Here is a 72,089-nt window from a genome sequence, read left to right on the forward strand (position 1 = left end):
ATAACAGAAAGTGCAGCTGCTGTGTCAATCAAAGCTTCGACCGATAATCCTTCAGCTAAAACGGAAATCATATTATACGGGCGATGAGGAGGACTTTTTGTAAGTTCGCAAAGTGCAGTTTCTCCTGCGGAAACTGCATCGCTTAGTTTTCCGAATTACGCATCTCCGAATTACAGCCAGGAGATAATCAGGTAGCGCTTTACGATGAGCTCTATTCAGAACTCTTCGCAAAAGTCGAAGGCAGTCATGCGTTCCGAGGTTAGGGCGGAAGCCGGCTTGAGCTGGATGAAATCCAAGACTGACGTATTCAATGTAGTGACTAATTTGGGTTGCAGCAGGCGCTCGATGAGTTTACAGAGAAGTGAAGTCAGGGCGATTGGACGCAAATTACTACCCAGGCAGCACCAGCCATCAGCCCAATATTGGGGATTCATTGGGGATTACTGGCCCACAAGTGGCCCAATGTTGCCAATGAGGTACAAATAATGCGCAGCCATGCTATAACATGACCATTATTGGCCCATTGAACTTCACCCATATCCGTTATTGGCATTCAACCGGCCAACAGCGGTCTATAATGCCCATGCATATTGAACAGATTGTCATTATTGTATGCACAATGAGACAACCTGGTCATTATTGGCCAACTATCTACAACGGTTTGCCAATATCTTCCACACCATGGTATAACCTGGTAAATATTGTCCGGTCAATAACAATGGCTTCTCAATATTGAATATATCTAGGCATAGAGTGGTCAATAATGTCCAACTAACTTCGGCGGCTTCCTAACATTGTAATATTTTGGTTTCTACTGGTCGATATTATATAATGATCCTTGATGGCTTTCCAGCATTGCACATATCATGGCATAGGTTGGGCAATAATGTTCTGCCAATATGGCTGTCTTGTTAGCATTGAATATATATTGGCATGCATTGGTCAATATTGTTCTGACAGTCATGGTGGCCTGCCAACAATGTATACAGATCGGCTTATAGTGGTCAATATGGCAAACGTGTCCGTGCCTTCTATGTACCTGATGTGTTGAACGACCTGCCAGATAATGTTTTATCTTCCAGCACACGGAAAGAAGTAACATCTTATATCTTTGATCTGTATGTGTAATTTTGTTTCTTTTCTTTCTTTCTTTGTTTTTTATTTCTTTCCCCGTCATTTACTGCCTTTCTTTAATTTTATTTTGAGTCTTGTGCAATATTGACTTACTGTGCCGCACCCTGGCTTGCTCCATTCTGCCGAGCGCTGCCCCACAAGCCCATTGTTGGCTTGGGCAGGCTCGTATTTGTATGTCATTTTTGAAATAAATAAATAATTTATATTTATATAAAATATTATTTGATGGACTGTTATGGCTAACCAGCATTAAACACATCATGGCATAGATTTGTTGATATTGTCCGGCCATTATGGTTGTCTTGTTAACATTGAATATATCTTGGCATGCATTGGTCAATATTGCCCCACCAGCTTTGGTGGCATCCCAACATTGCATATATCTTTGTTTATAGTGGTCAATATTGTCTAATGAGCTTTGATGGCTGGCCAGCACTGCACATATAATGGCATAAATTGGTTGATATTGTCTGGCCATTATGGTTATCTTGTCAGCTCTAAATAAATCTTGGCATATATTGGTTAATAGTGACCCGCCTGTCGTGGCAGCCTGCCAACAATGTATACATATTGCATTATATTGTTCAATATTGTTCAATGGACTGTGATGGCCAGCCAGCATTGCACTGTAATGGCATAGATTGGGCAATAATGTTCTGCCAATATGGATGGCTTTTCAACATGGAATATATTGTTACGTATATGCCACCGAAGACGACGACGATAGAAAATAGAGTGAGAGACGACGAAGCTTTAGAAACCGTTGGGCTTGCGTGACACCTGCTGTGTTCTGCTCTGCTGTGCTGTGAACACTTGCTCATCACCTGCTGTGGTTTCCTGTGATAGCCTTCTGCCTCGTATTAATATCTTTACATAGATTGGTCAATATTGTCCCATCAGATTTGGTGGCATCCTAATATTGTATATATCGTGGTTTCTAGTAGTCAATATTGTCTAACGAGCTTTGGTGGGTGATCACCATTGCACATTTCAGGCTGCGGCGGTGCTAAAAAACAGTAGAAGCAGCTCTGACCGACACAGACATTGTTCATTGTGCATGTATCCCAATATGACAGTGTTTTTGGGCTAATTTCGTCCCAACTAAATTTTTCGCTGGCCCGGACATCAGTTTACGTTCAACTGTAGAAGATATTCATGCGCCATACGTAATTTGGGCCATCATATATATAATTTTTTTTTGAATTATTGTACAGATTGTCTCAAAATTGTTTGACTGAGCTGACCACACAAAATGCACAGAAGCGCTCATCACGGAAAATGTAGAATATATTTTCCGTGATTAACTAATTGTTGCTGATGGTCTGCGCTTATATTTGACAATTTTGGTAGAGTACTCTTTTATTTACGATTTTAGGCACGATTAATTGTTATGTAAAATTCTGCATATAATATCTTCGAGAAAATTCCTGCAGACTAGAGGGCCGGATATCGATCACGCGTGGACGTAGCTAACACAGATCGTGTTCCAAACTTTAGCCAAGTGTTGAAAAAATTCTGACAGTACGTGGAATCTACACTGCAGAAATTTGCGAAGGCGAGATCAATGCTACTGCATACGGTGCATCACGTATCATTATTGTTATCAAGTAAACGCAGCGTCATTACCATTGACATTGTCATCATTATCATTATCACTAATTGCAGCGTCACTCTCGTTGCTATCATCACGGTAGACAAGCAACATTATATATGGTGCTAGTTTCGCGATCCAGGGTTTAGCGCAGTTGGTTAAAGCGCTAGCTAGGCTAGGAGTTTGATTCCCGTTGGAGACGATTTGTTTTTCTGATCTCGTCAAATCAGTATGATTGAAAGTGATAGACACATCAGTGCACAGATCCTGAACACATTTCGGCAACAACTCTCGCGCATGGGATTTCGTTCCATGGGCCTATATATACGTATACGAGTGCACAAGCATACGCACACGCTCGAGCACACATCTGACAAGCAAAAGTTTAATAGATGCGTGTCCGCGAAAAAAAACTCCTGCGCAGTCAAGAAACGCAAGGTACTTAAATGCAAAAAACGCAACAGGACGTGTGAGTCCCTTGAACAAACACCGGTGGCTACGTTTGGATAGTAAACGCAGAAACGATCGAATATATTCGGTGAATCCACATCCTGTAAACGCTTGTCCATGATTGGAAACACGCATGCATAGCATCATTATTTCCGCCTTTTTTTTACGCGATAGAAAGAAACCCTACATATGTTCAGGCGATAGCAGAGGTGGGAGAGACCGTCCGCGCTAGCCAAACACTCAATGCATGATTCGCCATTACGCTAGCTGTTTACGGCATTCAGCATCAGCACCGACTATACCACGCCTCAGTACTAGCTGTTCTTATAGACAGATATATTGGGCTGCTTTCAAGGCCTTCGAGTTCTAATATCTGCTAAATACAACTTTGCATCTTATTCCTGTACTCTTTAGCGCTCTGCTGTGGGCTTCAGCAACAGACAAAGACTGAACGACTTTGGCCATCGATGTAGCAGGGCATAAAATATTTCAGCTCAAAGAAAAAATACAAGCAACATACATTCTACGCTATGTCTAGCTAATTCACTTGACAAGAAAAGAAATCTGAACTGTACTGGAATGGTTCGTATTCTAATGCGACGTAAATCGCACACTGCCGAAGCGTTGTGTGCATGTGGAAGATAATAAAAAAAATCAACAGCACTACATGTGGCAAGGCAAACGAAAAAAAATAAAAATTTAAAACAATTACCTACAGTGCAATCAATGCGCGCTCATGTATCGCCAGCATATATGGTAACAAAATTGAAATTGCATAATAACGATGCTCTCTATGAAAGTTATTTTTGTTCGAAAGCTGCAATACATGGCTCATAATGATGCATCCGACTACATCTTTTGACAGCGTTCTCCTAAGCACTGATCAGAAACTACTCTTCAGGCATTCTATGCCTTATTATCCAACCATATAATCACCGCACCGAAGGCGTTTCCCTCCAGAGAACTAAACAAATCTATCCCGTTGTGCAACCAGATAGCTTATGGCAATTCATATATATTAAAAGTAATGCGACTGCGTTATTTAAGCAGTTCCGGGGCATTTTTAGAGAACCACTCTCGAAGAATTTAACACATGATTGAGAATTAGGTTTCCTCTCTGAAATATTCTGCCGCTTTCACAAGTGCAGCTTCCGCGGGCTGAAAGATGATTTTACCACGCTTCTTTCTGAGGACTACACCTTGTCCAAAGTTCGTAGATATAGTTTCAATGTTGACCCTTGCTTTCTTTCTATTCTTTCTTTACTGCCAATTTAGTTCTCCAGATCTTAGCTCGTCGAGTATTTTGTATTTCTTGCTGCTTTTTATGCCGACGCTTAGTTCTATGCGGATTTTTTCTTGCTCTAAACGTCGACCTGATTTGAAAAAAAAATTAATGACATGGGAATTTTAACCTTGAAGTACCCGTAGTTATGGTCGTTTTCGCTTTTCTTTTCCTTAATAGGAATACAGCAAATATACGGGCTGCTGCATCGCTCAGTTGCGCTTGATGACGTTTCAAGAGCATTCCGTCATGAACCTGTGTGACATATTTAAATAAAAAATATGTCAATTTGTTCGAACCGAGAACGATTCCGTGAAAAATGAAGATTGTTTTACGTATGTGATTATTAATGAAACACATAGGTAAAACGCATTTTGCGTTAACAAAAAAAAATTAGCGAAATTATCATGTCACTGAAAACGTTACCGAGCCAACAACCGAGGCGACCAAAGAGCTCCGAACGCACTTCTCGTTGTTTTAGCGAAGCCGAGGGCAAAACTCTGCGCATTCCTCCTCACAAGCTTGGCGCAAAGAACATATGGTTTCCATTCTCTCGTCCTTTCGTCGCCTCTCCGCTCGAGGACCTTGACTAAAGTAATTTTCCAAAACAGCTTTCAACTTCAGGTCTTGTAGCCTTTTCTCCCCGTGAAGCAGTCATCTCGGAAGGGCAGCGACCTTCACTGCCCTTTCTTTCTTCCCGGCTAGGCATGCGTTGCTCCCTATGCCCCCCACTCTACTCCCCCGCACTCTTCCCTTCCTTCCCTGTGGGATATCCTTGGGGGGGGGGGGGGGGGATACCGGACTCGGGTTATGCCGGCCTAATGTCGCGGCGGCACTCTTGGCGTCCGGGGGAAGGGGAGATGGGACGTGGGGAGGGGTGGGGGAGCCAACTTTAGTGGCCGGCAGCCTTCTGGGCTCGCGCGGTCCTACGGGACCTCTTTCATTTCTCTCACCGCCTTTCGAGCTTCACGCCTCCTCTTTCGACAGATCTCAAGCAAAAATAAGAGAGAGAGAGAGAAAACAAAACGACCGTTCTGCCTCCTTCCAACCGCGCCTCGAAACTCGACACAAGCGGCTGATTCAGAGGCGTCCGGCCGGCCACACAATCCCCACCCGCTCGAGCTGCTCGAGCTCCCGCAGCTTTGGACAGCAGAACCGAAAAACCAAGCCGTGTGAAAGTTCCAATTCGTTTTAATGACCATGCCTGAAAGAGGATATCTGTGAGTACCACCAGCATTTTAAGTTGTTTGTTCATAACTGAGCTTTCTGAGATTATTTTTTGCTTTGTGTCGTTGTAAGATCGCTACTTTTTCTTACCAGGTGTAATAAAGCGTCAGATCACTGGGATGTACTTTGCGTGGCAACATTCATTTTGGATTGTTGCAACTGAGGCTTGCGAATCTGCGCTAGCCGTACGGTAAGATACTTTTTTTGCATGATTTGGTGCTGTATATTGTTAGCCTTGATCATCATGTCAATAACGATATGCTTGCGAGAACGGAAATTCATTTATTTCGACCGCACCACACCAGTCAATTCTGAACTGTATTTTCAGCGCACTATTTTGTATGCATAAACTCTGGTCACAAAGACAAAATTTACGGCGCAGAGGTGGCCAATTTGTATTGCAAAAGAAAAATGTGGCCCTGTAAAACATGATGCGTGTTTTGTGTGATTTTCAGGTTACACTTCATCGCGCGTGTTGTGTGTCTGAAGTGATCAATTTCTTTTACCTACTATATTCAAAACTCATGGTTAAGTTGAACTTTCTGGAACATGATTTTTAGTTGCGAGCGAATATTTAATATTGTAATTTGCCGTTATGACTGCGTGTTTGGAATGGTCTAAACGACGTGTAGCTTATTCACGTGCTTGATCTTTCTCCTGCGCTGATCCCGAGTAGTAAAAGTGTCATAAAATAGCCATCAGGTGCAGTTTTACTATCAATTGTAGAAATCTAAAAGCGTCCGGAAGGATCTGCCGACGCACTTATTCTTACTGCTAAATTTGATTATTTGCGGAAATAATTTAAAAAAACTTTTCGTTCAAAAATGCACTTATCCACAATTACAGATTGCTATATCGCGCAGAAAAAAGGGGCTTGCCTGAAACATGACACCTTATCTTCTACGTGCAGGAGCTTCTACTGTCCGCGCGAAGAACTCTATGAAAAAAAATTTCTGAAAAGGGGATTCTTATTTACAGTTGCTACCATAGTTCTTATACTTTACCACACTTACAAACTTGTTCCCACAACAAACATGATGCTAAGCTACGGATTTCTTTATTTTTTCAATTTGAGTATATCATACAAACCCCAAAGCATCTGTGTCGTACATTGTTTTGGCTGCAGCTTTGACTATTTTTAAATGTTCTGTTTACAGTAACGATGCGGTATATACTAATTTCAGCAGCCGCGGTCGGAGTGCGACTGCCATTTTTTGCGTCTCTCTTTTCCTTTGTAGTTTCTTTTAGTTCTTGTGGCAATCTACCTTAACGAAAACTATTCAAAGGAAAGCTATTGATTTGAGGCATGCAGTTATGACGACGTCTTTCTTCTACAGGTGTTCGATCACAAAGGCACTACAAGTAGAAGGGGGACAAGCACTGACTACCGTATAACGAATAGATAATGGCAAATATCATTTTGTTTTATGTTTCCAGCGTCAGCAACACATCCACAAGGGAAGCCGTGCACTGCCAGATGTCGCAACCAATGTAACCAAGTTAATATGGCCGACCTCACCGAGTATGCAGCTTATTTCAACCTCAGTAAACCAGACAAGAAAGTTGCCTGAGGGCCAACAGGTGCTGCTTTATTTTGCATTTTTACTCCATGGTCTAGCTGTACTTCCACTTTCCAAAAGTTTTCTCTCTTAATGGGATTTATGAATGTTGCTTTTACTCGCAGGTGCCATCTGCGAAAGGAAATATATTGTTATGCACGCTGCTCAAGTCAATATCTTTAAAGGCTGCTTGGAGCTGCTGCCCCTACAACCGACCACAAAAGAAGCTGCGATGAACTAAGCACCTACCTCCAACCTGGGACCTGAGAACACCTTGCCAAGGAATGCAAAAACAGGAGGAGCACTGAAGTCTGCGAGTTCTGCCTACATTTTTCCACACCATGTAACCCATGCACACTTAATAAATCACCATGCAATGAACCTTTCAGCTGTATTATTTTCTGTGCATGGATATTCTCAGCATGCTTTATTTAAATAAAAAGCTACATGAAAAATATCAGCACTGCATACGTATGGGATGGCTTTGTAGTTGCCTATTAGCCAAAGCACGATATAGCAACTAGCTGTAGTACTGATTATTGAAACATTCAGCACTATAATGTGCCGGATTGCCAATTGCTCTGGCTGGATGCCAATAATGCAAAACCACTAGGCAAGATTGGATTGGAAGTATTGGGTAGCCGATAAATCTGGCTGGATGCCATTTGTGAATATCCAATGAATAAGCATGGATACAAGATATTGGATAGCCAGTGATCTTGGCGGGATAGCCGTGATATAACAACCAGTGAGTGAGCTTGGGTGGAAGGTATTGAGTAGCCATTGAGTGCCATTGAATGCCAGTAAAAAAGGTAGTATGCCAATACTGTTTTGATAGGAGATCCAATTAAATTGGTTGGCATATTTCTTGGATCTTTGTGCGCCCCAATCAGACGCCAATATTGACCAATATTGGGACCAATATATACCAATATTGGACCAGCGGCGGTCCATTGACGGCGCGCTGCTTGGTTAGGAAGTCGAGGGTTTTTGCCAGGTTTAGGGATAGGAAGAATAAGAGAAAGCTTGGGATTATCCGGTACCGTTCCGGTCTCCCAGTAAGAATTAATGATGTCGAGTTTTTGCCGATAAAATTCTCTTGCGACACAGCGCTTCAGAAGTGCTCATCACGGACAGGGGAACGGCAATAAAGGCAACGTAGACGCAAGCGATCCTGGAATACAGTCATACAAGCCATCGACGAAGTACTGCTTCCCATCCTAAAAAAAGTGACTTACGGAGCGTCTCAACAAAACGATTGCGGACATGATTGCAATGTACGTCGACGCCGAACACAATACATGGGACGCCATTCTACCTTACGTCATCATCGCTTAAACACCGCCGCCCGAGAGATAACCAAGTTGACCCCGTTCAGCCTTGCGTACGGCAGGGAGCCCATGACGACGCTCGTCGCAATTCTGCGGCAAATAACCAACGAGGAGAACCAACGTGCAAAGGAAGCCCGAAGACTCGCCCGAATTCGCATGAAAGATTAGCAACGAACCGACGTATGACGTTACAACTAACGACGACGCGATGCTGAGTACAAGCCGAGAGATCAAGCCTGGGTTTGGACGCCTATTCGCCGCCGCGGACTGAGCGAAAGGGTTTTACGCCGATACTTCGGCCCATACAAGGTGCTTCGCCGACTAAGGCAACTGAACTGCGAGGTCGTTCCCGACGGCGCGACAGCATCTAGCGGCGCCGAGCGCACCCAGAATTTGTGCATGTTGTACGCCTTAATCCATATTACGTGCGCTAAAGGCTATTCGTGTTTGCTTCGCAATGTTTATGTTAATTCCTGCCTGTTTATTTTGAAACATCGAGGCGGTGTTTTTTTTTAAACGGGGAGTAATACCGCGAACCATTCAAAACTTTATTTCTTCTTTTTTCTATATCCGCCGGCATACGGCCTTATCACTTCGATTCCAGCGCACGCATGTATTATGAATCTTTGTTTTGTTCATTTGTTTTGTCGCGAGAAGTAGCCTTATCATTGTATTTATCGCGAAAGATGCGCCGAGATATAACTCGATGATTCCAACCGTTCGCGTGCGTTTCTACAATGCTCCAGGGAAAGCTATTTCCCATTTCTAGTTTCATCTTGAGGTTCCATCGCAGTCTTTAAAACGAGCGCTGACGCGAGAAAAGGGGATTCGTAGATCGATGATCGCCAACCACATTTGTTACTATTGCCGCCGCCGATACTTAGTTCTTTTCCGGGCGCAAGTCCACCCAAATAAAGAATTTGTTCCAGTGAATTTCAAACCTCCTCCTATGTCGCCAACGGCATTGTTACCACTACGTGAAAATATGGCCACGTCATCTGCAAGGCTGGCGTCCTCCTTGGCCCCGCGAAACTTCGTACCGCTGCTGAGTTTCCTAAAACTTACACGCTGAAAGAACTACGTAGCGTCGATGGCTTATTCTCATATTTCCGGCGCCCTGCGTCAATCATCGCCCCTCTAACTACACTAATCGATACTAGCGCCGCTGTCTTATCGCAGACACTGGCATGCGGAAAAGCCTCCACCACTCTATGCCTCCTTCTAATGTCATCCCCCCATTCTAAGCGATTTTGACCCCTCCGCCCCGACCGAAATCCACATTGACACCGGTGGATTCGGTCTGAGTGCTGTACTCGCCCAGCGGAAACTGGACTGCGACGAATACGTGGTGGCATAAGCGAGTCGCGCACTGAGGCCGAGTCCAACTATTCAGCGACCAAAAAATAACGCTTGACCATCATCTGGGCGTTTGGACAATTTCGGCCCTACGTATGTGGTCACCCGTTTTACATCGTGACCGACCACTAAGCCCTATGCTGGCTATTATCTTTGAAGAACCCGTCTTGCCGCCTTGCTCATTGGGCACTCAGCCTGCAGGACTGCAACGTTAATGTCGTTTACTGCTCTGGCCGGAAGTATTCTGATGCTGACGCCCTTTCCCGTTCTCTTATTGAGAGTGAGCCGATTAGACTACTTGTCGCCGCCTTCGATTCTTCAATCCTTCACATCTCTAAGCTTTCTGAACAACCATAAGATCATTGGATTGCTTATCACATCGCTTCTCTATCTAGTTCCCGCCATTCCGCTTCTCGGGTGGCGCTGCGGTCGCCGAGATGTGTGGACGTGATCCAATCGGCTCCGTCATCTTCATATGATTCCGCAGTGATTTCTGTCGATTTTCACCGAAGTTCTTGCACCAGCAGTTTCGTGAAGTGGCAGGGAATTCGTGGATACCTGATTTTGAGGTGGGTCTTCATTTTTCAAAAATCTACAAGTACGTTTCTACCACGTGAACGCCGCCGCCGAACTAAGCCTAGGCGTGCACGCCAGACGCTAGCGCTAGCCAGAAACGCGCTAGCTCGGCGAGACGCCAGCCGCCCTTCGCGCTGGGTGCAACACGAAGAGAATGGCAACCGATGAAATGGATAGCTCTGCGGAGGATTTACCACAAGCGTCGACTACAGAAGACGACACGGGTTGGAAAGTGGTGACCAGCCGGAGAACGAAGAAGGAACGCGCCCAACCTACTGCGCAACTTTCACAGCAAGCACAACATGCAAGCGACGGGCAGGTGAGCTCTTCTCGCAAGCCTCCTAACATTAAGAACCGGGTGATAAGAGCCTCACGCATGCCACCCCTGCCGCAAGACAACATCAAGATAGTGCTTCGCCCAAAGGGCGGCTTGAACTTGCAAAAGATCGGACCTACCTTAGTGAGCAAAGCCATAATGGCAGCAGTTAATCTTGATCCACAGCAGACCACGGAGGACATAATATGTCCCAATATTACGCAGAACATCATGGTGGCGAGCACGCCCTTTCGAGAAAATGCAGACAAGTATGCGCAAATAAGGGCTATCCGAATAGCCGAAAAAGAGTACGCAGTCAGCGCTTACGAAACTGACCCAAGCGACACCTGCAAAGGGGTAATCAGACACATCGATAGTGCCGACGATCACAGGACGATTGAAAGAAACATTGTGAATGACCGCAACCCCTTGGCACTAGCGGCGAAAAGAATCAAGGACTCAGGATCAGTGATCATTGTGTTCGATGGTCTTCGCGTCCCAAACTTCGTTAGGTATGGACCCACACTGGTACCCTGCTACTTATATCGCAGACAAGTAGACATATGCTACGTATGCGGCAAACTCGGACATCGTGCGGACGTTTGCCCCGAGCCAAACTCAACTGAATGTAGGGGTTGCGGACTTCCTAACCCCACCTCATCCCATGTGTGCGATCCAAAATGCAAGCTGTGCGGGGGCTTGCATGTGACGGCGGACAAGGTGTGTAGGAAACGCTATCTCATTCCATACGTAGTACGCGCACGACGACAACGAGCGCGACTGGAGCAACAAGAGGAAGTACAGCTAGTTGAAGAAGACAAGCAGCACGCGGCACGAAGCCGATCTAGGTCCAAGATGCCAACACGCAGCCGCTCCCGCTCTCAATCGAAGAGCCGCACACATGCGAGGACAAACGGAAGTAGTTCTCAGGTGCGCTTCGGTGGAAAAGACAACGGAGGCACGTGGGCGGACAAGGTCAGAGACGCTATCACGCCTCCAAAGAAAAGTGAGTCCCGCAATCCTGATAAAGAGCGAATAGCTATGTTAGAACAGGAACTAAGAGAGCTAAAAGCCGCTTATACTAAGCTAATGCTCGAATTAACTGCAATGGGTAAAGCGAACAGTCGTAAACAAACGCTCACACCTGAGCCATCAACCGCTGTCGAAATTCCCCAACTCGTTGAGACGAAGAGACATGAAGAACAAATCGAAGAGTGCCCGCCTTCTAAAAGCGCGCTTTAACGCAACCGCGAACCACGAAGGACGTTATGGACGCCATGAGCGAGAATATGAGGCTAATGCACGAGAGCATGGTGCGAATGAACGAGAAAATGGACATATTTAGCTCACGAGTACAGAAAATGGAAATGTATCTAAACAATACGGTAGTACCGGCAATGGCAAGGATGAGTTCACAACACATCGGTGCGCAAGGCCCACCTCGCGATGGGCTCACTGCAAGCGAAGGAGGTTACAACGGCCAACATGACAGTGCCGAATAAGACACGCAGTCTCTGCGTCTGGCAATGGAACTGCAGGGGGATCGCCTCAAAAAGGCGGTCCTCCTGCAGATGGTCAAATCAGAAACCGAGAAACCACACGTCATCATGCTACAAGAAACACTCACAACCGAACTGGCCATTACGGGATATACGGCCGAAGCCCACAGAAAAGAGCAGGGCAGAGGCGTCGCTTTACTGATTGGAAAGAAGATCCCGTACATTCGGCATGAGATCCGCCACACAGCCTGCTATCTAGAACACCTCACAATTGAGATCATACCGAACGACCACGTAGGGAACAAGCAAAGCATCTTCCTCACAAATCTGTACAGCAGCCCTAAGGATACGAGGCAAGGGTTTAGAGGCATTCTGGCCAAGATTGCGCACATCGCCAAAGACAGTCCGTTGATTATAGGTGGAGATTTTAACGCCCCACACCAGGCTTGGGGTTACGCGTATCCCCCTAGCAAGGGAAATCGTCGTCTCACGACAGCCTCCGATCTCGACTTCACGCTGATCACAGACCCGGAGACCCCAACCAGATGTGGCACTTCCACATGTCGAGACACCACACCGGACCTTACTTTTGTCCGGGGCCTACAAAAATGTGCCTGGCACAACTTAGGAATAGACCTCGGGAGTGACCACTATATTCTCCGAATTGATGCAGAGATACCGGGAAAGAGGCAAAGGGAATACAAACTTATCGATTGGGACAAATTTCGTGCAATACGGGCGCAGCCATCCAACTCATCAGGAGCAACCACAAAGCACACGATAACGAGCTGGACCGAGCAACTCAAAGCAGACATCGCAGCCTCGGAACGGACAATTACAACGAACGTTAAGGTAGAGAGGATGGACAGTCGGCTAGCGAATCTTCTCGAAGCCAAACATTTCATTCTAGCCAGGTGGAAGGGTCAACGTCTTAACAGAAGACTACGAAGGAAACTTGCCGAACTCAACAAGACAATTGAACAATACTGCATGGTTCTCTCCCGACAACAATGGGATGAAGTCTGTAACTCCCTCAATGGGCAAATACACAGAGGAAGTGGGTGGGGACTAATAAAACACCTCCTCGACGAACACGGAGCAAAGTCCAAAACTATGCAACGGATCAGGCTAAGTAAATTAGTACATCGCGAGAAGCAAATCAGTACCGCCGAAGCCCTTCTGGATGACCTTGCCAAACGATACTTACCGCCATTCTCAAAGCCATATCTGACCACAATCTCGGAACACGCTTCTACCACTACGTCAAGGCGTTTCTGCAGGATCGAACGGCCACTATCCGGATAGGCGAACACGTCTCGGAGAGCTTTAATCTGGGCGATAGGGGAACACCGCAAGGCTCAGTGCTTTCACCATTCTTATTTAACTTGGCGATGACAAAGCTTTCTCGCGCATTGGGTGAAATTGCTGATGTGGAGCACACCATATACGCAGACGATGTTACCATCTGGAGCACCGGTGGCAGCGATGCCGAATTAGAAGCGCGCATGCAAGAAGCCATCACGGTTACCGAGGTCCATCTTGCCCCAATGGGACTTCGCTGCTCTTCTAGAAAATCCGAGCTACTCATCTACCACCCCCCAAGACCAGGCCGCCCGTCCAACGACTGGCGCCGACACCACACACCATGCATAGAGTTACACGACAGGGATGGAAATCGCATACCCACGGTCGATAAAATACGAATTCTAGGACTAATCATCCAAAGCAACGGGTCCAACTGGGCGATGCTTGACAGCATCACGATCAAGATTGCAAACGCGATCCGGATGTTTCGGCGCATTGTGAATAGGCACAGGGGACTGAGCGAGGACAACGCTATTCAAATGGTCCATGCTTTTGTACTCTGTCACATCACATACGTGGCTGCAATCCTCAACTGGAAAAAGGAACATCAGAGAAGGCTTGAAGTACACATACGCCGAGCTTTCAAGACAGCGTTGGGGCTCCCCGATAAGGCCTCCACTGAACTACTCTTACAGCTAGGAGTGCACAATACCCTTGCCGAAATCATCGAGGCACAGCACATGGCACAGATTGCACGCCTACCAAGCACCAAAGCCGGCAGAGAGATTCTCGTTAAGCTCGGCCTGAACACCATAGTAGAAAAGGACAACGTCCTGCAGTTACCTAACGTCGTGCGAGAAGCAATCAAAGTGTCCCCCTTCCCAAGAAACGTTCACCCGATCCACAATCAAGGAAGAAGGCTCGCCCGAGCCAAAGCCCACGCTGCGGACGCGGCACAGTTCCGCCACCAGACAGCATTTGTGGATGCAGCGTACATACCGGGAAAGCATGCCTACTTGGTAGCAGTAGTCGACGGACACGGGCGTACGCACAACTCACTCACACTTTACACCAAGAAGCCAGAGGTAGCTGAACAAGCAGCGATAGCACTAGCTCTAAAAGACTCGGACTTCACAACTATATACAGCGACTCTAGAGCAGCCACTCGAGCTTTCGCCAAGGGCGGGATAGACAAGACGACGCTACGGATCTTAGGCGGAAGTAACATCACCGATCACTCTATCGTATGGTTCCCGGCACACATGGGCAGCTTAGGGGGCGGCCTGCGGAATCTTAATGAGATCGCACACGAGGCGGCGCGAGGACTCATCGACCGCGTCCCTCCGGTTTCCCCTGCTACTCCACATATCGAGTACAGAGATCAATTGTTCACATACAACGAGCTCACTAAGCACTTTTATCTAGGCAGACGAGCATTTCCCCTCCCGGATAAGAAATTAACCCGCAGCCAATCAGTCACGTTACGCTTGCTCCAAACGAACTCATACCCCAACCCCTGGCGCATGAAGCACATCGCCCCAGACTACGACGGACAACATGTGTGTGAACGGTGCAGTGACCGTGTAGCCTTAAATCCTATGCTGTGTGGTTGTGCATCGAGCGACGCCTACGCCAAGAACAAGGAACGTTGGGACAAAGTTTTAAAAAGTGCTTCACTACATGATCAGCTTCGGGTTGTCCAGGAGGCCCGCGCGGCGGCGGAGGGCTTCGGGCTCTCTGTTCCGACGTGGGAGCTGCCCTCTACACCTGGCGCCTAGCCGAGTGTCCTCCAGGACCCCTACTGTGGGAAATAAAGTTTTGCCAAACCAAACCATTCCGCTTCTCGAGTTCTGCAACGGCAAGCTAATCGTTCTGCCATTCGGAATGTCCTGCTCTACCGTGGCAACTACCTGATTGAAGGGCGGAAATAGCTCCTCGTTATTCATCGGCACATGCGCTCAGAAATATGTGCCAATTTTTACGACAACCCTAAGTGGGCCCATATATATTGAAAACATACGCCTGGTTGCATCTTTGGTATTACTGGAGAGGCATGCAGCACTTTGTGCGCCCCTACGTACGTTCTTTCTCAGCCTGCCAGGGCTGGAAGGCACCACTTCGCCTTACGACACCGACTCTGCAACCTCTCTCGAGCCTTTCTCGCCCATTTGACTGCGTTAGGATTTATCTTACGGTCCCCTTCCGACGACTCCGGCGAGGCATCGTTATGTCACCGCAGCCATGGACTCTTTCAGTCGGCATTTAGCATCCGCCTCAGCTGGTTATGTTGCGACCCTCCGTCACCTCATCTTTCGCATAGGGCACCTTTAGAGCTGCTGAGTGACCGCGGCTGTGTCTTCCTTTCTGATGTCGTCGAAGTAGTTTTAAGGAGTGCAGCGTATTCATTATAGAGATTCGCTTTACCCCCCTCAGACGAACGGATTAGTTGAACGCTTTAATCGTACCCTGTCTGATACGCTTGCTATGTATGTAGACCACCACCATTCTAATTGGGACAACATTCTTCAATTTGTGACCTACCCGTACAATACCGCTGCTAAAAGCTACCCCAGGGTTCTCCCCCTTCTTTTTTCTCTACGGATGGAATGTCCCTACCTGCCCTATAGACACGATTCTCCCCTACCACCTGGACTTGTCAGAATTGACGCCACTTTCCCAGGCTGTTAGGTATGCCGAAGAATGGCGCCACTTGTGACCTGCATCGACGACAGAGGCACAAGTCAGCCGTGAAAGCTCCATTACAGCTCCTTCCTACCCAAGAGACTGCCTAGTATGGCTCCCAGTCACATCTTCCACGCTCCGCCTGTCCATGAAATGTTTTTCCCGGTATAGTGGTCCCAACGACATCCTTCAGCAGGCTTCCCCCGCCAATTACCTCATCGAACGAGTCGCCTCCTTATCGGATATGTGTCGCCGTGACCGGGAAATCTTGCGCGTCGACCGTTTGAAGGTTTATTATGGCCCCAACGTTAACTGTTCGCTTTGAGCTGCCGGGATGCTTCATCCTTCCCCGTAGGGTGATTGAAGTAATGCCCACTAGCACGAACCTCGGGCAAGGCTTTGGAGAAGACGAAGCGGAGCTTTGTTCCTAGTCGAGAGACTTGGCTTTTGGGCTGTTGCTCTATCTCTCTCGACGTCTTTAGGTCGTTGCATGTAACATTACCTCTCCGGTGCATTGTCGCGTGAAATTGGAACTGCATAGATTCCTAACAACAGAACAAAAAAGTAAACACCACATGCCAGGTGGTCTCTCAAACAAGCATCCCTCACAAGGACGACTCTTTCATGTTTGAAGATTTCCTCATATGAAAACCTTCGTGCGATTACTTAGGCTGTGAGAGCCACTCTACTGAATGACGTCTCGAGAACCGATGCCATGGATACGATGAGCGGGATTGATGGGGTCCTTGGCGGCGCACTGTTCCACGTGAAAGTTTTAGTTCACGCTACGGTTTTTTGAGGCATAGTCAACATGTCACCTTGAACTTTTATTGGAGCCAGAGTAACGGTGTTGGCGGGAAGTTGTGGCAGCACTGAAGTTTACCGGACGAGCGACCACTGTGCATGAACTAGGCCTTCTCGACACCATATCCAGCTATCTTATACTTCTTTCCCGTTTCAATAAAAGTTTATCTGCTTTCGCGAAAACATATGCATTGGATTTACTCAAGACTACTGTCGCAATATTGAGGGGCGTTCACGCTCACATGAAGGCAGAGAACGTATCGGCTTCTTGCACGATGATTTTATGCTGTGTTTGTAAACGTAAGACAAACGCCATTTCGAATCACATTTGTGAGAACAGTTTCCACCCTTTTTCAAAACGAGATTAACTTGCATGCAAATTATTTACTGCGTTAAGTCGTTGTGTTCCTTTTGGATTCCATTCTATGATGACAGTCAAACTCAGTATTCAGATAGCTGAGACGGGCGCACTCGGTGTAATGCGAGGTATTTGTCAAATCTCCACTGGATACGCCCCTCGATTACCGCTGTTCTTTTGCCCAAGCTGTGAGACTACTAAATCTAAGTTCTCCTTCTTGAATGGAAAAGAGGACCGAACGAAGACGCTCCAAGGTCTTAAAGCAATGTCTTAATAGCATGCAAACAATCAGATATCGCTGTTTTAGCTCAAACCGTTTATTGAACGCCCTGTTGTAACCACCAATACGTATCCGGTCCGTACTTGAACAGGTGATTTTGCGCCCCCTCCTGATCATCACATTCATCCTTATCAGAGCTGTTGATATCAGTTACTTGCGATTAGTTACATATTTCAGGACGTTTTCTTTATTTTATCACCTGTAATCAGTCAAAAAGGCAAGAGGGCTGCAGCGTCCGTGACAAAAGCATTGCGCGAAAATGTTCGGCCCCACGACGGTGCACATGGCAATCTACGTGCTGCACTCCACGTCATTCTTGTTGTAGTCGGTGCCATATTTATGAATGCGCCTTGCATTAACTCGTGCCAGACCTGATGCATTGCAAAATAAAAATTTTTCTTCATTTTCAACCTTTCTTGGGGGCAATAGTGTTTTAAATATACTCGAAAATAAATATTTTAAATAGAGTATATTTTAGACAAAAACAATACCTCCATACTGGATATTCTGCACTGAACTAGAGGGAATGTTTTGGTCTCCTGGCTTCATCATAATAGTTAGGTGCTTTCAACTGCGCTCGGACGCTCTTGTGGGCAGTATTTTGAAAGCATCTGTTATCATGAAGGAAAATGTCCCAGAGTCGCTCCGGTCAACTACTCGCCTGATAATTGGTCCTGCCGTGCTATGCATTCTCACCAGAAGCTGCGTTTGATCTTCCGAAGAAAAATACTAGACACTATTTTTGCAGATTTGTAGTGGCCTTACCTGCAGCCAATTTTCACACAGCCAGCAACGAAGCGCACCGCATCTTAGAGCACGTAGAAACTGACATCAATCATAGCATAACTACATACGGGTGCGCAAGGTGTTACTGTGGCATGTACCACCGCCCTATTTTATCGCGCTTACAACGAGACAGCATGCAGATTAGCGGCTGATGTCTGCACGAGAAAATGTTATACAATCAGCAACGACTACTTTTAAAAGCAACGCCTGTATTACAACCTGCATAAACATTTCGAGCAAGCCGCTCCTCTCCAATAAACGACCCCGCCGCGTTGGCGCAGTTGTTAGGGAGGTAGACTTCTCCACCCAAGGATGGGAGATCGAATCGCGGCCTTGGCTCCCGCTTTTCAATGGAAGCGGAAAGCAATGCATCCGTCGAAATTTCCGTATCCGTCCACTACGGCGTCTCCTTGTAGACTGGGTCCCTTTGGAACGTTGAACTCCTAAAACAATACCTTGCAGGAAAGCAACTCATGTTTCGGAATAACGTGTCGTTGTCCTGACGCATTATCTGCTGAAGCACCTGCCTAGGTAATGAGTAAGAAGCAGCAATACTTTACGGAAGCGTGATCATAAAGAGAACATTTTGCTGGAAAATGCAAAGCTACTCTCGCCGTTAAAAGGTGAAGTTGTCGATTTCAAAGTTCTCCTCCCCCCCCCCCCAAAAAAAAAAAAAAAAATGTTTTTTTCACAAACTTCGTCGTTGCGAACTTTCGTGTGGTTTGAGACTGTAAACAAAATAATACAAACCTTGAATACATTTCCACTATACAGCCACTGGCGTTCTCTAGACTGCATTGTGTACTTTGTGTACTTTGTGTACTTTGTGTACCAGTGCGTTGGAAGCAGTAGCGAGGCCGGTTCTGCAGCAGCCAAGAGAATCGATGTTTCTACATATCTCTGGACCAATGGAAAGCGAGCTACGTACTACAGAGGGCAAACGTTCACAGGACGCGTAATCAGGAATCGAAGCCAGTAGCTCTGCCATCTGGTCTCCGCAGACCAGACTTAACGGTCTCAGAGCTTCGACATCAGCTAGCAAAATCAAGATGTGGCTAAAGAATGTGGCGCTTGTACGCCAGATTTGCTTCTTCTTGTGTCCTGGATGTAGTATTAAACATCGTGGAAATATAACAGCCGTTAGTAAAAACCTGCTCATTCAGGTTATGCTTAAGGCGCTATCCTCATCATATTTCGAAACTGCGGACCCTTTTGTGCACTTGAACCCTGTGGGTTGTGCTACCGACTACTTTTATTTCACCTTGCCTGTTATTTCTATTACCGTGTGTATTTGATGCAATTCCTTGGTGATAACGTAAATATTGATTACATCGATACTTTGTACTTTTATCAGAACAAATAAACAAACAAGCCGTCGAACATTCCCATCGATTTTTAAGAGCTTGCTCGCTTCATAATCACAGGAAAATGTAGGTGAAAATACCTTCGCTATACCCGCTCCCCGAAAGTCGTTAAAGCGATGTTTATCCATGTATAGCAAAATATTAAGCATTTGTTGCGCTATCCCCAGCATTGATAAATAGTATTTACCTGAACAATTTAGCATTTTCTAGTTAGCGATTGTAGAAAAACTAACATTGACTACATAAGACATATAAACCAAATGAGGCAAGTCAATAACAGTTTTAGGGAGGAAGAAAAATTGCATCGTATAATTATTCAAAAAGTCCCCGCAGGAGAGCGTGCTTGCAAAAAAGTTATACCTGAATACATTTTATTGTTTATACGGTTTTCAGTGAGGTGTGCCCAGCAAACTATCTATGTTATAGACGCAACTCTAAATGCGTAGATATGCTAATATTCATCTCTTTTTAAAGCCTCTCAGACGTAAATTTTTCTCCAGGTGCCGCAGGATTCCTTGTAGTTTCCTTTGCAGCACTGGTAAACCAAATGCATGTACTGAAAGAAGAGAAAATAGGCTTTCTGTGATGAATTTAAGCCATTATTTCTTAGACATGACCGAAAACGCGACACACACAAAAAACACCTCCAGATCTGGGCCGAAAGAAAAAAATTTATCCACGGAAAGCCCGGAAAACAGGGGCGACAACCGAAAACAGCCGATTGAAGAACCCCGCTGTTGTCAGTGCAGCCCCATCTTGAGCTGGCTGCTTCGCTGCATAAAACAACAAAAATAACCATCATCATTCTATTATTGGCAATATTATTGGTATTGTTATTAATATATATAAAGTACAATTCGCTACAAATGGGAAGCCAAATACAGAAAGCCAAATACACTGTAAATAAAGGCGCTGTTATGAGCTGTACTGCAGTTGTTACTCCGTAATCTTTAGTAAGGCGATAGTAAACGTAGGGCGTTGCAGGTCACAGTGCGAGCCGGACGCCATGCAGGCGGGGAGGCACTTCTAAAAAGCATGCTTCCAGTAGGAGACAGCTATAATTGAACATTGTACACAATCTTCGTCCGGTGCAGGTTAGCATTCAGAGAATATTGCTGTACACTTAACATTTGAATTCAGCATCTTTTGTCGTATCTACTTTCGCGGTTATGGGCACCAATAAGTAGTTTAGTTCTTTTTTGCACGTTACCGGGTATTCAGGTTAAGAAGTATACTACCAAGCAGTCTTAAAACGCAAGAATGCAAAAATGCATTGGTCTTTTGAGCAATGAATATACATTTGTGAGAACAGTCTCCACCCTTTTTCAAAACAAGTATAACTTACATGCAAATTATTTGCTGCGTTATGTCGCTGTGTCTCCTTTTGAACTGCACTCTTTGATGAGTGCCAAACTCGGTATTAAGAAAACTGAGACTATCCTGTTGAGGTATTTATCAATTCTTTGCTGGATACGCACTGCATTGCTTCTGTTCTGCTCATGCTGCTAGACGAAAATCTAAGTTCTATTTCTTTTTTTTTTGCAGGCAAGCATGACCGAAAGAAGATGCTGCAAGGTGTTAACGCGACGCCTGAACAGCATGCAAACCAGCAGATATCCTTGTTTTCGCTCAAAACTTTTGTCAACGCCGTTTCGCGATCACCGATAGTTATCTTGATTTTGCGCCCTCTCCTGATCATTACCGTCAGCTTGACCCGGCACAGGTGCAGGGCATATATCTCTTCCACATCCATCCAGCTAACCTCTTCCTGCGTCAACTGCTTTCATAAAATTGCGGTAGACTTCTATAACCTCATTCACTCACCTTACCTTTTGCCGCGAATGATAAGCTTACGTCCATTTAAATACAGTTTCTTACCGTTAGCGGCCAACTGTTTTCTTGCCTTCCCACTAGGTATTGCACAGCCCATGTCGATTTCTTTTTCTTTGTTTTGATTGTCAATAAATGCAGATTTTCTCCTGACCGCTTCCAGTCCCAACGTTACACCTATGATTTCCCCTTCCATAGCTCTCTACATTTCATCAAATTAGGTTGGATCTTTTTTGTTAGTCTCCATGTCACTGACCCATATGGAAGTACCGGTAAGATACAGCTCTTGTGTACTTTTCTCTTGAGCGGTAATTATAGCCTGCCATTCATGGCCTGTGGCTACTTGCCGTACGCACTATGCCTTATCTCATTCATCTAACTCGTTCTCTTTCGTGCTGTGGTCTTCGGCCATTGCAGACATATTCCTTTGCTGCTTCCAGTCACTCTATAGCTATTGAAACAGCCGTTAATTCCAGAGGCTACTGAGCATTGTTCTTAGGCATAACAATGTAACCACGACCTTATAACTACACGAATCTAACACCTCATTCTCCACTCCCATTGTCTCAGCTACATTCCAGACGTGGCGCATTCTGGTAAAGGTTGTGCGATGTTTTAAAGGCGTCGTTTTCCACTTGTTAGGAAAACGTACGTTAGAGTCACACTCACTGCTGCCGATAGGCTGGAATCTAACCATGGCCGGATTCGACCAGCTTGCAATGCACTACAACTGAAGAACTCCCTTTTGGGTGTGCACCCACATTTCCGCAAGCAGCCTGAAGCCCCGGGACACCTTCTGTCCACATGCCACAGCCCACTCCCAGTTTCCTATTAACCTTTCCGGTGTGGTTAGTAATCCTCGAGGAATCACATACTGACTGCTCCTATACTAATTGTAATTAAAAGGAAACGTAGCGCAAAGAAGACAAGGGCAAAAAAGAAGGAAACACACACGAGCGCTAGTCTAAGTGTTGCAGCAATAAAAGGAAACCAGTGGTTCTGCCGTACGTGCACCGTTTTTCACATGGCTTGCGGAATGTCGCCAATCGGTATGATGTAGGCACAGTAATGTCAGCCCCCACGAAATTATCAGGTGTGTGTGCCTTGGTAAGAAGAAAGGCAGATGCGTTAAAAAGTGAGCATCGCTGCTATGTTAACCATAAATCTAGGTTTGTACAGTGCAGAACGCAGGTAATTTACAAAATTCCTCTTTCTTGTGAAAAATACTACATAGAGCAGACTGGCCGTTGTTTGAATATCCGGCTCTTCGAACATAGAAATTCTTTAACCCCTATATCACAAGAGAATTTGCCTAAACATTGCACGAAGTGTAAATGCCGCCCCATTTTCGATAAAACTATCGTTGTTGGCACATCGCGCAATCAACGTACACTAGAAATTATAGAGGCATATCATATCATGAAAGGGGGGGATAAGTGTGTTAGCGAAGCTTCCATTAACTTAACAAAAGTAGAGATTACATACCTTGAATCAGTGTCCAAGTAGTTTTTTCACGTGTATTTTTTTTGTGTATCTTTGCAGACTTGCCTTTTTCCACATTTTTGTCAATTTTGTCAATTTCACCCCTTTATTACATGTATTTGATAATTTTTGTACCCTATATATTCTGTCAGCTTTTCTAATAAAAAATCAGTTGTGAGTAAGCGCTCGTGTGTGTTTCCTTCTTTTTTGTCCTTGTCTTCTTTGCGCTACGTTTCCTAAAATGCGAATGCACCAACTCGCCCAATTTAGCATTCTTGTGTAATTAAAAGGGATGGGAGTGTTCAGTTTATATTTCTTTGATACCTTTAGGGCCTGGTTTCAATCTTTAATACAGAATGGAGTTGTCGGCTCTTTCTAACGAAATTGTTTTTCCAAGATATAATTGCTTATGTTTTTGCTCCCCTATAAAATGTATTCTGGTGCGTTCAAATGACACTTCGACTTGAGTGTGGCCCTTTTTTCCACTACGAAACTTCGATTCATCAAAGCATTAAGCTTTATATTAATTTGTCACTGCAGATGGAAATGTAACCAGCAGAGTGTAATGAAATTAAGTGATGACCCTGTCAGGCAAAAAAAAAAATTTACAGGGGTGTAATTCAACTTAAGGCAATTAAGAAGCCCAAAAGCAGTGCTTGACCCCGTTTGCCATGATTTAGATTGATGGTTAAAAGTTGAAAGACGGCCAGTTAGTTTTGCAAAGTGATAAAATGTTTGGTTTGTTTGAGGTTTTGTTAAGGAAGGCCACAGTATCTCTCTCTCCTATTGCAGGACATCTACAGCTGCAATTAAAGTCAAGGAATGGAGGTTCATATTTCGTTGGTTCGAGTCACTATCGCAAACAAGCTTCAAAGTCGACTAGCACATGCATACTAACTGAGAAGTGAAATGGTATGACACCACCCTAAGAAGCTGTTCAGCGAGTGCTAACGTCATAATTTTGACACGAAATCGCGCCGTATTTTTGTTCGCTTGCTGACCACGTATTCTCCACATGCAACGCTTGAGCAAAGAGAGGTTTTCACCCTCAAATGCTCTCAACTTGCACTGACAGATGCTCAGGTCTCTCGCCTGGTGGCTGCGTGGTCAGGGCACTCGAACCCTGTCACTGACGACCCGAGTTTCATCTTGGCGTTACGGCAACATTTCGATGGACGCGAAACGCTATGCGCCCTCGTACAGTGCTACGCCAGTGACCGCTAAAGAATAGCTGATGGACGAAATTATCCGCCGCCGTCCAAGCGTACGTCACAGCTAGAGGCGCTTCAAGACGGTCAACCACATAAAATGATCTAAAAAATCCCAGGTTCCAGGGTTGTCTAATGGTCTCAATTAACCAGGAGGCCCCTATTATTAGCGCGGGACGTTTCGGAATGTTAAATCTTTGTAGCTTATGATAACATACCCTACTTTTTTCCTAACTGAAGTGTCATGACATTGACTGCTTGATCGAAAGGACATTGTGATACGTGGTCCGGATTTTGCGGCAGCAAGAAAAATGCTGCGGAAAGCTTGAGTTGGATTGTTTCTTTAGTAATCCTCGTGCTTAGTTTGAAGTCAGTTTTCTCACTGCTCCGAATTAACCTACCTAACCGAGTAACTGCTACCTAAGCGGGCGTATATAAAAGGAACAGACAGAGCTCACTAGCATAAGACGAGGAGGTGGAGACACCTGGTCCACAAAGGCATGCACGGTAATGCGGACGATGCATCGATATACACAGCTACGTTAAAAAAGATGCACATGTCTCAGCATACCCCTGCTTTCCTTATGCAACTGAATTTATATCTTGGTCAATAAGCGGCTATCTGAAGAGTGCGTTTCAGGATTAAATACCTCTTACGGGTTTATCTGAACGAATAAATTTGCATCCAGTGCACTTTATTGTCTTTTTGTATTTGAACTCAAAGTTACTACTCTTAGCCTAACCAGAAGTTCAAGATAGACAACATGTCGTAGTCCAATAGAACGAATGAGAGCCGTTGCAAGGCTATGACCTCGTCGGCAGTATTTCAAGCAATGTCTTCAGCCGAGGAGCGGACCCTGTGCAGTCGACGTCCGGCATCGTTTCGCAAACATTGGTCGACAGGGTCATGACATCACGGCTACATTACAAACGCGGGAATTTCAAACACCTCCCGGCGCTCACGTTAAACGTGTTGTGACAGGCGGAACGGAATTAAGACAGTAATGTCCTGTACCGTACATTCCTGGATATTCACTCAGGCACGGTCCTTCAATATTGTTATCTACCAATCTAGGCTGCACTCTCCTTAAGGCGCGCATAAAACCTTGTGCTCGCCGCAATGAGCCACTCACGTCGTAAGACATTACATTGCTCCTTTTTTGTGCCATTCTTTCATGATTCTTTTTGTGAATCCCAGCGTCTCTCGGTGCGCACAACATGGCATTCCCGAGTCATCTAACTCGTGGTCAGGTCTTTCCTCCAAACCGTTTAGGTATACACACGGACGCATTGATTGGGCGACCAAACGTTACCCCCATTAGACCACTCTATGCCTGGTGAAGTCACCTCACTCCGGGCAACGACCGAGCTTTGTGAGCAGCAGCACATATTTTTCCGGATGAGACTTCTACGCTACCAATATAAACAGCAAGCCGTGACGTATAAGATATTCCCAGCAGGATATCTAGTGGCGGAATCTGTCCAGAAATTTATTATTGTGCCCATGAATACAGGCAGGCTGGACAGAGTCAGCGCAGTTAATCTTCCTGCCTTACTCAGTGCATGAGGGTTGGATACAAAATAAGCATTGAACGAAAGGCAGATCACCATTATTGAACCTAAGTTTAGAGCTGTAGAGTATTTAGCGCTAGCGACAAATTCAAAGCCCCCCTTGGCAGTAATTCTTTGATTTACATGAGAGTAGGCCAGTATAAAATTACTATGCTGTTGCCATCATTATAAGAGGCCTGATTAAATCATTTCTACAGTACAAGCCTGTCTCCCATCAATTAACTCGGTCCGTTGCAGCTGCGTTTAGATCATCCTCACAAACTTGCAAATCTCACCCGTCTACTCAAGATTTTGCGCCTTCAGCAAGGTGTGCCTTCTAGTCGGCCACAACCGGTGCAATACCTTGGCATATACGCTCTTCATATGCACATTGTTTTCTTTCATTCGACTAGAATGCAATTGACTCGTGTTCCTTCCCAATACTGTCGCTTCCTGCCTCTAACGTTAAGCTGTCATCTTCCTTTCTGCATTTGCCTATATGTGATATCCCCAATTTAATTTGATTTTTTCGTTTGCTCCCACATTTCTGCCCCATACGTGATCGTTCCTGCCCTAAGTGATCTCGTATTCCCTGACCACGTCAACTGCCCCTGTGCCTAGCTATTCTGCCTAAACTTTCAAGGCTGATGGTCGTTAATTTAGTTTCCTGCATACGGAATTAAAGCTACTTTGTAGATTTTCCCGTTCAGGTCACTAATCGTCCTTGCAATTCATAACCTCAAATTATTTAACACGGCAGTGCAATTAAGGAATCACAGATTTAAAAAAGGCATTCTTTAATTAATTTAACCATAACTACTCGCAATTCACGTCTCCAAACCCATTTCGGAACAAAGCTCAAAGCGATACTGGGGAGATCGTGCGTGCCTTTCTAACACCTTTAATTTCTGGGATATGAAGGACTAATGTTGCTGTGCAGCCATGAAAGAAACTTTTGCAGTACTTCCAGATACCGCATTGATGTGTACCGATTCCGCAATGCCTGCATGTCTGGCGTGTTTTCAATCAAGTCAAGGGGTTTCTCGTAATCTGTGAAGGTTGCGTCAGGTGGTTATAAGTACCGCATGACCTAATGTGGAGTAGGCTTTACAAAAGCCTTCCTTGTCCTCTGCCGGTTTTTAGCTGATAGTTTTTCTTATAAAATTAGTGATCATCTTAGTAAATACCCCCTAGGCAAGCCGATCGCTCTGTCATCATTCAAAAGGTCAAGATTTGTTGGGCGTGCATTCTAAAGGGGTGCCACCAGTAAAAATTTTGAAAGAAATAATCATGAAAATATTGAACACAATCGTGCAACCTCCTGAACTTTCTTTTATATGTCATCTCGGTTAAATAAAATGTCAGTGTTCAGAGGGAAACGTTTTTGATTAAAGCAAACACGTTGTTTGCACAAACATGAGCGCCTCCCGAGCGAGGTTTGTGCATATATTGACCGGTACAATGGTTTCAATGTGTAGAAAAATACGCTTTTCTCCTTTTCAAGGATTAATATAGGATTACCGTTCTTAAAAGATTCCGGCACGCTATAGATGTCACGGGGCGGTGACTCCACTGGTTGGCCAGTTTGTTCAACAGGATTGATTTCCTTTACTGGATATCCCTGCTCGACACTGGGACTCTATTACAGAAGAAACAAAAAAAAAAAAAACGTTCGCAGACGCGCACACAAGAGTGCCCAAACTTACACAGCAGAAACGCGCTTCGTGCCGCAATATTCAACCTACATCAGATGTGACTAGCGGCTATGATGGCGGTCCGCACTGTGCACTAATACATTACACTGCTCTCTCGGCGCTCGTCTTCATAAGGCAATCTTTCCATTAGGCATTCCGAGTAGCGAAGGGAAATACGACGTTCTACGCAGATGAAGCGTTTGGAAGCGATGGACGTTTAAATCAACATTTGCGGATTTTAAACGCGTTACATTGTATCCACGGTAATGCGGATATTTTTTAGGGCGTAATAACCGAGTTTATCAGCATGATTGCTGTATTAGCGGACATCCAAGAAATCATAAAAAGCTATATTTGTCTCCATGGGAGGAGGGCTTTGACGTACGAAGACATCGCACAGCACACGGGCGGCTTTGCTTTTCGCCTCATCTAAGAGCGGCCACCGCGGACGGGATTCCATCCCACATCCTTCGGAAGAGTAGTTGAATGCCATAACCAGTGCATTATACTACTGCATTTTGCAGGTTGCATTTCATTCACAAAGATAACGAAATATGTCCTAACGATTCGGCGCATCACATTGGGCCTGTGAAAGGCTACACTACAGTACTGAAAAATATATCTGAAAGAAAACCTAAACTCCACTATTAAATATATCTCGTGGTAGCGTTAATGGCTCCTTTTGAAAATTTTCGTTCGCAGAAATGCATTTCGGTGCCAACCCAAACACTAACCACTTTAACTGCGCCTGTCTTGTCTCGTACACATATTTTCGATTATTGTTTAGGTCACAGCACCAACGGCAGATTTTAACCCCACAGCGTAAGTGGCCCCGTCGTCGAGAAAATCGGGCATTGTTGGCGTTTGAGCGAAAAATCGCAATCAAGGCGTTGGAAGCTGACTGATTGTCGGGCACCAATTGGTTGCCTAGTCGTGTGACGACACGACATGTCATGACGTTGCCGAGATGGCAGGAGCTGCCAACTCCGCCTGCTCCTTATAATGGAGGGGATGAGTAGGGAATCGAACCATGCACCAGGACCCTTGGATCCCGAGTCAGACACGCTGCTGCCATGCAAGCATTTTGTGCGGCTTGGAAACGCGGTTGCGTTGTTATCTATGTCCGGAGGGGTCTTTCAGCAAATGTGCCATCCACGAGTATGAGCGAGATAACAACAAGCAAAAATTAAGATATTAGTGATGAAGAGGTTACTTGTCTATATTAGAGATGTCATCACTGATATGAACAATATTGTAGATGAAGCCGATGAGTTTTATACTGACATATACAGCAACCGCAGGAAGCACGATAATAATGAAATGCACAGAGGTGAAAGCCAATGAGATATTCCGCAGTAACGAAGAGCGAGATGAAGAAACAATCTGGAGCTATGAAAAGGGAAAAAGCAGTGGGTCACGTAATACTCCAGCGAAAATTAACTCGCACTCTCGACATACTGCAACTCTGCTGACAAACGGCACGACTAATTTCTGCGATCCTACTCGCGGCTCTCGGAACTCCTTAGAGAGTGCGAATTATACCTCCGTTGACGGCACTGAGGCTGCTTGCAGCGACGACCGGTGCGCGTTTTCGACAGAGCAATCGCGCACAAATCACGGAAGGCCCTCTTACGTGCTGCTATGAGACATCTGCCTTCGAAGGTGCGAGGTCTCTGTAGACTTGACACGGATGTTCTCCTGTTCATTCCGGTGGTGCCTGCATGAAAATGCGGAAGCCGCGCTAATGTTGAATCATGACACCTAAATGTCTTTCGTGCGTGCTTGTCACATGCTTCACAAGTGAGTTTCCAGTCCATAATCGTTACGAAACACTGTCCCTCTTCATCTGGAATTTTTTATATAGGGCTAGGGATTCTGCAACACAGAGACAGCCGAATCTCCATAGCACATATTACAATTAGAGCGGGTGCTGCATTTGCTCAAATGCTCGCACAGTTGCGAGAGTTCGAATCGAATGAGCCCTCTTTTCTCCAACACTCTGAAACCTTCTCGGACCTTACCCCTGCATTTGTGAGCCAGGGCAACTGGTTCTAAATGCATGTGAAAGCATTATTGTTACAGTCCTAAACTTCCCTCCATCCGCAACCGTGTTGAGGACGATGGCTGAGCATTTCTTACATTTCTTCCATCTACACTCCGTGCTTCGCGCCGTTTTTTTCACTACGTCGTTGTGTGTCACGCAGTAAAACTGCAGTTACGAAGATAGTCTGGCCAAATCCTAGACATAATTGTATTGTTATTCTTCTGCTGCCAAGAGAGGTCTTCATTTCTCTAACTAAAGAACCATTGCATTCGTAGATAAAAGAGCCGTGCAAGACGCTGCAGCGAGGTTATTATAGGCAAAATCTAAATTATTATGGCAGCCTTTTCGCCATATTCTAAGCGATACATGTTAACAGGCTCTCCTTCCACTAGCGGACCCACATCCTCGCACATGGATTAACCCTTTCAGCCGCGGTGGCATCGACTGACATGTCAACTGAATGTTTCTCCTAACAACTAAGTAAAAACAAAAAAGAAAACTTATTTATCTTTTGTAGCATAGTTTCTTCCTGATCCTTGCTGCTATCGACATCACTGTTCTCTCGTTAAAACTGCGCTACATGACAGAGAACAGACAGCAGGTAAGTCATGGTAGAAGTCGCCAGGATAAACCAAGTGCGCAGAAAGCTTAAGCCAATTTTTTTAAATATTTTACTAAATGCCTTTCTAAGCGGATATCCGCCACGTACGTAGGAATAAATGCGGACAAGTTTCACCGTTCTACTTTTTAGACATGTGCGATTGTGATACTCCCCGGGCTCAACGGTTGTCAATAGGACCAATGACTGACGCAAGGGAAGCTGTCTAGAAGAGCAGCCGCTCGAGTTTGCAGAACAGCCTGAGTCGCGATTTTGGTTTGCTGCTTACATCACAACTGCAGTTAGAGAAACGGATATCTTAGAGTCTTGACGGAAAGGAAATCTAAGCTTTCGCCATCGTCAAACGCGAATGTCGAGCAGGGCAGTACTATTAAGAATCCTAGCGGACTGGAACCGGCGTGAATAAACAGTGAATATAAAATGAGTCCCGAGTATGAGCTCTGTCCGTGCAGTGCATGGGCGTCTCCAGTCAAGCAGTTGGGGCATGCTCACTGAGGCTTGCGAAGCGCACCATCCGAAGAATACAACGTGCTTGGCCAATTTGTCTCCAGAGTCAGAATGTAATGCGCTCGTCAACGCGCTGTGATTTCCTACGCGTGGATATGGATGCGAAGCATTTTTTGTCGCCTGTGTACAAAAGAGCCATTGGTCAAAACAGCCAACAACAGATTATTTACGCGTATGTAAACTTCTCAGTTTTCAACACGTTTTTGTGAAAGCAAATCAGCTTAATTGCGTCGTCAATGGGGAGCATTTCGATGCGATCAGCCCTACGCTGAGCGTCACTAATGCGCTTCATGAATCTCGCTAGAATAGGGCGATTCCAATGCTGCGGAAGGCTTTGTCGCTGTAATCTTCGAGGAAGGCCGCGCAAGTTTTGGATTAGCTTGACCCAACATATTATGGGCTGAAAGATTCACCTGTATACGAATTGCGCTAAGAAAGATTTTTTTTCATTCACTTCCTCGGTGTGAACTGCGGTAAACAAAGCCAATTCAGATTGTCGTTTACAGCCACTCGAGCCCCACTTCTCAATCGAAAATTGCTGGCACAGTGTACAATAAATGTTGGGGCACGAGAATGACACTTTGTTCGTAAAAAAACAAAGTACCAAACAGAAAAAATATGTAGCGAAAATAAAACATATAGTGCAAAAAGGGCTTAAAAACAAGCAGCTCTGCAAGCATTACAATTCTAGGTGTCAAGGGTAAGCTGTCCCCTCTCGCCTCCTTGCTGTATCTTCGATAACGCAGGATGAAATATTGTTCGAGTCATAAAGTAAATCCCCCCCCCCCCCCACCCCGTGTAGTGTACCACGTTAAAGGGGACCATAGAAAGCAGCAGCAGAAGCAAATCGCTATGATGTCCTTCCGTAGATAGGCGCATGCCAGAGCCATTTTCATAAACGCAGTTGAAACAGCAAGTGTCGCCGTCTTGTACTCATTCGCATTATTCACGGGCACTGGCGCTCTGGCTTTCATGACTTCACCAAAAAATACCAGCCAACTATTAGTTGTTTCAACTTGGTTGTTGCTCTATACGTATATGAGCCTACTAAAAGAGATGATTGCGCGGTTTTTCTGCTTCATGAAATCGCCGAGCTGATCATGCTTAGAGCAGCGGTTAGAGGCTATTTCCCTATTTAAGTACCAAAAGAGTCGTGTCACTGCCATACAGCCTCACAATGTCGACGTGTCTGCGCAGCCTCGGAGAGTGAAAACCCAATCTGCTTGTCGCAGTTACGTTATGAGATGCTCGATCGAAGCAATGGGGTTGCGAAAATTACTTTACAATGAAGGCGTGCGCTAATTTTCGCTAGGCTACCGTCCTCATCGCTGTCGGTGGGAAATAATTTCCATTGGCTTTCAGCATCAGTGATGTCATACGCCTCGCCTTAGGCGAAAATGTTACCTATGGTTTTAAGGAAAGCAAAATAAGTTAACTGCCCTTTGAAGAAGGACGGCAAAGAGCGGTAAAGTAGGGATGGATCTTGGGTACCTCTGTCGCGGAGGCGGCACGCTGCCTCTACGCACTGCAGGAACACGCGCACAGATTACAATGTATTTGCTAATACGTTCGATGGCCAGAGAGACGGAGTTTGAGGCATTCCTCGTTTCTGCTACCCCGCCAGTTACGCGACGGCAAACAGAAGTGACGAGATGTGACCAGTTAATGTTAAAGAGAAGTGGCAAAGAAGACATTGAATGATTTGCTAAGGCGGACACTGCGGAGTTTCACACAGAGGGATCCGCGCTCGCTATCGCATTCACCTCTTGTTGGAGTTAGAAGTACATTCTCGAAGTTTTTAAGGAAGTATTTAAGAGCAATGGCTACGACTTGTGGCCACGGTAACAGTGAGCGAGAATTTTTTCAAAATTCTCTGTTCCTTTCCCGATTTTTTCACTGAATAGCGGTGACTGTCGAGGCACTGCACACTACGGTGCTCGAGGGCTATAGAGGATCTCACTTCCCGGACACATTTACCAGCCTCATTCAAGGTGTGGAACCATCAAGAACATACAGTCTGAATGCGAAGTTATGCACTCCCGATAGTTTCGTGCTTCACTGCGAGTCATTTTTACGTAGCGTTCTGTTCGTCTGTTTGAGACAACATCTTCCACGGGAGCATCTCCTCCTGTTGCCGAACTGGCCCTTTCCGGTGTCCAGTTCGCTGTAGGCATCGCTTTGTTCGTTTATTTTTACCACTTTTCCTGCCCGCCATCAAGGATTAAAATAGACAGGAGTGGACTCAACATACGTATTAAACTAGACATCAGCGATGATATAGTGCCGTGGGCTTACGTCTAAATAGGACCTACAATCATAGCATCCAGGGGACGTTATATGCGAGGGACTGGTCAATGTCTCCCCCTTCCACACACACGTAGATATATGAATATATATATATATATATATATATATATATATATATATATATATATATATATATATATATATATATATATTGCGAGCTTTCCGTGAATGTTAATTTGTTCATTCCATGATCTTCCTTTTTCATTTGTACATACCATCATCATCGTCATCGGATTAAAACGCTAGACAAGGCATCGCTGGCCTTGCCGTCACGACCTTACCGTCTCAACCTAGCCTTCTTTCACAAGTTGTGGAGGTCAAATTCGATCCCCTTGCTGCCTTGAGCCCTGCCTCTCGCTGGAGCTACGTTCCGGTCGCCGTTTGGCAACTTCCACCATAATCATGTCCACCGAGAGCAACCCCGACCAGGCCGGACCCCCTACCTCGGCTGCACCGAGCACCGACGCCTCCGACTCTGCCCCCACGTCAACGTGACCCGCCGCTGTTCGCTGGTCGTCGCGACGAAGACGTCGATGACTGGCTCGACACATATGAACGCTGCAGTGCCTATAACCGGTGGGACGATGCTTTAAAATTCCTCAAAGTTTCGTTCTATCTCATTGAGGTCGCCAGAAACTGGTTCATTAAGCGCGAACCCCACACTACTAACTGGACCACTTTCAAACAGCAGTTCCGACAATACTTCGCCGACCCGGCAGTTCGGACTGAGATCGCGAGAAAAAAGCTCGCTTCCCGCCTTCAAGGTCCTGATGAATCATATGCGTTTTACATAGAGGCTGTTCTTGCACTTTGTCGGCGCATTAGTCCCACCATGACAGAACCTGAACGTGTGCACCACGTCTTAAAAGGGATCAATTCTATGGCTTATCATACCTTAGTTGCCCAGAATCCTTCAAGTGTTGATTCAATTATAACGACCTGTCAACGCCTCGACCAGCTGCAGTCCTCTCGATTACAGCCCAGCTTCGCAACTGGTCCGACCTCTGCTGACCTTGATCTGCGGGCAATGATTCGAGCAATCATCCGCGAGGAGCTCCAAGCCCTCAATCCTTTTTGTCGACATGGGTGCGATCATTCCTCCGCACCTTCTAATGACGCCGTTCTCCGCAACATGATTAAAGAAGAGTTAACTATCAGCCACCCCATGACATCCGAACCTTCTGCAAACCGTCCAGCGCCGACCTACGCGCACGTCGCTGCATCCCCCCTTCTTTGGTTCCCCCGCCCCGACCGGCACCAACTTACAATCACGTCAATGCAATGGCGATGGCTCAACCTACACCACCCTATTATGCACCTTGGCGTCCCTCCCGACCAGTCTGCTATTACCGTGGTATTAGAGGACATATATCCCGCTTCTGTCGTTGCCGCCTTCAGAACGAGCGCCGTGGTTACGACACCTTCGAAACTGACATGCCTTCAACCTCATATTATCAACGCCGGTCTATTCAAAGCCCACCTCGACGATCCTCACCACCTCCAGTATCTTCCTCTGAGCCTCGTGGGAACCATGTATCCCGACGCCGGTCCACATCCCCATACCGCCGCTCAGTTTCCCCTCTCCGCCCCGCAACCATTCTCCCTGTCCGCCATCCGGAAAACTAAGTGTTGCAGTTTCCGGAGGTCAAACTGCACTCTGCGAACTTACTAAAAGTCCTCCTGATCTCCCGAATAATGTGATTGCTGTTATCGCTGAAGGTTTACCGGTCGAAGCTTTGATTGATACAGGGGCTGCAATTTCTGTCATTCACGCTGATTTGTGCTGCAGTTTGCGAAAAGTGACAACACCATATGATGGGCCTGAATTCCGTGGAGCCAATGACGTCCCTTTGCGCCCTTCAGCGAAGTGCACCGTACGAGTTGTTATCGACGGCATCCGCCATCATGTGCAGTTTGCTGGGCTCTCACCTTGTGCGCACCTGATGATTTTTGGATGGGATTTTTTGTCAACCGCTTCAGCGTTAATTTCTTGTGGTGACCGTGTTATCCATATGACAGACAGCGATTTTTCATATGACTTTTCTGAACGACATCATCCCCTCGTTGCCGCCGCTGATACTGTTTTGCCTCGTCAGTGCGAAAAACTGCTTACTGTTGTTTCTGACCACATCACTGAAGGGGACGTACTCATAGCACCATCATATAGTCATCTTGCACGCGGCATCGCTTTCCCGTCAAGTATTGTCCGGTTCCATAACGGCTCAGCGACAGTACTGGCCACTAACACTTCACGTGAATCCCTCGTGCTCCCAAAAGGAGCTTCTCTGCATTGCATGGTGGCTGTTCAACCTTTTTCCCTGATGGTGCTCACCACCCCTCCGCCTCAGCAAAGTGTTTCGTCAGACGTCTCTCTTTTTGTTCTCGCAAAGACTATTAATCCTACACTCACGCCGAACCAACGCCAAGAACTGCTGACATTGCTTCGACACCACCAAGCCATTTTTGATGCCACTTCCACACCACTGGGACGGACTAGTATTGCGCACCATCGCATCATTACTGAAAGTAACTCTATCGTTCGCCGACGGCCTTATCGGGTTTCCTTCTCTGAACGAAAAGTAATTGAAGAAAATGTAAATGACATGCTCCATCGCAATATAATTTGTCCCTCAGCAAGCCCATGGTCCTTCCCAGTAGTGCTAGTTAAAAAAGGACGGCTCGGTACGCTTTTGTGTTGATTACCGCGCACTCAACAAAATTACCCGCAAAGATGTATATCCAATTCCACTAATTGATGCCGCCCTTGACTCTCTCCAAGGCTCCGAATATTTCTCGACCTTGAGCCTCCGCTCAGGTTATTGGCAAATATCTATGCACGAGGACGACAAAGAAAAAACCGCTTTCGCAACACCCGATGGCCTTTACGAATTTAATGTTATGCCTTTCGGACTTTGTGACGCACCAGCGACATTTGAAAGAATGATCGATACTGTGCTTCGTGGCCTAAAATGGAGAACCTGTTTGTATTACTTGGACGACATTGTTATCTTTTAGGAAACCTTTAATGACCATCTCACGCGCCTGAATGAAGTCCTCACCTGTCTCGCTTCGGCAGGCCTTCAGCTCAGCACCAAGAAGTGCCACTTTGCACAGAAGGAAATTAGAATATTGGGACATCTGGTCAGCCATGACGGCATTCGCCCAGATCCTGAAAAAATAATCGCGGTCTTGAACTTTGCTCGTCCACAACGGACTACAGATTTGCGCAGTTTCCTCGGCCTCGCCTCTTATTTCCGGCGTTTTATAAGGCATTTTGCAACTATTGCTGCACCACTCATGAGCTACTTAAAGCAAGCAGCCCTTTCGTGTGGACACAACAGTGCGAAATTGCTTTTAATGACCAAAAGCACGCCCTAACATCAGATCCTGTTCTTGGCCACTTCAGTAACAGCGCTCCAACTATCCTGCACACCGATGCCAGTGGTCACGACCTTGGCGCTGTACTTCTGCAGCGTGATGCAACATCGCGTGAGAAAGTGATTGCCTTTGCCAGTCGGACTCTGACTCCAGCTGAGAAAAACTACACCATTACCGAGCAGGAGTGTCTTGCCGTCGTCAGGGCTGTCCAAAAATTTCGCCCTTATCTATACGGTCGGCACTTCACAGTTGTGACCGACCACCATGCTCTTTGCTGGTTGTCTTCACTCAAAAATTTGACAGGCCGACTTGGCCGCTGGATTCTACGCCTGCAAGAATACCATTTCGACGTCACTTATAAATCTGGTCGCCAACACCAAGACGCCGACGCTCTCTCTTGCTGTCTCCTTTCGGAATCAACTTGCTGTTTTTCTTCCCAATGCATTTCCACCTCTGACCTGAGCCGACCATCTCTTTGCCCGACGTATATCACAACCGTTTGTTTTGACGACTCTGAGAACAAGCACGCTCTCCGCTCACAGCAATTAGCCGATGCCTACAGCCGTCCTATCATCGACCGCCTTAGATAGATAGATAGATAGATAGATAGATAGATAGATAGATAGATAGATAGATAGATAGATAGATAGATAGATAGATAGATAGATAGATAGATAGATAGATAGATAGATAGATAGATAGATAGATAGATAGATAGATAGATAGATAGATAGATAGATAGATAGATAGATAGATAGATAGATAGATAGATAGATAGATAGATAGATAGATAGATAGATAGATAGATAGATAGATAGATAGATAGATAGATAGATAGATAGATAGATAGATAGATAGATAGATAGATAGATAGATAGATAGATAGATAGATAGATAGATAGATAGATAGATAGATAGATAGATAGATAGATAGATAGATAGATAGATAGATAGATAGATAGATAGATAGATAGATAGATAGATAGATAGATAGATAGATAGATAGATAGATAGATAGATAGATAGATAGATAGATAGATAGATAGATAGATAGATAGATAGATAGATAGATAGATAGATAGATAGATAGATAGATAGATAGATAGATAGATAGATAGATAGATAGATAGATAGATAGATAGATAGATAGATAGATAGATAGATAGATAGATAGATAGATAGATAGATAGATAGATAGATAGATAGATAGATAGATAGATAGATAGATAGATAGATAGATAGATAGATAGATAGATAGATAGATAGATAGATAGATAGATAGATAGATAGATAGATAGATAGATAGATAGATAGATAGGATAGATAGGTAGATAGATAGATAGATAGATAGATAGATAGATAGATAGATAGATAGATAGATAGATAGATAGATAGATAGATAGATAGATAGATAGATAGATAGATAGATAGATAGATAGATAGATAGATAGATAGATAGATAGATAGATAGATAGATAGATAGATAGATAGATAGATAGATAGATAGATAGATAGATAGATACTGTTTATTTGAGTGTGCCTCAACAGCCAAGTGGCCTAAAGGAGCGCACACTAGGTCAGATACATCAGAACACTTAATAACATTTAAAACCAGGCATGAAAGCAACAATTAGGCAAATATATCCGTGTCAATAAACGTTTTATTATACACGCTTTGTATACGAGTCATTGGACAGTTGGCGTGCAAATCTGGATAAAATGTCTCAGAACATTTTGCAGCCTTTGCATGCGGCACACGAAAATTCAGTGACATCAGTAAGGTCTCATATTTAATGAAACCACGCACAATTTTTTGCAAAAACTGCATGTCACGTATGAGTCGCCTGTCGCTAAGAGTACACATTTTGAGGTCTGCCAAGAGAGAATCGTAGTCGTAGAAACGGCGGCGTCCAATATATCTGTCATAAAAGATGCGTATGAACTTACGCTGGACATTTTCAATTTTTGCGCAATAGGTGGCAGATAAGTTATTCCAGGCCAGTGACGCGAACTCAAGACGCGGTCTCACAAGGGCACAGTATAGAGAGCGTAGACATTCGTGCCGTTGAAATTTTTTTGTTAGTCTAGAGATGAGACCGATATGTCTCAATGCGCGTAACACAATTGAATTTACATGCAATCTAAAATCAAGCCTTGAATCAACAACAACACCAAGGTCTCGTACATGGGCCACACGAGAAATATGATCCGCCAAAAGTGTATAATCAAACACAACTGCGTCGCGTTTCCTAGTTAGAGACAAGACGGAAGTCTTCTTAATATTCAACTTTAAGCGATTCGGCGCTTCGGACCCGCCCAATGCTAGGCTTCGCCGACAGCTTCGCAATTTCAAGCTCGAAGATGGCATCCTACTCCGTTACGTGTATTGCCCTGATGGAACTCGCTGGATCCCAGTCGTGCCGCGTGTGCTTCGCCCACGTATACTGGCGGCTCTCCACGATGACGCTACTGCAGGTCACCTTGGTTTTGACAAAACCTACGACCGTGTGAGAAAACGATTCTTTTGGCCTGGCTTATCTTCCACCGTTGCCAAATACGTCGCATCCTGCCCTCTGTGCCAACGTCGCAAACGGCTGACTTCTTCGCCCGCTGGCCTTCTACAACCTCTTCCTTGTCCCGCCACGCCATTCGACGTAGTCGGCATCGACTTATATGGTCCCCTACCTCTCTCCGATTGGGGTAACTATTGGATTATAATAGCTGTCGACAACCTCACACGCTACGCTGAGACAGCACCTGTACCGACTGGTTGCGCTGAAGAAGTAGCAAATTTCTTTTTGCGATCAATTGTATTGCGTCATGGCGCTCCTCGGGTGCTCCTAAGTGACCGCGGTGCAGCCTTCTTATCGCCTTCTTCTTATATAACAGTTATAGTTTTCATCCGCTGTTGTTTGCACTTAATTATTTTTGTTTTGTATACTTGTAACAGGAGGTCCCCTGTGCAGCAATTGGCTTTAGGACCTCCTCCTGTACTTATCAATATTTGTATTCATTCGTTGCATTGAATCAATAAATTCTGATTCTGATTCCGATTCTGAAAGTCATTGCCGAAGTTCTTCACGCGTCATCCACCCTTCATAAGACAACCTCAAGCTACCATCCCCAGACTAACGGTCTGACTTGAGCGATTTCATCGCACCTTGTCAGACATGATATCCATGTTCATCACACCAGATCATCGAAATTGGGACACTATTCTACCATTCGTCACATTCGCCTATAGCACAGCAGTACAACGGACTACCGGTTATTCTCCATTTTTCCTCGTTTATGGCCGTCCACCCACTACCATTCTCGACGCTTCCTTCTTCTCTACGCCCGACTACTCCACATCAGTATCTACCCATTTTTATCTCGTGTGGCCAGATGCCGTCATCTTGCCCGCCTCAAAACAGCAGCGTGCCAGGAATACCGCAAGACTCGCTATGATTCTACACATCAAGTGGCCTCTTTTCGTCCTAGCGACGAAGCACTGCTTTATACACCATTGCGCACCCCAGGCCTTAGTGACAAATTCCACCACCGCTACGTAGGTCCCTATGAGGTCATAAGCCAAACTTCCCCAGTGAACTACAAAGTGACGCCTGTTGATCCCCCAGCTGATCGACGCCACCGTGGAACTGGAATTGTTCATGTGTCTCGCTTGAAACCGTTTGTGCGCCGCGATGCATCGCTTAGTTAGGAGCGGCCAGGCTGGCCGCTTCCGACCCCCCGGGCAGATTGTGTGAGCCTTCCGTGGATGTTCTTTAATTTGTTCATTCCATGATCTTCCTTTTTCATTTGTACATACCATCATCATCGTCCCGTGGCGCCGGCTCCGGCACGCGCCTGGGTTTTTGTCATCGGAATAAAACGCTAGACAATGCATCGCTGGCCTTGCCGTCACGACCTTGCCGTCTCAGCCTAGCCTTCACAATATATATATATATATATATATATATATATATATATATATATATATATATATATATATATATATATATATATAAGCATTCGCGTCGCTGTGAGTTAGCTTGCACTTGTGGTATTTAGCCAGCGATTACCTTCCTTCAAGCATGCCGCATACACACACTCGACCTCGTCACCATGTCAGGGCTGCGGCAGCGCTTGCTGCGTATCTTCGGCCTCCGCTTCGTACCATGTCGCCGTCTGCCTTTGTTGCCTCCCCGCAATTCAGGTTGCAGCTTCTTCAGTTTTTGCCCTACCATAACTATCCCGTCTTTTCAACCCGCCTTCTATCCTGCCTGGTGGCGACTATTATTCCAGCAAAGACAATCTAATACAATATCATTTGGCTTTACCGCACCAATGAGCTGTACGGTGCGTTTGTGCTTAGTAGCAATTTTGTGTGCAGCTGATACCAGCATTAACCACACGGCAGTACATCCATTATCGTGGTGTCATGCATGGCTTTCAGGTGCCGCTTGTCAGTCCGCAGATGTAATGAATTAAATTGGATACCGGCTCCTTGAACGGTTCATTGTCTGAGATTAGGCAGAAGCGAAATGAAAGCGAACAAACGCGCCTGTGACGACAAGGGCCCATCGAGGGTCTGTGGGTGTCTGACAACCGGGACGTACGGTGGACGACGATGCGTGCATGCAATTTTTAGAACCGCAAAACGTCTAAGAATAATGGCATCGATTCTGAGAGCGCAATGCGCACGAACGAGCACCTTGACGTGCAGAGCTACCGCACAGGTTCGCCACAGGCTCGTGTGTCCGCTTCAATATTGCTTCTACCAGTGGTAACCGAACTTGACCGGGCTGAGGGAATGGATGCCGAAGACTCGAATTGCAATATATGTCGAGGGCCCCTATGAGCTCGAGAGTAATCATCCCTGGCCTACGAAACGTCATGCAATAATTTCTGATCGCAAACCAGAAATCTAAATTGGGGTTATTTTAGAAATACATGTCTCGTTGCATCTTAACCACTTGAGGCTCGCAAACGACATGTGCGATCCGGGCCCACCGGTAGTATACATTGCCATGATAAGTCACCGCCGAATCATTGTGGAGAACGTTGAGCAACCACCTAGACCAACACGCGTAGCACAATTTTATGAAAGGTCATGACCTAAAAACTACCAAAGATATAAATCTCGGTCACCGTAAACCTAATCAGCGAGTTTGGCTTGGACATCTCGAGGAGCTACCGCACACCTAATTTGTCATGTGCGTTCTATTCGATTGTTGCTTAGTGTATCGGTAGCTAAGTCATCGTCCCGGAAGCCACGGGACATGCGCACACAGTCGGCTTCTGGGGGAGAGGAGGTCGCCCTTCTTTCCAGTGGTGGCTATAAAACCAGCGCGCAATAAAGCACGAAAGCTCCTTTTCCCTGCAACCGTGTTGTCATGTTCTATCGACTGTGACAGCCGATACATGGTGTCAGAAGTGGGACGCCACCGACCAACAAGATGGAATTCCTAAAGCCACCGGAGCCGCTGCGTGTGACAGGGGACATCAGCAAGCACTGGGAGCTCTTTAAACAGAAGTTTGAGCTCTTCTTGACTGCATCGGAGCCAACCGAAAAACCTCGACCAGAGTCTGCGAAGGCCGCGCTGCTCTTGAGCATCGCAGGTGAGGAAGGCATCGCAATCTACAACACGTTTACCTTTGCGGATGGCGAGAACAAGCTCGACTATGCGACGGTGGTGAAAAAGTTTGAAGAATACTGTGCTGCCCAACGGAACGAAGTCCACGAGCGGTATATCTTCAGGAAACGGATGCAAGATTCCGGTGAGCCCTTTGAACATTTTTTGCGTGATTTGAAGACGCAAGCCCATTCATGCAATTTCGGCTCATTGACGGAGTCAATGATTAGAGACCAAATAGTTCTTGGCACCAGTGATAGCAAAGTACAAGAGAAGTTGCTCGCAGACAGCCAGCTCACCCTCAAAAAAGCAGAAGGAATCTGCAAGGCCGCTGAGAGCGCAGCTGAACACCAAAAGATATGGAATGAGCGCCAGCAGCAAACGGTGGACTTGGTGCGAAAGGAAAGCTCGTTTTTGGGTAAAGCGCAATCAAAGCAATTCAAGTGCAGAAAATGCGGCCGAACTCATGCGCCGCGAAGCTGCCCAGCGTTCGGACGTACATGCAGAAAGTGTCAAGCAAGGAACCATTTCGCGGTCTGCTGCAAGGCAAATAATCAGGTGGACGCACTGCAAGAATCCGAAGAAGACTTTAACGTACTCGACGTGTCGGTTAACAGAGTCAGCAGTCGACGTGAATGGACCGTTGAAGTATGCATGAACAGTTTGCTGGTGAAGTTGAAAGTGGACACGGGATCCCAAGCTAACCTGTTGCCCTTCGGTCTTCACAGGAATATGAATCCCAAGCCATCATTATTGCCGAGTAGTGTGATCCTGAGATCGTATGGCGGCGGCATTATCAAACATATGGATGTCCTCAGAACTCAAGTGGAGCTGAATAACCGAAAGAGCGTTTGCAACTTTTTCGTAGTGCGCAAAGGAAATCAAGCAATCCTTGGTCTTGAAGCAAGCGAAGAACTGAGTCTTCTGCCGCGGGAAGTTCACAACGTAACAGTGAACAGTTCTGATAAAGTCATTCACGATTACCAACACCTGTTCAGCGGCACAGGCTGTGTTCGACGCCAATACCGCATGGCCCTGAGCGAAGGCGCCACACCTGTTGTCCAAACAGCGAGACGGGTACCTCTGGCTCTGCGAGAACCGCTTCGGCTAGAACTTGAACGCATGGAAAAGGCTGGGATCATCACAAAAGTCACAGAAGCCACAGACTGGGTGAGTCCTCTCGTTATCGTTCGCAAAAAAGACTGCAATATCCGAGTGTGCATGGACCCTAGAAAGATAAACGAATGCAAATAGCGAGAACACTACGAAATGCCAAGGCGAGAAGATATAGAATCCGAGCTAGCGGGCGCAACAGTGTTCTCCAGACTTGACGCAAACTCGGGGTTCCATCAGATCCCATTGCACGAAGAAACCTCCAGGATTTGTACTTTTGCAACACCGTTTGGTCGATATCGTTTTTTACGGATGCCTTTCGGTATTTCGTCGGCATCTGAAGTGTTTCAGAAAACACTAAATGAAATTTTTGAATCTCTTCCCGGCGTGAAAGTGTACGTCGACGACATACTAGTCTGGGGCACTTCCCGGCAGGAGCACGACGTACGCCTTCGGTCAGCTCTGCAAGCAGCTGAGCAGGCCGGTCTCACATTTAATCGTGAGAAGTGCACAGTTGGCGTTCAAGAAATTGAGTTCTTGGGCGACGTTATCAGTGCAGAAGGTATAAAACCGAGCCCTTCACTAGTGAAAAGTATGTTGGAAATGCCCACCCCCTCTGACAAATCGGGAGTTCTGCGAATGATGGGGGTCGCAAACTACTTTGCAAAATTTTTCCCCACGCTGGCGGAAAGAACGACTCTTCTCAGGAGCCTAATCAGACAAGATGCAGTTTTTGAATGGACAGATAACCATGCGAGTGAATGGAAACTACTATGCCATAGCATGAGCCAACAGCCGCTCCTGTCAATGTTTGACCCCAAAAAACCAACAAAAGTGTCCTGTGATGCATCACAGAATGGGATTGCTGCAGCTTTAATGCAGTGTCATAGCGATTCCTGGAAACCCGTGGCTTATGCTTCCAAAGTGCTCACTGACGCGCAGCAGCGGTACTCTCAAATAGAGAAGGAAGCACTGGCTATCGTATACGGCTGCGAAAAGTTTCACCACTTTGTCTACGGCCGGCAGGTTATTGTGGAAACAGACCACCGCCCATTAGTTGCCATCCACAAAAAAAGCAGTTGGCGATATGCCGCCAAGGCTGCAGCGGTTTTTTCTTGGGCTGATGCGTTATGACATCACAATATTCTTCGTTCCACGAAAAAAACTTCTGCTCGCCGACATGCTATCAAGGGCCCCCGCCGAGGACGATAAGAGCATCCAGAGCGATGACGTGGAAGTTCATGCCGTAAGTGTGGTTTGCTCACTTGTCAGCGACGACACGTGGAAGCGACTGGCCGTAGAGACGAGGAACAATCCTTATCTGAGCTCCGTTCTATAATGCCTAAGTAATTGTATTCCTATCGAAGGGCCGCTGAAGTCAAGCGAGGGCGAACTGTCCGAAGTTAGAGGCGTCCTGCTAAAAGGCTGCAAGGTTATAATACAAACTACCTTACAACGGGAAATGTTAGAAAAATACATCATGGTCATATGGGCATTAATAAGAACAAACTCAGGGCACGGCGTCTAGTTTTCTGGCTTGGAATGAACTCGGACATTGAGGCGTTTGTCAAGAAGTGTAGCGTATGTATGCAGTACGCCTACAGCCAACCAAGAGAGCCATTGAAAATGCGTCCTGTGCCTCAAAAGCCCTGGTACCGAGTGGGCATCGACATCTTCCAGTATGGTAGCAAATCCTACTTGTGTTTATACGATGCGTTTTCAAACTTCCCCGAAGTAGAACTGCTTAACGACTTGTCAGCGAGGAGCGTCATAGAGTCAACTAGCTCCATTTTTGCACGATACGGCATACCAATGGAGGTATGCACAGACAGTCCGCAGTTCGCATGTAACGACTTCGCTGCCTTTGCAAAGCGATATGATTTCAAACACACCACCTCGAGTCCACGATTCCCTCAATCAAATGGTCTCGCGGAGAAGGGTGTGCAAATTGTAAAGCGCATCCTAAAGAAAACCACCGAACTTAAACAAAATTTTTGGTTGGGACTTCTTGCTTAGAGGACCACACCTCTAGAGTGCGGTCGAACCCCTGCAGAGATCCTCCAAGGACGCGAGCTTCGCACCACATTGCCGGACCTGCGCTGTAGTGCCAACTACCAAGTGTACAAGCATCGCCAGACCGAAAGCCTCAAACGGCCGTTGGCTCCACTGCAGAAAGGTGACGTCGTTCGGGTGAGGTAGAACACCTGGTCACCGAAAGCTCGGATCTTGCATCAGTCCAGGTTTCCCAGGTCGTACGACGTACTCACCGAAGGTGGAAGAGTTCTGCGACGCAACCGGCGGCACCTGCTACCGACCAGTGAACCCTTTGAGAGGGAGCTGCCGGACTTCGTCGACGACGAAAACAGCTCGGACAATTCGGCAACCTCGGCCCGCACTGGTCCACCGCAGTCGCGTACTATCATGCCACAGCTCGGCACAGCGCCTCCAACGCAGGATCCCCCGCGCACTGCCTCGCCAGCACCAGCACTAAGGAGATCAGCAAGACAAATAGCACCACCTCGGCGGCTCATGTACAACAAGGACTTTGTACAGGTGCCTTAAATTTCCAATGCAAGTGAAGTCAACAAGGCGTCTGTGCGAGGGCCATACACCATTCAGATTTGTTTGTAACAGAGTTTTCTTCTCTTTTCTCTTTTCCTCTTCTTTCTTTTTTTTCCAAACGAAGGAGGATGTATCGGTAGCTAAGTCATCGTCCCGGAAGCCACGAGACATGCGCACACAGTCGGCTTCTGGGGGAGAGGAGGTCGCCCTTCTTTCCAGTGGTGGCTATAAAACCAGCGCGCAATAAAGCACGAAGGCTCCTTTTCCCTGCAACCGTGTTGTCATGTTCTATCGACTGTGACACCCGATACACTTAGAGAGCATGGCTACATCAATCCATTGCTTCCTGCTTACTTATCGATTGATCGATCCACTCATACATAAAACCCTGTTCATCCCCATTACGGCCCAAAGCTTTGTTGAGACGGCTAAGCGAAACCATAGATGTCTATCGATAGGAGCGCGCGTTCCTCAGAAAGGTTGCAAGGGGCCAAACTTACGAAAGCCTAGTTGAAACAAAGCTGCTGGCCACTGGCTGCTCGAAGGGTCGCTGCTGGCTACCGCAGATCTGCGCAAGTTTGCTCTAGCTCTAGCTGCATAAGCTCGAAATGCAGTGCGCGCACTTCTTCGCTTAGGAGAACTCAGAAGTGTAAAGCCGCTGTTATTGCAGATTCTTAGATTCCATACTGGAGAATTGAGATTAAAAATTTGAGCGAATTAGGTTCACTGAGGTTGAGGGTGGTAGTGGGTCTTGCTGATCTTTAAGATTACAAAGAAAAATAGGAAACGAAAACGTGATTAGCAATAATAATATCGAACATTATGACCAAAGAATTATAGCGCTCAGTAAATTTGTATTGCAGGCAGAGCAAACATTCTCTTCGGCACGTCCCAGAATAGAAGTGGTAATAGACAGAATAACTGCTGAATACAAGCGCAAGATAAGTTTCTTTAATAGCATTTCTAAGAACCGCCTCCTGAGCGATGTATACTCGCGACAAAAGATCAACTATTGTGAAACAAGGCCAGGTCGAGACGGCAAATTCGTGACGGTAGGGCAAGGTATGCCGTCTCAGCGTTTAGTCTGATGAAGAACCCAGGCGCGTGCTGGAGCCGCGCCGCGGGATGATGACGATGGTATGTACAAAAAAAAGAAGATCCGTGGAGGGCTCACACAATCTGCCCGGGGGGTCGGAAGCGGGCAGCCTGGTCGCTCCTAACCAACCGATGCACCGCGGCGCACAGACGGCGTCAAGCGTGAGACGTGAACAATTTCAGTTCTACGGTGCAGTCAATCGGCTGGGGGGATCAACTGGTGTGACTTGGTAGTTCACTGGGAAGTTTGGTTGATGACCTTGTAGGGACCAAGATAGCGGCGCTGAAAGTTATCACTAAGGCCAGGGGTGCGCAGTGGTGTATAAAGCAGTACTTCGTCACCAGGACGAAAAGAGACCACACGATGCGTAGAATTGTAGCGACTCTTGCGGTCTTCCTGCCCGGCTTCTGTGTATAGGCAGGCAAGATTACGGTATCTGGCCACACGGGATAAGAACTGGTACTGTGCTCTAGAATCTTGGGCAGTGTGTCGTCCGCGCAGGGGAACAATGGAGGAGCGACGTCACCACCGCGATGAAAGGCGCGCCTGATACCAAGGGGGCGCTGCCAGTAACAGGTGCGCTGAAGAACGCGGAAGCTAACCAGTAAGTATTGTAGTCAAAAGGACGGAGAAATAAAGAGCATTAAGACACAGGGGAAAAACACAGAAGGTAAAAATTGGATAAATTCGATGTAAAAGAAACAGAGTGTGGAATTATACCGAAAATGGAAAATGCAGATTAAGAAGGAAGCTTGCTTTGATAACTCAAGAGGCAGTGCCCTACTTTTTGAAGCTAGATCAGGGTGCTTTAGAACACGCAGCTACAAAAAAAAAATTCAACAATGAAGATGATGCATGTGCTGTATGTGGTACCTCCAGTGAAAGAATCGACCATATTATACTCGAATGTAATGGTATCCATCCGGAAGTTGATGCAGGCGCAGTCACTGTTCCTGAAGCTCTGAGGTTTAGAGATTCCAGTGGCCGAGTGAATAAACCGGCGGTGGAAACTAGCAAAAAACGACTGGAAGATTGGTGGCTTAAAAGCAGAGGTGACATAATGTTAGTAATGTAAAAACAAAAATTGAATAAATAGAATGATGGTTTTGTTAACCAATCTCAATCAATAATTAATATATAGGGAAAACAATGAGCATGATAGCTACTACTACCACCCCATTCCAAAGGGGACGATCCTATATTCAATCCATTCATCCATCCATGCCAAGAAGTTCGGGGAGCACCGAGCCGAGCTCCATTCGCTTGCATGCAAAGACGAGCGCAGAGCGCGCCAATTCGCGTGTTGATTTGAGGAATTCGTATTTCGTTGATCGGCACGCTCTTCGCCGTTTTTGTTTCTTGGTGTGTTGTTGAAATTTCATCTGTTCTCTCCACTTGGAACATCTGAACAATGCGTGCACGACGACGAAAAGACGACGCCACACACGGGACACATGTTTTGTGCCGGGCTGCAACAGCGGTTACCGTTTGCGCAAGGAAGTTCGGTCCCTCTTCTGTGCATCCATCGACGCCGATCGCTGTGAGATTTGATTACGGAACATCAAGAGAGCAGCTGCTCTTGATACAGAGTGCTGAAAGAAGCAAGCATTCTGTGCGAGCGCTACTTTGAACACGTTTTCATTCAGCGCACGTATAAAACAACTATCAACAGTGAACTAGTGGAGATCCCTGGAGGCCGGCCACTGCTTACTGATGACGCTGTTCCGACCATCTTTCCGGACACATCCAACTATATTTCAAACTCGCTGCCGAAGAATAGGAAAGTCAGGAACATCTTTGCACAGACAATTTATGCAGCGAAGCGGAGATGATGTTTACAAGGTAGCTCATGAAGATCAGCCGATATCTGACGGGGACGGTCCTCAGGAGCCCAACAGTGGGGATTTTGTCAAGAAAAACAAATCTACATCATAGGAAAACCTAAAAACACCAGAAATTTGGTCAAGGATTGTCTCACCCCGCTGTGAAAAAACTTTCCACTACGCCGACTGCATGTGAACTGGATGCTGCCGGAGACAGCAGCAAATTGACCCTGAGAAAGCTCTCAAAATTGAATATGTCGGCTACAAACTCGGGTACGTAGTCACGTGTGGTGGACGTTCCTATAAGAGGAAAAACGTTGCACCAGCGAGACATTTGAAATGCAGTAGAGGCGAGGCACTAACGCAACATGTTAATGGGCTAAAGTTGTGCTCTGGTGCAGACATTAACCAGTTGCTGGTGAGTGCTCGTCGTTCAGTGGAAATTTCTTTTCCCCAAAGTCTACGCTAGTGGTCAAGGACGTACTGCCTACCAAGGCTCAGATTTGCATTTTGTGCCATGTTTGGAACCTGAATACATGACTGTCTGCAGCATGATGTTTTTTTTGCACAAAGCAAGAGCTCTCAATTAAAGTGAAATTGTCCAAGCGCTTTGCTATTCAGACAAGATTCTAAGATTCGCGAGTTTCGAAACACCGCAGGTTTCAAATGAATGTCTCTCTGTGTAACATATTTATCAGAGTGTGTGCAATAGACTCGCATAGGTTCGAAAATACGAGATGCACTCATACCACAGGCGAAGTGCGACCTATGATGTGGCTAATGGCACGCATCGCACCAATATCGTCGCAGGCATTACAGCGCCATACAGCAGCGCATACCATGAAACAACGCATTATGGTTGAGATGTCTAAATTCTTAAGCAAGTGGGCGATCACCAAGCATTAAATACCGAAATAAGCGCACCACGCAGTGCACATACGATGAGCTGACACTCACTGCAGCGCAGCCAGCGGACGGCTCGCTGCGCACACCTGTTACACGAAGCGGCCCCTAGCCGATGGCGCAGCAGTCATCGCAAAAAGAACCCATGCTCCACCATCGCACGAGACACTGCCCAAGATTCCAGAGCACTGTAGAACTGGGCTGGTACTGATGAAGAGTAGTAGGGCGTAGAGAAGAAGGAAGTATCGAGAATTGTACTGGGAGGCCGGCCGACAACGAGGAAAAATGGAGAGTAACCGGTAGCCCGCTGTATTGCAGTATTATAGGCGAATGTGATGAATGGTAGAATATTGTCCCAATTTCTATGATCCGGTGTGATGTACAACGATATCGTATCCGATAGGGTGCGATGAAATCGCTCAGTCAGACCGTTAGTCTGGAGATGGTAACTTGAGGTTGTCTTATGGAGGGTAGATGACGCATGAAGAACTTCGGCAAAGATTGTCCATAAGGCCATCCCGCGGCCACTTACGCAATGCAATTGATCGCAAAGGGAAATTAGCTAGCCCTTCATTGGTGCCAGTCGGTACAGGGGCTGTCTCAGCATAGCATGTAAGGTGGTCGACAGCTGTTATAATCCAATGGCTACCCCCATCGGAGTGAGGTAGGGGACCATATACGTCGATACCGACTACATCGAATGGCGTGGCGGGGAAGGGAAGGGGCTGTAGGAGGCCAGCGAGAAAAGAAGTCAGCCGCTTTCGACGTTGGCACAGATGGCAGGAAGCAACGTATTTAGCTACGGTGGTAGATAGGACTGGCAAAAAGAATCGTCTTTTCACGCGGTCATATGTTTTGACAAAATCTAGGTGACGTGCCGTAACATCATAGCCGCTAATATACGCTAATATACGTTGTAAAGCCGCTAGTATACGTGGGCGAGCCAGCGAGTTCCGTCAAGGTAATACACGTAGCGGCGTAGTATGCCATCTTTGAACTTGAAATTGCGAAACCGTTGGCGAAGCCTAGCATTGGGCGGGTTCTAAGCGTCGATAAGGCGGTCGTTGATGGGCCTGCAGTAGGCATCAGGTAATTGCAGCGACCGGAGAGCATGTTTATTTTCAAAGACGTCAAAAGAAACTGTTCTGATTACCGTCGGGAGAAACGATGGTGGGCTGTGGTCAGAGGCGGAAATGCATTGCGAAGAGCAGGCTGATTCCGAAAGTCGGCAGTGAGAAAGAGCGCCAGCGTCTTGGTGTTGGCGCCCCGATTTATACACGACGTCGAAATGGTATTCTTGCAGGCGTACAATCTAACGGCCAAGTCGGCCTGTCAAAGTTTTCAGTGAAGACAACCAGCAAAAAGCATGGTGATCGGTCACAACTGGGAAGTGCCGACCATATAGGTAAGGCCGAAACGTTTGAGCAGCCCAGACGACGGCACGACATTCCTGCTCGGTAATGGTGTAGTTTTACTCAGCTGGAGCCATGGTCTAACTGGCGAAGGCAATCACTGTCATGCGAAGTTGCATCGCGATGCAGAAGGACCGCGTCAGGACCGTGACCACTTGAATCAGTGTGCAGGATGGTAGGAGCGTTGTCGCTGAAGTGGCCAAGAACGGTATCTGATATGAGGGCATGCTTTAAGTCGTTAGGCACCGCGGGACGATGAGTCGCGGCTCAAAAGAAGACGCCGATCGTCAGCACCAATAGCTTGACAAGGCAAGAACATTCCAGCAGCCTACTTCATAAATGCGCATAGTCCTCATCGCCCATCCGCTAGTTGTGACGTTTGCTGCTGGGAAATAAGGTGATGCACGAGCATCGTTGTATTCTCGGTGGTGACGCGCTCACACGCCAGTTCACAGTCGAGAGGGAAAAATCCCGATGTTTTATTTCCAGCTTCCTTATATAACGTCTGGCGCAGGTAAGCTTTCTACGTGCTCCGCATATTAACGGTTGCGTGGATCCGTGTGCGAACCAATCCAAATGACACCCCGTCATCCCCTTTTAAGCGATAGTGTATACAGCTTCTCGGGCGAAAAATCGTCGGCAGGTTGTTGGTAGCAGCGGTGGTGGGGGTAGTAGTAGTAGTAGTAGTAGTAGTAGCAGCAGCAGCAGCAGCAGTAGTAGTAGTAGTAGTAGTGGTAGAAGTAGTAGTAGTGGTAGCAGCAGTAGTAGCAGTAGTAGTAGTTGCAGTGGTAGTGGTAGTAGAAGTAGTAGTAGTAGTAGTAGTGGTAGTGGTAGTAGAAGGAGTAGTAGTGGTAATGGTAGTGGTAGTAGTAGTAGTGGCAGTGGTAGTGGTAGTAGTAGTAGTAGTAGTAGTAGTAGTAGTAGAAGTGGTGGTAGTATTGGTAGTGGTAGTGGCATTGGTAGTAGTAGTAGCAGCAGTAGCAGTAGTAGCAGTAGTAGTAGCGGTACAGCAGCAGCCGCAGCAGCAGCAGTAGTAGCAGCATTAGCAGCAGTAGTAGTAGTAGTAGTGGTAGTGGTAGTAGTAGCAGGAGTAGTAGTAGTAGTAGTAATGGTAGTGGTAGTAGTAGTAGTAGTTGTTGTACTCGTAGTGGTAGTGGTAGTAGTAGTAGTAGGAGGAGGAGTAGTAGTAGTGGTAGTAACAGCGGCAGCAGTAGCAGTAGTAGTAGTAGTAGTAGTAGTAGTAGTAGTAGCAACAGTAGTAGTAGCAACAGTAGTAGTAGTAGAAGCAGCAGCAGTAGTAGTATTATTATTATTAGTAGTAGTAGTAGTAGCAGCAGCAGCAGCAGCTGTAGTAGTAGTAGTAGTAGCAGCAGCAGCAGCAACAGTAGTAGTGGTAGTAGTAGTAGTAGTAGTAGCAGTAGCAGCAGCAGCAGTAGTAGTAGTAGTTGTAGTAGTAATAGTAGTAGTAGCAGCAGCAGCTGTAGTAGTAGTAGTAGCAGCAACAGCAGTAGTAGTAGCAGTAGCAGTAGTAGTAGTAGTTGTAGTAGTACTAGTAGTAGTAGTAGCAGCAGCAAAAGTAGCAGCGGTAGTAGTAGTAGTAGTTCTATTAAATATGGCAGTATTAGTCAGCACAGCGTGTCGCAAATGATAAGGGCTGTGTAAAAACCTGTGTGATGGTAATGTGATGGTTCCATCGATTTGGATTGATCCAAGTGTGATAGGCGATTAAATGTTAATGAATTTGTTTAACCTGAATAATTGATGAAATGGAATGAAAAAATCTAGGGAAGGTGTCTAAAAGCTCAGATTGAAAGTCAAAGATTGATCATGCTAATTAAAAAATTTTCGCGTGCAATTGATGAGTTACTGAATTGAAATATATAAAAACGATGCAAAATGCGTCCAAAGTTGTCAAATTGCTCAGAAGGGAAAGCGAATGTTTTCTGCTGCTAGGTATTGGCGCATAAAGATTAAATTAAAAAAAGAAAAGCATCGTTCGCGTGGTTGAAACGTTATGGCGTCATGCACTTAACAGCGCAGCTTTAGTGTCCCATTATGTTAAAGAAGAACAAAAAATCACAACTAGCACAATAAGAACACAAGCTTTTCAAAGCGATTGGGCTCATACACATGAAATATATGCATAACCGGGCAGCTAGTCTGAAAAGTTGGACACATACACCAGAATTTTTAAAACAGGTTTGGTCGTGTGTTAAGCCATAACATTAGGGTTTCCTTACTTCGCAGCCATAACGGCCGGTAAACGGCGTTCTGTTGTTTTTTGGTGCAGCCGGAACAACTGTAGAAGTGGCGGGTGAAGGAGTGGGGATGGAATGTTCCATCCGAAAAGTTTCCCCGGACACTCTGCTTACTCCCGATTCTGCAGATTCTACTCCCGATTCTATGTCCCAGTGCAGGGACATAGGCAGTGGTGAAGAAAAACCTCATAAGCCTCATATGCAACCTTTGAATCCTCGGCGGTAACACTTCGATTGGCGATTTTATATAAGAGTAGCGAGGGTCCGCTGATCAGTTTCAAACTGCAAGTCAAACCCTGTCACCCAATGTTAATTAATATTTATTACCGATGCGCAACTACTGGTGCGCAACTCCCAGACATCCTTAGAGTGAGTTGGGGTAGCTGTTCCTGTCTCAAAGGAGATGCCCTGGACTTGCGTGGCAAGCTCAGCTGGAAATCGAATACTCTTAGTTTCAGAAGGGGGTGGCTGTTTGATGCCCAGCTTTCGTCGGTTTAAGCAAGAGAAAGGGTCGGAGTCAGAGTTACCAAACAACACACACCTTATACACAGCAACAGACGATAAAGAGGAATTTGCACTGACAGGTAAAACACACAACACGAGGATCACAGAAAGGCGATGCAAAGCATGCAACTAGAGAGGCTCTAATAACAAGCACAGAGGCTTCAAAATAAACGAGGGAGGCAGAACAAATAAACACCAAATGATTTACCGGGCACTGTCGCAGAACCACGCATGGATGTTCACGGTGTGCACGCCGTGTAGACGTGTGCCGCTTTCTCGCAGATCAGTTGGCCTGCCGAACAGCGGTTTTACCCCGGGAGCCAAGTACAGCACTTGCTAACTCGCAGCAACGCTGGCTCTAATATTGGTTAGCTGGCTGGTTGCCTACCTTGAAAAAGCGACGCGACCTCAATAACTGGGGCCCGCTGCGTCTGTCTGTTACAACGCGTCAAGGCAGGCGCGCGTACAAGTAAGTTTGACTTTGCAAGCATCGCCCCTTCATCCCGCGAAGACATGCGTTCACATTGGCTGTAGCCCGGCGGAACTTTCTGGGGATATCCAGTTACCGTTGTCAGATGGGAAGGGGACGTGACATCCTAACATGTCGTGCCCCAGTGTCACACATAACTTATCGACGCATCATTATCCGTTCAACGCCTCCGCCCCCCCCCCACCCCCCGTGCCCACTGGAGAGCTGGGGGAGCTATTTTGTTCGAGGTGAGAGCCCTACAAGGGGGCCGTCGCAAGATGCTTCTATAAATGCAGGTTTGCATCGAAAACGAACGAGGCCTACCGCGCCATCGTGGCATTGAGCCGACGAGGCGTTGAACCTTCATGCCCACATAACAGGTGTCACCTAGGGCGACTATTTCATGTGATGGAGTAATATCCAAACCAAGTAATTTACCAGTAACCGAAAAAATCACAGACGGCCGACACCATATCTCCGAGAACATCAACTCTCCAAAGATGCGATGTTCCTTGTGCAAGCGGAACCATACTCTTTCCATACCTTTGCAGTTACTTCATAGAGGCCCGGAACCCTATTTCAGTAGGCAGTCGAACAGCGTGCCAGCCACTTGGTACGTACTTAAAGAGCCGGAGGACGAATTGGTTTATGGCTTCGTATGGCAACTGATTCAGACATCGCGGTCTGATACGGTATACCCGGGAGCTGGAGGAAGTTAGCTGCATGACGGAGAAGCGCTTCGGGAAGAAGCGAATGGGAAACCATGTTCACAGTGTACTCTCTACCACCACAGCATAAACAATTTCGTCACAAGCTGGCCCGTGTGAACGCCGGAGCCTTAATGTGGAGGACTCTCTTGATGAAGCGATACATAAATGACCCTCTATTTGCTTCAAAAATGTCATTTGTCATGTACCACCAACTGGGCCTAACATTAACTAGATCGTACTGGCGGAGGTGGGGAGGATGATTTAGTGAGGCGCCTAACCAATTTCTTAAGGGCAACCGAAACGACATCGATGTCCTCCTCTGCCTTACGTAGATGCTGAAGGCCAGTGGCTGCTTGGGCATAAAATGGCGATGGAGAGTCCGACCATCCCAACCAGAGAATACGTGCTCTCGGTGAAGGGTGGCGATGAGTACTCAGAAAATGCGAAGTCAGGCTTCGAGTAAGAGGCATGGCCGCAACTGCCTGCCGATGTCGCCCATTACGTGAAAACGTGCCGTGAGTGCCAGCGACGCAAGAAGCCGCCGATCAAACCAGCTGGGCTACGGAAACCGACACCGCCTCCAACCCTGCCCTTTCAACAAATTGGGATGGATCTCCTCGGCCCATTTCTATCTTCATCAACTGGTAACAATTGAATAAGAGCGGCCAGCAACAGCACTGCCCAATGGTACTGCGGCAGAAGTCGCTAAGTTTTGCCGAAAAAATTTCCTTGCGACACGGCGCTTCAGAAGTGCTCATCACGGACACGGCAACGGCATTTACGGTAAAGTAGACACAAGCGATTCTGGAATAGAGTTATACAAGCCATCGAAGAAATACTGCTTCTCATCCTCAAAAAAAAAGGACATACAGAGCGTCTCAACAAAACGATTGCGGACATGATTGCAATGGGACATGGGACGCCATTCTACCCTACGTCATCATCGCTCATAAACCACCGTCAAAGAGACAACCAAGTCGATCCCGTTCAGTCTTGTGCACGGCAGGGAGCTCACGACGACGCTCTACGCAATGCTGCGGCACATAACCGACGAGGAGAACCTGGACGTCGCCGCCCACCTTCAAAGTGCAAAGGAAGCCTGAAGACTCGCCCGAATGCGCATCAAAGATCAGCAACGAACCGACGTATGAAGTTACAACTTACGACGACTCGATGCTGAGTACAAGCCGAGAGATCAAGCCTGGGTTTGGACGCCTATTCACCGCCGCGGACAGAGCGAAAATCTTTGGCGCCGATACTTCGGCCCATACAAGGTGCTTCGCTGACTTAGTAACTAAACTACGAGGTCGTTCCCGACGGCGCTACAGCATCTAGCGGCGCCGAGCGCATCCAGAATTTGTGCGTGTTGTACGCCTTAATCCATATTACGTGCGCTAAAGGTTATTCATGTTTGCTTCGCAATGTTTATGCTAATTCATGCCTGTTTATTTTGAAATATCGAGGCGATGTTTTTTTTTAATCGCGGAGTAATACCGCACACCATTCAAAACTTTATTTCCTCTTTTTTCTATATCCGCCGGCATGCGGCCTTATCACTGCGATTCCAGCGCACACATATATTATGTATCTTTGTTTTGTTCATTTATTTTGTCGCGAGAAGTAGCCTTATCATTGTATTTGTCGCGAAAGACTCGTCGAGATATAACTCGATGATTCCAACCATTCGCGTGTGTTTCTACAATGCTCCAGGGAAAGCTATTTCCCCATTTGTAGTTTCATCTCGAAGTTCCTTCGCAGTTTTTAAAACGAGCGCTGACGCGAGAAAAGGGGATTCGTAGATCGATGATCGCCAAGCACATTTGTTACAATTGCCGCCGCCGATACTTAGTTCTTTTCCGGGCGCAAGTCAGCCCAAATAAAGAATTTGTTCCAGTGAATTTCAAACCTCCTCCCATGTCGCAAACGGCATTGTCACCACTACGTAAAAATATGGCCACGTCATCTAAAAGGCTGGCATTTTTCCTTGTCCCGCAAACCTTCGTGCCCCTGCTGAGTTTCCTAAAACTTACACGCTGAAAGACCTACGTAGCGTCGAGGGCTTATTCTCATATTTCCGGCGCCATGCGTCAGTCATCGCCCCTCTAAAAACACTAATCGATACTAGCGCCGCTGTCTTGTCGCAGACACTGGCATGCAGAAAAGCCTCCACCACACTACGCTTTCTTCTCCGGTCATCGCTTCATTCTAAGAGATTTTTACCCTGCCGCCACACCGAAGTTCACACTAACACCAGTGGAGTCAGTCTGGGTGTGTACGCACCCAGCGGAAACCGGACTGCGACGAATACGTGGTTGCTTAAGCGAGTCGCGCACTGAGGCTGAGTCCAACTATTCAGCGACCAAAAAATAACGCTTGACCGTCATCTGGGCGTTTGGAAAACTTCGGCCCTACGTATGTGGCCACCCGTTTTACATCGTGACCGACCACTAAGCCCTATGCTGGCTATTATCTTTGAAGAACCCGTCTGGTCGCCTTGCTCATTGGGCGCTCAGCCTGCAGGAGTACAACGTTAATATCGATTACTGCTCTGGCCGGAAGAATTCTGATGCTGACGCCCTTTGCCGTTCGCTTATTGAGAGTGAGCCGATTGTACTACTTGTCGCCGCCTTCGATTCTTTTTCCCTTCACATCTCTAAGCTTTCTGAACAACCATAAGATCATTGGATTGCCTATCACATCGCTTCTCTATCTAGTTCCCGTCATTCCGCTTCCCGAGTTCTGCAACGGCAAGCTTATCGTTCTGCCATTCGGAATGTCCTGGTCTGCCTTCGCAACTACCTGATTGAAGGGCGGAAATAGCTCCTCGTTATTCCTCGGCACATGCGCTCAGAAATATGTGCCAATTTTTACGACAACCCGAAGTGGGCACGTACTGGTGTATTGAAAACATACGCCTGGTTGCATCTTTGGTATTACTGGCGAGGCATGCAGCATTTTGTGCGCCCCTACGTACGCTCTTGCTCAGCCTGCCAGAGCTGGAAGGCACAACCTCGCCTTACGACACCGACTCTGCAACCTCTCTCGAGCCTTTCTCGCCCATTTGACTGCGTTGGGATTTATCTTACGGTCCCCTTCCGACGACTCCGGCGAGGCATCGTTATGTCACCACAGCCATGGATTATTTCAGTCGGTATTTAGCATCCGCCTCAGCTGATTATGTTGCGACCCTCCGTCACCTCATCTTTCGCATAGGGAGCCTTTAGAGCTGCTGAGTGACCGCGGCTGTGTCTTCCTTTCTGACGTCGTCGAAGTAGTTTTAAGGAGTGCCGCGTATTCATTGTACAGATTCGCCATACCACCCTCAGACGAACGGATTAGTTGAACGCTTTAATCGTACCCTGTCTGATACGCTTGCTAGGTATCCAGACCACCACCATTCTAATTGGGACAAAGTTCTTCCTGTCTTGACCTACCCTTACAATACCGCTGCTGAAGCTACCACAGGCTTCTCCCCCTTCTTTTTTCACTACGGATGAAATGTCCCTACCTGCCCCATTGACACGATCCTCCGCTACCACCTGGACTTGTCAGAATTGACGCCACTTTCCCAGGCTGTTAGGTATGCCGAAGAATGGCGCCACTTGTGACCTGCATCGACCACGGAGGCACAACCAGGACAGCAAGTCAGCCGCGAAAGCTTCATTACAGCTTCTTCCTACCCACCATACTGCCTAGTAGGGCTCGCAGTCACATCTTCCACGCTCCGCCTGTCCACGAAATTTCTTCCCCGGTATAGTGGTTCTTACCACATCATTCAGTAGACTTCCCCCGCCAATTACCTCATCGAGCCAGTCGCCTCCTTATCGGATATGTGTCGCCGTGACCGCGAAACCTTGCGCGTTGACCGTTTGAATGCTATTATGGCCACAACGTTAACTGTTCGCCTTCAGCTGCCCGGATGCTTCATCCTTCCCCGTAGGGTGATTGAAGTAATGCCCACTAGCACGAACCTCGTGCAAGGCTTTGGAGACGACGAAGCGGAGCTGTGTTCCTAGTCGCGAGACCTGGCTGTTGAACCGCTGCTCTATCTCTCTCGACGCCCTCATGTCGTTGCATGTAACACCTCCTCTCCGGTTCATTGGGGTGTGATGCGTCTTACGTTAACTCGTGCCAGAGCTGATGCACTGCAAAATAAAATGTTTTCTTGATTTTCAACCTTTCTTGGTGGCAGTTGTGTTTTAAATATACTCGAAAAAAAAAAACGTTTCGAATATAGTATATTTTAGACAAAACAATACGTTCATACTGGATATTCTGCACTGAACTGGAGGGACGGTTTTGCTCTCCTGGTTTCGTAATAATAGTTATGCGGTTTCAACTGCGCTCGGAAGCTCTTCTGCGCAGTATTTTGAAAGCATCTGCTATCACGAAGAAAAATGTCCCAGAGTCGCTCCGGCCAACTACTAGCCTGATAATTTGTCCTGCCGTGCTATGAATCCTCACCAGAAGCTGCGTTTGATCTTCCCAAGAAATATACTAGAGACTATTTTTCCAGATTTGCAGAGGCCTTACCTGCAGCCAATTTTCACACAGCCAGCAACGAAGCGTACCGCATCTTAGAGCACGTAGAAACTGACATCAATCATAGCATAACTACATACGGGTGAGCAAGGTGTTCATTCGGCATGTACCAACGCCCTATTTTATCGCGCTTACACTGAGCCAGCATGCAGATTAGCGGCTGATGTCTGCACGAGAAAACGTTATACAATCTGCAGCGACTACTTTTAAAGCCCACAACTGTATTTCAACCTGTATAAAAATTTCGAGCAAGCCGTTTCTCTCCCAAAAACGACCCCGCCGCGGTGGTGCAGTGGTTAGGGAGCTCGAGTTCTCCACCCAAGGATGGGAGATCAAATTCCTGCCTTGGCTTCCGATTTTCAATGCAAGCGAAAAGCAATGCGTCCGTCGAAATTTCCATAGCCGTCCACTACGGCGTCTCCTTGTAGACTGGGTCCCTTTGGAACGTTGAACTCCTAAAACAATACCTTGCAGGAAAGCAACTCATGTTTCGGAATAACGTGTCGTTGTCCTGACGCATTATCGGCTGACGCACCTGCCTAGCTAATGAGTAAGAAGCAGCAATACTTTACGGAAGCGTGACCATACAGAGCAACATTTTGCTGGAAAATGCAAAGCTATTCTCGCCGTTAAAAGGTGAAGTCGTCGATTTCAAAGTCCTCGTCATTAAATATAAATATTTTTTTCGTACCTTTCGTCGTTGCGAACTTTCGTCAGCTTTGAGACTGTAAACCCAATAATCCAAACCTTAAGTACACTTCCACTAAACAGCCACTGGCGTTCGCTAGACTGCATTGTGTACTTTGTGTACTTTGTGTACCATCGCGTTGGAAGCAGTAGCGAGGCCGGTTCTGCAGCAGCCAAGAGAAGCGGTGTTTCTACATCTCTTGACCAATGGAATGCGAGCTACGTACTAATGAGGGCAAAAGTCCACAGGAAGCGTAATCAGGAATCGAAGCTTGTAGCTCTGCCATCTGGTCTCCGCAGACCAGACTTAACGGTCTCAGAGTCGGACTCTATTGCTTCGACATCAGCCATCAAAATCAAGATGTGGCTAAAGAATGTGGCGCTTGTACGCCAGATTTGCTTTTCTTGTGTCCTGGAAGTAGTATCAAACATCGTGGAAATATAAAAGCCGTTCGTAATTAACTGTTCATTCAGGTCGTGGTTATGGCGCTATCCTCGTCATATATCGAACCTGTGGACATTTTAGTGCGCTTGAACCCTGTGGGTTGTGCTACCGACTACTTTTATTTCACCTTGCCTGTTATTTCTATTACCGTGTGTATTTGATGCAATTCCTTGGTGATAACGTAAATATTGATTACATCGATACTTTGTACTTTTACCAGAACAAATAAACAAACAAGCCGTCGAACAATCCCATCGATTTTTAAGAGCTTGCTCACTTCATAATCACAGGAAAATGTAGGTGAAAACACCTTCACTATACCCGCTCCCCGAAAGTCGTTAAAGCGATGCGTAGCAATGTATATCAAAATATTAAGCATGAGTTACGCTATTCCCAGCATTGGTAAATGGTATTTACCTGAACAATTTAGCATTTCTAGTTAGCGATTATATAAAAACTAACATTGACTACATATGACATATAAACCAAATGAGACAGGTCAATAATAGTTTTAGGGAGGAAGTAAAATTGCATTGCATAATTATTCAAAAAGTCCCGGCAGGAGAGAGTGTTTGCGAAAAGTTATACCTGAATGCATTTTATTGTTTATACACTTTTCAGTGAGGTGTGCCCAGCAAACTATATATGTAATAGACGCAACTCTAAATGCGTAAATATGCTAATATTCATCTGTTTTTAAAGCCTCTCAAACGTAAATGTTTCTCCAGGTGCCGCAGGATTCCTTGTAGTTTCCTGTGCAGCATTGGTAAACCAACTGCATATCCTGAAAGCAGAGAAGAGGCTTTCTGTGATGATTTTAAGCCATTAATTTCTTAGACGTCACCGAACACACGACACAAGCAAAACCACCGCCAGAGCTGACCCGAAAGAAAAAAATGTATTCTAGAAAGCCCGGAAAACAGAGGCGACAAAAGAAATCAGGTGGTTGAAGAACCCCGCTTTTGTCACTGCAGCCGCATCTGGAGCTGGCTGCTCCGCTGCATAAGATAAAAAAAATTACCGTCATCATTCTACTATTGGCCATATTATTGGTATTGGTAATAATATATATAAAGGACAATTCGCTACAAATGGGAAGCCAAATACAGAAACCCAAATACACTGTAAATAAAGGCACTGGTGTGAGCTATACTGCAGTTACTCCGTAATGTTTAGTAAGGCGATAGTAAACATTGGGCTATGCAGGTCACAGAGCGAGCCGGACGCCATGCGGGTGGGGAGGCATTTCTAAAAAGGATGCTTCCAGTAGGATGCAGCTATAATTGAACATTGTACACAATCTTTGTCCGCTGCAGGTTAGCTTTCAGAGAATATTGCTGTGCACTTATCATCTGAATTCCGCAGCTTTAGTGGTACCTACTGTCGCGGTATTGGGGCACCAATAACTAGTTTAGTTCTTATTTGCACGTTACCGCGTATTCAGGTTAAGAAGTACACTACCAAGCAGTCTTAAAACGCAAGAATGCAAAAACGCATTGGCCTTTTGTGAATGAATATATGCTGTGTTTGTGAGCACAAGACAAAACGCCAATTCGAATCACATTTGTGAGAACAGTTGCCACCCCTTTTTAGAACAAGTATAACTTACATACAAATTATTTGCTGCGTTATTTCGCTGTGTCTCCTTTTGAATTGCACTCTTTGATGAGTGCCAAACTCGGTATTAAGGAAACTGAGACTATATCCTGTTGAGGTATTTATCAATTTTTTGCTGGATACGCACTGCATTGCTCCTGTTCTTCTGCGCATGCTGCAAAATGAAAATCTAAGTTCTATTTTTTTTTTTTGCAGGCAAGCATGACCGAACGAAGATGCTGCAAGGTGTTAACGCGACGCCTGAACAGCATGCAAACCAGCAGATATCCTTGTTTTCGCTCAAACCTTTTGTCAACGCCGTTTTGCGATCACCGATAGTTATCTTGATTTTGCGCCCTCTCCTGATCATTACCGTCAGCTTGACCCGGCACAGGTGCAGGGCATATATCTCTTCCACATCCATCCAACTAACTTGTTCCTGTGTCAACTGCGTCTATAAAATTGCGGTAAACTTCTATAACCTCATTCACCCACCTACTTTTTGCCGCAAATGATAAGCTTACCGCCATTTAAATACAGTCTCTCACCGTTAGCGGCCATCAGTTTTCTTGCCTTCCCATTACGTATTGCACAGCCCATGTCGAATTCTTTTTCTTTGTTTTGAACGTCATTAAATGGAGATTTTCTCCTGACCGCTTCCAGTCCCAACGTTACACCTATGATTTCCCCTTCCATAGCTCTCTGCGTTTTATCAATTTAGGTTGGATCCTTTTTGTTAGCCCGAATGTCACTGACCCATATGGAAGTACCGGTAAGATACAGCTCTTGTGTAATTTTCTCTTGAGCGGTAATTATAGCCTGCCATTCATGACCTGTGGCTACTTGCCAAACGCACTCTGCCCTGATCTCATTCTTCTAACTCGTTCCCTTTCGTGCTGTGGTCTTCGGGCATTGCAGACGTATTCCTTTGCTGCTTCCAGTCACTCTATATCTACTTAAACTGCAGGTAATTCCAGAGGCTACTGAGCATTGCTCTAAGGCATAACAATGTAACCACGACCTTATAACAACACGAATTTAACACCTCATTCTCCAGTCCCATTTTCACAGATACGTGCAAGACGTGGGCAGTCTGGTCATAGTTGATGGATGTTTTAAAGGCGTCGTTTTAAACTTGTTAGGAAAACGTACGTTATAGTCACAATCACTGCCGCCCGTCGGCTGGAATGTAACGATGGCCGGATTGGACCGGCTTGCAATGCGCTACAACTGAAGAACTCCCTTTTGGGTGTGCAGCCAGATTCCCGCAAGCAGCCTGAAGCCCCGGGACACCTTCTTCCAGATGCCACAGCCCACTCCCAGTTCCCTATTAACCTTTCCGGTGTGGTTAGTAATCCCCGAGGAATCACATACTGGCTGTTCCTATGCTAAGTGTAAAGGAGCTCGGAGTTTTCGGTTTATATTTCTTTGATACTTTTAGGGCCTGGTTTCAATCTTTAATACAGAATGCAGTTGTCGACTCTTTCTTACGAAATTGTTTTTCCAAGATATAATTGCTTATGTTTTTGCTCCCCTATGAAATGTATTCTGGTGCGTTCAAATGACACTTCGACTTGTGTGTGGCCCTTTTTTCCACTACGAAACTTCGATTCATCAAAGCATTAAGCTTTACATTTATTTGTCACTGCAGATGGAAATGTAACCACCAGAATGTAACGAAATTAAGTGATGACCCTGTTAGGCAAAAAAAAATTAACAGGGGTGTAATTCAACCCTAGGCAATTAAGAAGCGCAAAAGCAGTGCTTAACCCCGTTTGCCATGATTTAGATTGATGGTTAAAAGTGGAAAGACGGCCACATAGCTTGGCAAAATGATAGAATGTTTGGTTTGTTTGACGTTTTGGGAAAGGAAAGCCACACTATCTGTCTCTCCTATTGCAGGACAGTTACACCTGCAAGCAAAGGCAAGCAATGCAGGTGCATATTTTGTTGGTTCGAGTCACTATCGCAAACAAGCTTCCAAGTCGACTAGTAGATGCATACTAACTGAGAAGTGAAATGGTATGACACCACCCTAAGAAGCTGTACAACGAATGCTAACTTCACAATTTTGACACGACATCGTGCCGTATTATTGTTCACTTGCTGACCACGTATTCTCCACATGGAACGCTAGAGCAAAAAGAGGTTTTCACCCTCAAATGCTCTCAACTTGCACTGACAGATGCTCAGGTCTCTCGCCTGGTGGCTGCGTGGTCAGGGCACTCGACAACTGTGACTGACGACCCGAGTTTCATCTTGGCGTTACGGCAAAATTTCGATGGACTCGAAACGCTATGCGCCCCCGTACAGTGCTACGCCAGTGACCGCTAAAGAATCGCTGATGGACGAAATCCTCCGCTGCTGTACACTAAAGCGTACGTCAAAGCTAGAGTCGCATCAAGACGGTAAACCACATAAAATGATCTAAAAAATCCCAGGTTCCCGGGTTGTCTAATGGTCTCAATTAACCAGGAGGCCCCTATTATAAGCGCGGGACGTTTCGGGACGTTAAATCATTGTACCTTATGATAACATAGCATACGTTTTTCCTGACTGAAGTGTCATGACATTGGCTGCTTGATCGAAAGGATATTGTGATACGTGGTCCGGATTTTGCGGCAGCAGGAAAAATGCCGCGGAAAGCTTGAGTTGGATCGTTTCTTAGTAATCCTTGTGTTTAGTTTCAAGTCAGTTTTCTCACTGCTCCGAATTAACCTACCTAACCGAGTAACTGCTACCTAAGCGGGCGTATATAAAAGGAGCAGACAGAGCTCACTAGCATAAGACGAGGAGGTGGAGACACCTGGTCCACAAAGGCGTGCACGATAATGCGGACAAGGCGTCAAAATACGCAGCTCCGTTAATAAAGATGCACATGTCTCAGCATAGCCCTGCTTTCCTCATGCAACTGAATTTATATCTTGGTCAATAACCAGCTATCTCAAGAGTGCGTTTCAGGATTAAATATCTCTTACGGGTTTATCTTAACGAATAAATTTGCATCCAGTGCACTTTATTGTCTTTTTGTATTTGAACTCAAAGTTACTACTCTTAGCCTAACCAGAAGTTCAAGATAGACATGTCGTAGTCCAATAGAACGAATGAGAGCCGTTGCAAGGCTATGACCTCGTCGGCAGTATTTCAAGCAATGTCTTCAGCCGAGGAGCGGACCCTGTGCAGTCGACGTCCGGCATCGTTTCGCAAACATTGGTCGACAGGGTCATGACATCACGGCTACATTACAAACGCGGGAATTTCAAACACCTCCCGGCGCTCACGTTAAACGTGTTGTGACAGGCGGAACGGAATTAAGACAGTAATGTCCTGTACCGTACATTCCTGGATATTCACTCAGGCACGGTCCTTCAATATTGTTATCTACCAATCTAGGCTGCACTCTCCTTAAGGCGCGTATAAAACCTTGTGCTCGCCGCAATGAGCCACTCACGTCGTAAGACATTACATTGCTCCTTTTTTGTGCCATTCTTTCATGATTCTTTTTGTGAATCCCTGCGTCTCTCATTGCGCACAACGTGGCATTCCCGAGTCATCTAACTCGTGGTCAGGTCTTTCCTTCAAACCGTTTAGGTATCCACAAGGCGCATTGATAGGGCGTCCAAAACTATTTCCCTGTTCCGGTCTGGTGACGTCACTCCAATTAGGCCGCTACTACGCCTGGGGAAGGCACTTCACTCCGGGCAACGATCGAGCTTTCTCAGCAGCAACACATGTTTCTCCGGATGAGACTTCTACGCTACCGATATAAACAGCTAGCCGTGACGTATTATATATTCCCAGCAGGATATCTAGTGGCGGAATCTGTCCGGAAATTTATTGTTGTGCCCATGAATACCGGCAGGCTGGACAGGGTCAGCGCAGTTAATCTTCCTGCCTTATTGAATACATGAGCGTTGGGTAAAAATTATACATTGAACAAAAGGCGGATCACCATTATTGAACCCAAGTCTAGAGCTGTAGATTATTTAGCGCTAGCGACAAATTCAAAGACCCCCTTGGCAGTAATTCTTTGATGTACATGAGGGTAGTCCAGATTAAAATTACTATGCTGTTGCCATCATTATAATAGACCTGATTAAATCATTTCTACAGTAGAAGCCTGTCTCCCATCAATTAACTGGGTCCGTTGCAGCTGCGTTTAGCTCGTCCTCGCAAACTTGCAAATCTCACCCGTCTACTCAAGATTTTGCGCCTTCAGCAAGGTCTGCCTTCTAGTCGGCCAGAACCGGTGCAATACCTTGGCATATACGCTCTTCATATGCACATTGTTTTCTTTCATTCGACTAGAATGCAATTGACTCGTGTTCCTTCCCAATACTGTCGCTTCCTGCCTCTAACGTTAAGCTGTCATCTTCCTTTCTGCATTTGCCTATATGTGATATCCCCAATTTAATTTGATTTTTTTCGTTTGCTCCCATATTTCTGTCCCATACCTGATCGTTCCTGCCCTAAGTGATCTCGTATTCCCTGACCACGTCAACTGCCCCTGTGCCTATATGCTATTCTGCCTAAACCTTCAAGGCTGATGGTCGTTAATTTAGTTTCCTGCATACGGAATTTAAGCTACTTTGTAGATTTTCCCGTTCAGGTCACTAATCGTCCTTACAATTAATAACCTCAATTATTTAACACGGCAGTGCAATTAAGGAATCACAGATTTAAAAAAGGCATTCTTTAATGAATTTAACCATCACTACTCGCAATTCAGGTCTCCAAACCCATTTAGGAACAAAGCTCAAAGCGATACTGGGGAGATCGTGAGTGCCTAACACCTTTATTTTTTGGATTTTATTACTTTCATTATGGATGACTAATGTTGCTGTGCGGCCATGAAAGAAAATTTTGCAGTTCTTACAGATACCGAATTGATGTGTACCGATTCCGCAATGCCTGCATGTCTGGCGTGTTTTCAACCAAGTCAAGGAGTTTCTCGTAATCTGTGAAGGTTACGTCAGGTGGTTATATTCTTCGCATGACCTAATGTGGAGTAGGCGTTACAAAAGCCTTCCTTGTCCTCTGCTGGCTTTTAGCTGGTAGTTTTTCTTATGATATTAGTGATTATCTTAGTAAATACCTTCTAGGCAAGCCGACCGCTCTGTCATAATTCAAAAGGTCAAGATTTGTTGGGCGTGCATTCTAAATGGGTGCCACCAGTAAAAATTTTGAAAGAAATAATCATGAAAATAATGAACACAATCGTCCAACCTTCTGAACTTTCTTTTATATGTCATCTCGGTTAAATAAAATGTCAGTGTTCAGAGTGAAACGTTTTTGATTAAAGCAAACACGTTGTTTGCACAAACGTAAACGCCTCCCGAGCGAGTAACGGGCATATATTGACCGGTACAGTGGTTTCAATGTGTAGAAAAATACGCATTTCTCCTTTTCAAGGATTAATATAGGATTACCGTTCTTCAAAGATTCCGGCGCGCTATCGCTGTCACGGGGCGGTCACTCCACTAGTTGGCCAGTTTGTTGAACAGGATACCCATCCCCCCCCCCCCCCCCCCTCCGTTCAACGTCTGAAGTGATCTGCTGTTACCGGACCCTCCATTAACTTTATCCTCTTGGGTAGCTTTCTTCATTCTGCATTGCCAGTGAAATTCTGCTGTAGCACGGTGAAAGTATGCAAAACCGCTCACCTTTACCTTGCAATACAGATCGCTGTTATGCTCGACATAATTTCAGCCTGGAATTGGAGTCACAGAAGAGAATACGTGTTATTTGGTTGCATTCGAGTAGTAGAATGTTCTTTGCTTCAGACTTAGCTCCGATTTGATTACGGTTGAACCACTAAATGAGCGAGCGAAGCTATACCCCCTGCACAGAACAAGCCCGAGTATTGTGAGACGCGATAAACATTGCATTTTTACTTGAAGTCATTATTCACACGCACTCATATTAGTAAATGCAGCAGCATATTTCATTCTAAATTATGTCAAGTCTTCCGTATTGGATATAAGCAAAGGCTATTTGTTCAGGAGAGAATGTGCTAGGACTCCTGCCAGCATGCATGTGCCATAACCGCCAGTTTAAAATAGTCAACGGGTGAAGAATGTTTGAAGGTAGAGCATCCGCCTCGCATTCGGGAGGTACCGGGTTCGATCCCTGGTGCCGCCGGTTACCCACCGGTTTTTCAATGGGTACAAGCTTTCCCCGGCCTGGTGCTCGGCTCTTGTGGGGTGGAATGCTTGGGAAAAGGGCCACATAATGGGCTGTTGCCGCGCAAGGCGGACTTATTGTTGTCCGATGGCGGAACGAATCACTGCCACATCGGCGCAACTATTTGGGCCGTGACCCCTTTTCCCAAGCATTTCACCCCAGAAGAGCCGAGCACCAGGCCGGGGGAAAGCTTGTACCCATTTAAAAACCGGTGGGTAACCGGCGGCACCAAGGATCGAACCCGGTACCTCCCGAATGCGAGGCGGATGCTCTACCACAAGGCCACCGCTTCGGTGCTCGGGCACGAGAATGACACTTTGTTCGTAAAAAAACAAAGTACCAAACAGAAAAACTATTTAGCGAAAATAAAAAATATAGTACAAAAAGGGCTTAAAAACAAGCAGCTCTGCAAGCATTACAATTATAGGTGTCAAGGGTAAGCTGTCCCCTCTCGCCTCCTTGCTGTATCTTCGATAACGCAGGATGAAATATTGTTCGAGTCATAAAGTAAATCCCCCCCCCCCCCCCCCCGTGTAGTGTACCACGTTAAAGGGGGCCATAGAAAGCAGCAGCAGAAGCAAATCGCTATCATGTCCTTCCGTAGATAGGCGCATGCCAGAGCCATTTTCATAAACGTGCCGTTAAGCAGTTGAAACAGCAAGTGTCGTCGTCTTGTACTCATTCGCATTATTCACGGGCACTGGCGCTCTGGCTTTCATGACTTCACCAAAAAGTACCAGCCAACTATTAGTTGTTCCAACTTGGTTGTTGCTCTATACGTATATGAGCCTACTAAAAGAGATGATTGCGCGGTTTTTCTGCTTCATGAAATCGCCGAGCTGATCATGCTTAGAGCAGCGGTTAGAGGCTATTTGCCTATTTAAGTACCAAAAGAGTTGTGTCACTGCCATACAGCCTCACAAAGTCGACGTGTCTGCGTAGCCTCGGAGAGTGAAAACCCAATCTGCTTGTCGCAGTTACGTTATGAGATGCTCGATCGAAGCAATGGGGTTGCGAAAATTACTTTACAATGAAGGCGTGCGCTAATTTTCGCTAGGCTACCGTCCTCATCGCTGTCGGTGGGAAGTAATTTCCATTGGCTTTCAGCATCAGTGATGTCATACGCCTCGCCTTAAGCGGAAATGTTACCTATGGTTTTAAGGAAAGCAAAATAGTTGACTGCCCTTTGAAGAAAGGCGCCAAAGGGCTGCAAAGTAGGGATGGAACTTGGGTACCTCTGTCGCGGAGGAGGCACGCTGCCTCTACGCACTGTAGGCACACGCGTGTAGATTACAATGTATTTCCTAAAACGTTCGATGGCCAGAGAGACGGTGTTTGAGGCGTTCCTCGTTTCTGCTACCCCACCAGCTACGCGACGGCAAACAGAAGTGACGAGATGTCACCAGTTAATGTTGTAGAGAGGTGGCAAAGAAGACATTGAATGATTTGTAAGGCGGACACTGCGGAGTTTCACACAGAGGGATCCGCGCTCGCTATCGCATTCACCTCTTGTTGGAGTTAGCAGTACATTCTCGAAGTTTTTATGGCAGTATTTAAGAGCAATGGCTACGACTTGTGGCCACGGTAACAGTGAGCAACAAATTTTCAAAATTCTCTGTTCCTTTCCCGATTCTTGCACTGAATAGCGGTGACTGTCGAGGCACTGCGCACTACGGTGCTCCAGGGCTATAGAGGATCTCACTACCCGGACACATCTACCAGCCTCATTCAAGGTTTGGAACCATCAAGAACATACAGCCCGAATGCGAAGTTATGCACTCCCGATAGTTTCGTGCTTCACTGCGAGTCATTGTTACGTAGCGTTTTGTTCGTCTGTTTGAGACAATATCTCCCACAGGCACCTGTCCTCCTGTTTGCCGAACTGGCCCTTTCCGGTGTCCAGTTCGCTGTAGGCATCGCTTTGTTCGTTTATTTTTACCACTTTTCCTGCCCGCCATCAAGGATTAAAATAGGCAGGAGTGGTCTCAACATACGTATTAAACTAGACATCGGCGATGATATAGTGCCGTGGACTTACGTCTGAATAGGACCTACAATCATAGCATCCAGGGGACGTTATATGAGAGAAACTGGTCAATGTATCCCCCCCTTCCACACACACACACACAAATATATATATATATATATATATATATATATATATATATATATATATATATATATATATATATATATATATATATATATATATATAAGCATTGCCGTCGCTGTCAGTTAGCTTGCACTTGTGGTATTTAGCCAGCGATTACCCTGCTTCAAGCATGCCGCATACGCTCACTCGGCCTCGTCACCACGTCAGGGCTGCGGCAGTGCTTGCTGCGTATCTTCGGCCTCCGCTTCTACCATGTCGCCGTCTGCCTTTGTGTCCTCCCCGCAATTCAGGTTGCAGCTTCTTCAGTTTTTGCCCTACCATAACTATTCCCGTCTTTTCAACCCGCCTTCTATCCTGCCTGGTGGCGACTATTATGCCATCAAAGACAATCTAATGCCATATGATTTGGTTTCGCCGCACCAATGACCTGTACGGTGCGTTTGTGCTTATTAGCAATTTTGTGTGCAGCTGATACCAGCATTAACCACACGGCAGCACAGCCATTTTCGTGGTGTCATGCATGGCTTTCAGGTGCCGCTGGTCAGTCCGCGGATGTAATGAATTAGATTGGATACCGGCATTTTGAACGGTTGATTATCTGAGGTTAGCCAGCAGCGAAATGAAAGCAAACGGGCCTGTGACGACAAGGGCCCATCGAGGGTCTGTGGCTGTCTGACAACCGGGACGTACGGTGGACGACGATGCGTGTGTGCAATTTTTAGAACCGCAAAAAGTCTAGGAATAATGATTTCGATTCTGAGAGCGCAATGCGCACGAACGAGCACCTTAACGTGCAGAGCTACTGCACAGGTTCGCCACGGGCTCGTGTGTCCGCTTCCATATTGCTTCTACCAGTGGAAACCGCACTTGACCGGGCTGAGGGAATGGATGCCTAAGACTCGAATTGCAATATATGTTGATGGCCCCTACGAGCTCGAGAGTAATCATCCGTGGCCTACGAAAAGTAATTGCAATAATTTCTGATCGCAAACCAGAAATCTAAATTGGGGTTATTCTAGAAATACATGTCTCGTTGCATCTGAACCACTTGAGGCGCGCAAACGACATGTGCGATACGGCACCACCGGTAGTATACTTTGCCATGATAAGTCGCCGCCGAATCGTTGTGGAGAACGTTGAGCGACCGCCTAGACCAACACGCGCAGCACAATTTTATGAAAGGTCATGACCTGAAAACTATTAAATATATAAATCGCGGTCACCGTAAACCTAATCAGCGAGTTTGGCTTGGACATCTGGAGGAGCTACCGCACACCTAATTTATCATGTGCGTTCTATTCGATTGTTGCTTAGAGAGCATGGCTACATCAATCCATTGCTTCCTGCTTACTTATCGATTGATCGATCCACTCATACATAAAACCTTAATCGTCCCCATTACGGCCCAAAGCTTTGTTGAGACGGCTAAGCGAAACCATAGATGTCTATCGATAGCAGCGCCCGTTCCTCAGAAAGGTTGAAAGGGGCAAACTTACGGTAGCCTAGTTGAGTCAAAGCTGCTAGCCACTGGCTG

The 72,089-nt window shown here is 46.2% G+C and overlaps 1 protein-coding gene across 1 annotated transcript; it reads left to right on the plus strand.

Moving 5' to 3' along the window:
* The first annotated feature begins 10,220 nt into the window (after positions 1 to 10,220).
* On the plus strand, positions 10,221 to 45,813 carry LOC146182953 (uncharacterized). Its single transcript, XM_084608307.1, has 5 exons — positions 10,221 to 11,752; positions 41,920 to 42,283; positions 43,208 to 43,308; positions 45,268 to 45,441; positions 45,487 to 45,813. The coding sequence occupies exons 1-5, from the start codon at positions 10,661 to 10,663 to the stop codon at positions 45,811 to 45,813; spliced, it is 2,058 nt and encodes a 685-aa protein (XP_084464433.1). The 5' UTR covers positions 10,221 to 10,660.
* The last annotated feature ends 26,276 nt before the right edge of the window (positions 45,814 to 72,089 follow it).

Source organism: Amblyomma maculatum, chromosome 7, assembly GCF_055883805.1.
Source record: "Amblyomma maculatum isolate TAMU_Amacu chromosome 7, ASM5588380v1, whole genome shotgun sequence".
NCBI classification, from domain to species: domain Eukaryota; kingdom Metazoa; phylum Arthropoda; class Arachnida; order Ixodida; family Ixodidae; genus Amblyomma; species Amblyomma maculatum.

Bases quoted from the DNA above. Each gene is read 5' to 3' on its own strand.
- LOC146182953 (XM_084608307.1), top strand. From the start codon at position 10,661: ATGGCAACCGATGAAATGGATAGCTCTGCGGAGGATTTACCACAAGCG. The intron at 11,753-41,919 runs GTGCGCTTCGGT...CGACTGTGACAG, and splicing joins CAAACGGAAGTAGTTCTCAG to CCGATACATGGTGTCAGAAG. The intron at 42,284-43,207 runs GTGAGCCCTTTG...TTGTCCAAACAG, and splicing joins GAAACGGATGCAAGATTCCG to CGAGACGGGTACCTCTGGCT.